Genomic DNA, 72089 nt, shown 5'->3' on the forward strand with positions numbered 1-72089 from the left:
AACAATTCGATTACTTAGACCGTATCTCATTTAATCAAATTACAATAAGACACGTTAACTTTACTCACAAAATTATCCATCAATTTTAAGCAATTTAATTAACTCGTATCGGCATACGATTAATTAAATAATCAATTAAGATTATTTCCCTATAGGTATGACCTAAGGGGATCAACTGATCACCACCGTCGCATGACAGTAATGTCAAACTCTAGTCAGCCAATCATTACCGATATGTGTGGACCAGTTGACTGTAAAATACTACATCCCACATGTATTCTTAAAATGAGATTTAAACATGTGATCATCATGATCGACAGTTGTGATCGCATTATTGTCGGAGGACATATATTCCAACATACTCCTGTTTCCTCTCTCTCCCTGCTGGATAGAAAGAGGAAGCAAGTTGCTTCTGCCTCCTCCGGTCCTTCTCCCAGGAAGAGGCCATCGCTCCCTGCTGAAAAGGAGCCGGTTAACACGCCTGACCTTATTGAGATTGCTCCTCTGGCTGCAGTGGCTCCTAGGCCTCCTCTACCCAATACCTCCACCGTAATCCGCTTTCTCAAGGGGTATGGCTCCAGTGGGGTGCCCCTCTGGCCTCAAATGGAACAACTCATGCTCCATGCTGCTGTCCATTCCTTGGGAAATACCCCTCTTCCTACAGTACTAGATGATGCTCCTGCACGCGCCCTGCAGGTACTTTTTTAATTCCCTTTGTGCTTCATTGGTCTATTTTTTTTGTGTTGCTGATTGTTCTTCTTGCAGGTCTTGCATGACGGCATGTTCCTGCGCAGGGAGGTTGCCAGCTTGATGAGGGAGGTGAACAACCTCAACGTCAACCTGGGAAGGTGGAGGCAGATCTGGCGCTGGCTAGGAGGGAGAAGGTGGCGACCCAAAAGAAGATGACTGAGGAGAAGGCGGCTGCCTAGAAACAGCTGGATGCTGAGAGGAGGGCGGCAGAGAGGCGTATGGAAGAGGCTCACAAGGAGGCGGAGCTGTTGAAGCATCTGCTCTTGGACTCTACATTGGTTTCCGCCTGGGAAACAAAGATCAAATGTATCAAGGCGTTTGAGGCGGGTGAACACTCCAACTGGGACCTTGCTGAGGAGGAACGGCTGTTTAATGCTGCATATCCAATCAAGCCGGACTTCAGCCTCATCAACGACTTGCTGGGTGGTGATGAAGGAGAGACCAGTGCTAGGACTGAACAACCAGCTGTTGCGTCGGTCGAGGAGGTCAGGGAGGATGCCATTGTTGCCCAGGGAGGGGAAGGTCCATCTGGGGAGAGGCTATTGTGGAGCTCAACACCCCTGTAGATGTTCCTGCTGGTGCCGCCCCGGATTCTGCTGCTGCTGCTGCTGCCTAGTTTAGGCATTTTAATTTTAATTTTTTTTATCTTGATGTTTTTTTGGGCACCCTGTGTGGTGGCCCATTGTAATCCAACTCTTGGTGCCTGGTAGTTTTGGGCACCTTTTAGTACTCTTTTGTTTTTGCCTCGTAGGAGGGGCAAAAATACTTACTTTTCAAATTCCCCCTGCTGAGGGGTGTTTATGAAAATTCCGTTTTGTTCCTTCTGTTGTTTTGCTAGCAATTTTTTTGTTCTTTTTGTTTGTGTGCTGGCTTCGTACTTGTTGAGGTGTCTATGGTGGTTCAGGGAGATTTCTGTCCATCAGGATGCTCGAATCCCTCTGTTTCGACCACGCGCACATTGGGTACTTCCTGCAGGAGGAACAATTTGCTAGTTCCTGTTCATCAGTTAGCCTACTAGGACATTGCCTTAATATTCAACTTACCATATCCACATTCAATCCAAAAACAATGATAAACCTAAAATGAAAGCAATTTCAGAAATCCAAAATAGTTTAGGGAGCACAAAGTGTGTTCCCCCAGAGTTTTACAACAACTTAAAAGAAATAGAGTTTCATTTTGGCCTTTTGAAATACTAAGTACGCTACTTCCACATTTTGCTCCTTGTGACACCTGTGAAGTTGACACCAAGGGAAAATAAGAAAAATGGTTTTGACTCAAAGGATTTGAAAGATACGTTGTAAGTTGTCATTTCCTTAGTAGTACCTGCTGAATTCAGGAGACTTAGCACGTGCGTACTGAACGAAAGACCTTGCCTGGTGACTTAGTTGTTCCTGCTGTCAAAAGAGATGTTACTGTTAGACCAATGCAGATGGTACAGTCAGGCGGTATGAAACAAAATGATTAGTTCTTTGCGTATGTACCTTATGAGAGAGTGAGATGTGGCTCCAGCAAGTGGGTTCTGGGGTTGTTCCCCTTCAAGCGATAGCTGCTTAATCAAAGACACTTTTAGCAAGTTAGTTCATGTTCTAAGGTTTACTGAGTCTTGAATGCTAGGATTCAAGGGTCCTGAGATGTACCTGTTGGAGGTGGAACTTCTGGGTCCTGCACCTGGAACCTCAGACATAATACTTTTTAAGGTGAATGATGTTCCAGGATCTAGGGACAACTTCCCCATCCATAGTCTCCAACTTATATGCCCCATTACCCACGATGCCTTCTATGCGGTAGGGACATTCCCAGTTGTAGGCGAATTTGCCTGCACTCTGATTCTTGGTGTTTTGGAATACCTTCCTGAGTACCAGGTCCCCTACCTGCAGCGTTCTCAGCCTTACATTTTTGTTGTAACTCCTGGCGGTATGCAGCCGCTTGTAGTCGCCATCCTGATTTGGGCGCTGGTCCTTGGCTCATCAATGGTATCCAGGCTGCTGGCCATTTCTACCTGGTTCCTCTCTATGGTGGCATTGGCATATCGATGCGTCGGTATTTGCACCTCAGAGGGAATAACTGCCTCGGCCCCATATACCAGACTGAATGATGTTTGATCTGTTGCCACTTTGGGGGTAGTTCTATCAGACCACAGCACGAGGGGAACCTCATCTGCCCAGTTGCCTCCTATCTCCTCCAGCCTTCTTTTCAGGTTCTTCATGACTATCTTGTTGCTGGATTCTGCCTGACCGTTGGACTGCGGATTCCTAGGAGTGGACTTAAGCAGCTTGATGTTCCACCTGACGCAGTAGTCTTCCGTTCTGTTGGATATGAATTGTGACCCGTTGTCACATATGATTTCTGAAGGGATGCCATATCTGCTGACTATGTTCCTCTTGATGAAAGATATCACATGTTTCTCCTGGATCGAGGGAAAGCTTATGCCTCTATCCATTTAGAGAAGTAATCCGTCATTGCCAGCATGTACGCCCTGTTTTCAGAAGCACGGGATAATGGTCCCACAATGTCCATTCCCCATTTCATAAAAGGCCAAGGAGAGATGATTGGATGCATATGTTCTGCTGGCTGGTGGCTTACAGGAGCGTGCCTTTGGCATTCTCCGCATTTCTTGACGTAATCTATGGCGTCCTTCCTCATGGTAGGCCAGAAGTAACCCTCCATTAGTGTCTTGTTGGACAGGCTCCTACCCCCTGTGTGATTTCCACAATCACCACTGTGGATATCACACATTACTGCCTGTGCCTCCTGTATGCTTAAGCACCTCAGATAGGGTCCTGCCAAGGACTTCCTAAATAGGATACCATCAATGAGTACGAATCTGGAGGATTTCATTTTGAAGCTCCTGGTGTCTTTCTGGTCAGGTGGTAATACCTCATCACGTAGCCAACTAATGTAAGGCTTGCGCCAATCGTCAATCTCTTCCTGGGGTATGGCAATACACAGTATCCCTGCTTCGTATGTCCACTGGGTGGTTGTAGCCTTACTGGCGTTCTGCTGTTCATTCTGACGTATGGCAGGTTTCATGACATGTATGAGTGGTATAGTACCCACTGCCCCTGGAGTGAAGGCTGCTCCCAGGGTGGCAAGAGCATCCGCTTCAACATTCCGATCCCTTGGTATCTGCCGGATGTGGAAGGAGGCAAAGCGGAGTTTGAGCTCCTTCGCCACTTCAAGGTAAGATATCATTTTAGGATCCCTAGCCGTGTATATATTATTCACATGGTTTACGATCAGTTTGGAGTCACTATACACCTTGATGCGGCTGATTTGCAATTCTAAGGCTAATTGGAGTCCTAAGATTAGGGCCTCGTATTCAGCCTCGTTATTCGTTGCTTTGAACTCACACCGTACTGCCTGTATTATCTGTTCCCCCTGAGGTGATTTCAGGACCAGCCCTACCCCTGCTCCTTTCGTATTGGATGCCCCATCAATATGTAACTCCCATACCTGCTCCCCTTTAGCCTCACTTAGGGTCAAGATTTCACTGTCGGCTTGTTATTGAAGGGTGGGACTAAAGTCTGACACAAAGTCAGCTAGGGCTTGGGACTTTATGGTTGTTCGGGGTTCAAATTTAAGGTCGTACCCACTCAGGTGGACAGACCACTTAACCATTCTCCTTGACAGTTCGGGTTTACTCATTATGGTTTTTAGGGGGTAGTTGGTCACGATTGAAATTGTATGTGACTCAAAATAGGAACGCAATTTTTACGAAGCAGTAACAAGTGCTAAAAAGAGTTTTTCTAGAGATGTGTACCTGCTCTCTGCAGGTAACATAGATTTGCTTATATAGTATACTGGTTTCTGCATTCCTTCGTACTCTCATACCAGTACAGCACTTACAGCCACCTCTGTCACGGATAGATACAAGTACAACGGTTCTCCCTGTTCTGGCTTGGAGAAAAGAGGAGGGGTGCTCAGGTACTGCTTGAGCTCCCCAAACGCCTTTTTATTCTCCTGCGTGCACTCAAACTTCTGGCTCTTCCTCAGGATGTCATAGAATAATCGACACCTGTCTGAGGACCTTGATATGAACCGGTTTAGGGCTGCTACCCGACCTGTGAGCCTCTGTACGTCCTTTGGCTTCGAGGAGATTCTAATCGGCAAATCTTTGCTTTGATTTGCTCCGTCTTGGCCTCTATCCCTCTTTGCGTCACCAAGTAACCCATGAATTTCCCAGAGGAGACTCCAAAAGTGCATTTCGGGGGTTCGACTTCATATGGTATTTTACGAGGATCGAGAAGGTATTCTCCGGTGGGACATATGTTGTTCGCCTTCTCGGTTTGACTACCATATCGTCAATGTAGACTTCCATTGTTCTCCCTATCTCCTCCTTAAACATTCATTCACGGCGGCGATAATTGAAACCAAAGATTCTTGAGGCCAAAGGGCATCACATTGTAGCATCGACCTCGTCGGATCTCGAAGGCATTTTCTCCCGATCCTTAGGGTCCATTTTTATCTGGTTGTACCCACTTCAGGCGTCAAGGAAGGTAAGCAGCTCATGCCCTGCTGTAGCGTCTACCATAGAATTAATGTGCGGCAGGGGGAACGGGTCTTTTGGGCAAGCTTTGTTAAGATCTGTGAAATCGACACATACTCTCCGCTTGTTGTTCTTCTTGGGTACAACCACAACATTCGAGAGCCATTCTGGGTAGTTAACTTCCCGATCTTGCCTCTTTGCCGGAGGTTGTCTACCTCCTGGTTTATCACCTCGTTCCTTTCAGGAGCAAATTTCCGCCTTTTCTGCTGGACTGGAGGAAAGCTGGGGTCTACATTTAACCGGTGTGTAATTACACTTGGATCTATGCCAATCATGTTGCTATGGGACCAGGCGAAACAATCCATGTTAGTACGTAGAAATTCAATTATCTGCTCACGGATGTTACACACAATGATCGGCTCCCACCAAAGATTTGTTCTTCTTGAAACTGTGGGTCTAGGTTTACTTCGTCGAGTTCCTCCTGGGGAAGTGCGATATACTCCCTCTGGATGCACAGTTTCTGTAATTGCTATGCTGGACCAGCTGCGGTGGGTTTCAGAGCGTTCTTCTAGCAATCCCGAGCTTCATTTTGATCTCCCCGTATCTCCTGTACCCCCAGGGTGTAGGGAACTTCAGGCTCTGATGGTACGTTGATGGTACCGCTTTCAGTTCATGGATCCAAGGCCTGCCAAGTATCACGTTATAAGTTGACGGACCATCAATGACCAAGTACCGTACCTGTTTGTTCATACCCCCTGCAAAGGTAGGTACCGCTATTTCTCCAAGGGACTATTTGGTTTCTCCGCTGAAACCTACCAAGGGTACTGCCTTCTTCACCAGGTCTTTCTCGCTGAACCCCATGTTCTTCAAGGTTTCCAGCATTATCAGATTCACAGAGCTTCCTGTATCTACCAATATCTTTTTAACAAGGCAATTCCCTATAAAAAGGGTAATGATCAAGGCGTCATGATGGTGTTCTGCCTCACCAGGTACGTCTGCCTCGTCGAATGAGATTGTTGGTAGATCCTGTCGGCTGACCCTGAGGGAGAACTCTGGTTTATCTCCTTTAGTCTCGGTTGCATGACGCTTTGCTTCTAAATAAGTGAGACCACATATCTCCGACCCCCTGTGATGACGTTCACTACCTTTGAGTAAGGTGGAGGTGGGATGGTTAGGCCTGGTCAGCAGTATTGACCTTTCTTGATTTCGCCCCCTTGGGGAGTAGGTGATCCAAGCATCCATCACTGTATAGGTGCTTCACTTCCTTTCATAGTACTACACAATCTTCTATATTGTGGCGAATATCGTTGTGGTATTCACACCTTTTGCTGGCATCTCTTCTGTCGTTCTCCCTGGGAATAAGCTTCTTGGGCCACCTGGCCCTCTGCCCTAGCTCCCTGATTGCCTTCATTACCCCAGCAAGTCCAGTGGTGAACCCATACTCGCTGAGCTTAGGTGGAGCCTTGGTGCTCTCTGTTTCTCCTGAGACTTCGTTCACCGTGTTCTTGCTGTAGGGTTTGGCTCTTTCATTCTTTCTCTCTGTTGTGATTTTTCTGCTGGACGACTCTGTTCCATACAGGTCCCTTCTATCCTCATCCTCCTCTAGGCGATAAGTAGCCTCTGCCATTTGCTTGACTTCCTCAAAGGTGGCACATGGATGCTTGGTGAGATACTTGTACAAATCAGAGTCGCGATGCAGTACCCTTCTGAAGGCGTTGACTGCCGTTTTTTTTTTTTTTGGTAAAAGGTTAGCTTATCATTAAAACCAATGAATAAACTATTACAAACTACCCACTCATGGTACATTTTGAAGATAGGCCAAGCACAATTAGGAGCTAATTAAGCTAATCCATATCTTATCTCTACTCGCTTTCACAGAATTTAACCAAAAAAGTACGAGTTTTCATTACACTTCTAATATCATAAAGTACTCTGTCAGGGAGACTAAGGAAGCCATCTACCCTAACTTGATTCCGCTGCAGCCAAATATGATAATGTAAAGCTTGTATCCATGCAATTGTAACCTTCTTCTTGACTTTGGCCCAAGGTTTTGTTTGGACCCAACTCAGCAACTGGACCTCTGGCAGATAAATATGCAGTAAAGCACTGAGTTTCTGCAGGAGTAATTTGGTGTACTGGCACTGATGAAACAGGTGTACATGAGTTTCAGGTGCAGTACCACATAACAGGCACAAATCATCAGGGCTTATGCCTAATTGAAAAAGTCTGGACTTTAATTGCAAGGCCTCTCTAGCTATAAACCAGCTAACAATTGTGTGCTTTGGCACACTCCACCCATTCCAAACAGCCTTGTACCAGGGAACCTGTGGCTGCTTATGTCTGATCCATTGATACCCACCATCAACAGTATAACCAGTAGGATGTGATAACCAATGGCCAGTATTAAAGCTCACAAAGAAAGCTTCTTTAATTCTGCAAATAGTCTTCCAACTCTAAGATACATCAAGTTTTGGGGAGTAAGAAGACCAGGATTGTCCTTTTAGGTAGATGTGACTCACCCATCTAACCCATAGGGTATCAGGTTTTGTGTACACCCACCAGGCTAGCTTACAAATGGCAGCTGCATTCCAATACAAGCTATTTCTAATTCCAAGCCCTCCCTCACATTTGGGAGTGCAAACTTTTTCCCAACTAACCTTAGGTGCTCTGATATACTCAGTAGATCCATCCCATAGGTAATTTCTGCATATTGCATCAATTCTTCTCAGGACATCTTTGGGTAAAACAAATATAGTGGCCCAGTAGGTATACAGAGAGGTAAGTACAGAATTCACAAGGGTAAGCCTTCCACTATAAGATAATTTCCTTGACCCAAAGCTCCTGATTCTGTTAGTAATTCTGTCTATGAGAACAGCACAATGCTGAATAGAGAGCCTGCCAGCAACAATAGGAACACCTAAATATTTAAATGGGGTTGTCCATTCTATAAAACCAGAAACTTGTAAGATATCATGCTTAACTGAACTCTGTACTCCATTGAAATAAATGTTAGACTTCAGAGAATTCATTTGAAGTCCAGTAGCAGCAGAAAAGGTATCAAAAGCTCTCAGCAAAACCATGATTGATTGTGTATCACCTTTTGAGAACAGTAATAGATCATCATCAAAAAGGAGATGTGATAATCTAAGAGGGCCACACAGGGGGTAAAACTTGAACTTCATAGTGACAGTGACATGATCAAGTATCCTGGTAAGGTATTCCATTGTAATGGTAAACAATAGAGGAGAAATGGGATCTCCCTGCCTTAGGCCTTTGGCACCATGGAAATACCCAAAATTAACACCATTAAGCACTAAAGAATATGAAGCAGTTCTTACACATGTCATTACCAGGTTAGTAAAATGCCCAGGAAACTTCAAAGCATGCATCATATGTTCAAGGAAATCCCAGCTTACAGAATCATAAGCCTTCTTCATATCCACCTTCATAAGGCATCTTGGTGATACAGATTTCCTATTATAAAGTCTAATAATGTCTTGACAAATCAGAATGTTCTCAACAATTGTTCTCCCCTTCACAAACCCCCCTTGATTAGGACTAACAATGGCAGGGAGTACATCAGCTAATCTAGAACACAAAATCTTTGAAATGGCCTTATAAATTACATTACAACATGCAATGGGTCTATATTGAGTGACATTTTGAGGGATATCACATTTTGGGAGAAGAGTAATGAATGTATGATTCACTTGCTGTAAAAGTTTCCCAGTAGCGAAAAAATCAAGTACAGCTGAACATACATCATCACCAACAATGGACCAACTATCTTTAAAAAATGCACTAGAAAAACCATCAGGGCCAGGGGCTTTGTGGTTAGGAATGGAAAAAATGGCATTTTTTACCTCATATTTTGTAACACGTCTCAGTAAAATATTCCAATGTTCCTGAGTGCAAATATTACCCAACTAGACAATTGGAGCACACACAGGAGTAGTAGAAGTAGAAGTTCCAAGCAGATGTTCATAGTACCTCAGGAAAGCATCTTGGATTTGATCACCATCAGTAAAGGTATTGCCATTAACATCAGTGATTTTAAAAACTTTAGACTTTGTACTTCTACTCTTCAAAATACTGTGGAAGTATTTAGTGTTTTGATCACCTTGATTAACCCAAGTTGCCTTAGACTTTTGAAGCAGGAAACTGTCATAAGCTAACTGAAGATCCCTATAAATCTTTGTTGCATCTCTTTTCTGGCAAATAAGGTGAGGATCAGTAGGACTCAGCTTCAATTGACTTTGAATAGTATCCAAAGCTTTCCACGCATGAGCAGAGCTGTTATCCACATCACCAAAAAGATTTTTATTCAACTCTTTGAGAGTTTTTTTAAGACTCTTTAATTTCATGACCACCTTAAACATCTTGGTACCTTGCCATATGATATCCCAGTACTGTTGAATGCAAGGTAAAAACTCATCAACTTGGCTCCACATGTTAAAATACTTAAAACTCTTCCTTCCTACAATATTACCCATAGAGTCTTGAATAATGCAGGGGGAATGATCAAATAATCCTTCATTACGGAAGTTAACATAAGCAGAATTCCTACACTGAAGCCAATCATGATTAACTAAAACTCTATCAAGCCTGGAATATACTCTAGTGGAAGGGTCTTGCTTGTTGTTCCAGGTGTAGAAAGAACCAACTGCAGGACAATCCATCCGAGCACAATAATCAACACAAGCTTGGAAATATGCTATTTCTTCAATGGTTGTGTTGCCCCCCAGTCTCTCAGTAGGGCTGAGCACACAGTTAAAATCCCCACATAACATCCAGAGACCATTAATACTATCAGCAAAAAACATAAGATCTTTCCAAAGAACTTTCCTATCAGTGATGTCATTAAAGGCATATATCATTGTACAAAAGAAATGGGAACCAATACTAATTTCAGTGACTTCCATATGTATAGCTTGAGCACTATAGTGGAGAAAATTGATAGAAAACACATTTGGTTTCCATAAAACCCAAACTCGTCCACCAGGATGGCAAAAAGTGTTTCTAGAGACAGACCATCCATCACACATGTTGTTTTTCACTGCATTTAGAGACAAAGGTTTGACCTTTGTCTCAAGGAGACCAAAGAAGCTTACCTGATGAGTATGCATAAACCATTTGACTTGTTTTTGTTTAGATAAGCTGTTTAATCCCCTAATGTTCCAAAAACCAATGCTATGCATTACTCCCAGAAGGGAGTAACACACTACCTTTAGTACCAATTCCAACTTTAGGAGTAGCATTATTAAGAGTATCTTGAAAGGTATACTTCCTAAAATTGGAGGAATGTTGTTTACCAGCATTAATGATTTCTTTTCTACTCAATGAGATCCCAGGCCTGGCAGGTGTATTAACTTGCTGATATTTACCATCAGAGTTCCATGTAACCTGCAATTTATGTTAAACCTCCTCAAGAGTTTTTGAAGCAGGAGGAGAGTCAGAAACTACATGGGACACTGGTTGAGGATGGACAGCAGTCTGAGTGACAACAGATACAGGCTTAGGTCCAGGTTTCTTGGGTACCCACTGTTTTGTGGATGGACCTGGTTGAGTGGGTTTAGGTTTGGCCTTAGGTTTCCTGCAGTTTTCACTCTCATGCCCAGTACCACCACAAACTTGACAAACAATTAGCTTCCATTCACTTTCAACAGACAGTTTGATAATTTGCCCCTCCTCATCCAAAAACTTGACAAATTCAGGTAATTTCTTACCAAAAGGCACTTCAAGCAGGACTTTGGCAAACCCCAATCTGGTTTTTTCCTTAGTAGAAGCATCACAACGAATATATTTACGAATAAGCCCAGCAATTTTGGGTAAGCATTTGCCCCAATATTTCAATGGCAGATTCAAAATTTTAACCCATACAGAGACAGTCACAACATCATCTTTTGTGAGCTTAACATTTTCATGCCAACTACGAATAATAAGTGGTTTGTTATAAAAAAGATAATGACCCTGCTTAAGAACAGCCTGTTTACTAGCTTCATTTTGAAAACGAACCAGAAAAATTCCATCAGGAAGGAAGGATACCTTGTCTATGGGAAAATTTGCCCAAATACGCCGTACAAAACCCTCCACAATGTCCCAAGGAGGATTAGCTCCAAGGATAAAGCAATAAACAGAAGATTTCCAATAAGCTAGCTCCTCCTGAACATCCTCTGTTGTAAATTGCAACAAACCTTCTGGTTCTTCATCAATTTTCTCCAAAGTAGCTTTCTTTTTTCCTTGTATAAACCATTCTTCTCCTATTTCATCAACCTCAAGGTTTTCCAGGTTAAAAGAAGCAACTCCCGTGATTTCATTAACACTCTTTGTCTTACCAGTATCATTTTCAGAAGGACCGTTATTCGTATTTTTTGGATTTTTGATATTAGCTGACGAACAACAGTCATGACTGCCGTTGTAGGGCCGCACCTAGGGATAGATATTTTTTCCACATTGAATCTGGCAAGATAATCCCTGGTGGACTCCTCGAACCTCTGGACGATCCGGTATAGATCACTGGATAATTTTTCTGGCTTGCGGCCTGCTTGAACTGCGATTGAAAACATTCACTAACCCTGCGAAGCTGGAAATAGACTTGTTGGGAAGGTTAACGAACCACTGGAGTGTGGCTCCTGACAAGGTGGAACCGAATCCTTTGCATATACATGCCTCCTTTTCAGGCCCTATTGCTGCAACCACCATCATTTTCCGTTTGTACTGGTTGATGTGCTCCAGCGGATCCTCTGTTCCATCATACAACGTCATTGTTGGTGTGGTGAACCCCTTTGGCATGCTGACAAGGGCAATGCTGTCCACGAAGGGGGAATCCGCATAGAACTCCGGGGTTTCTACCTCCATGGGACTTGGTAATCCTGGAACATTGCTGAGTAAGGACCTGATATCCTGCAACTGTTGTTCTACATGGCTTCCTACCCCCATACCCTAGTTGTGGGGTACTGAGTAGATCCCATATGGATTTGGTGTTCCTCCTGGCATGTAAGGAGGTACCATGTAGCTTCCAGGTAATGGTGTTAAGTTCACAATAGGCCTGAACTGACTGTCTGGAGTATATGGCATATAGGAGCACATCCTGGGATATGCGTTTCCTACTGACTGTTCCCCTGGATTGCTCCCTGGTACCACTGGCGTACTGCTGGTTGTTGATATAGGATCTGGTGTTAGTGCTCCTAATCCCACAGGATTGAGTACCATGGGGTACGTTTGCGGCATCCTTGGTGGTGGTGGGACCCCTGGTCGTTGGATCGTACCCTTGGTGGCCACCGTTCCTACTGGATACACTTGCTCGGGTGGTGTGGTTACCCCTGGTGGCAGCATATCCATATCAAGCCTGGTTACTAGATTTCGCGGCATTAGCCTCCCTGAGTACTCCCTAGCATTCCCCCGGTCGAGTTGTTGACCTTGCCATCTGCTGGGGCGTTCCCAGGGGTGACACTGCATCTATCTTCTCCTGCAAGGACTGGTTGTCCCTTTGTAACCCTATCACCGCATGCTGCAAGGATGTCATCCCTGGGAGCAATTGCTGTACCGGATCCGGTTGTGATGCTCCTGGGAGACGGGCTCCTATCAGGTGTCCTGGTGATCCTGGGCGCTGCCGACTCCCATCCTTATTAAGCTTTGACACAGGATTCACTAGTAGAAAAAACCCCTATTACGACGCAGATATCGTGGCGGTTCTAATAGAAACGACGCGAAAAGCCCAATTAATTGGCGGGAACGAAATTTTTATGTAGGTAGGAGGTCTATAGTGGCGGTTTAAGTAGGAACCGACGTGATAACAGAAGCTTTTTATGGCGGTTCCAAGTAGGAAACGCCACCATAGGTCAATTGTGGCGGTTCTATTTAGAACCGACGTTAAGAATGACGTTAAAAGTTAATACAAAGTGACAATTTTTTGAGTAAAAAACCGCCATGATATGCTTTTGTGTCGGTTTTTAATTAAAACCGACTTTAATAGAAAAAATAAAAGAAAACCTCCAAAACCCTTTAGATTATACGGAGTATTGATTGATCAAAAGTTCCTTCTGCTGCTTCTTCATTTCCACAACGCCAAACCCTCACAATTCAATCCGGCAACCGAAAACATACTTTCCTCACGCCGCCCTCGACAACCCTCCATTTCCTTCTCACGCTGCCGTCGATACAAAGCCACCGCCCCTTATCCGCAAAAACTTCAAAAGGTACTTTTGTCCATATTTAATTGCAATTACAGTATCTTCATTTAAATCTTTATCAATTTAATCATATTGATTGTTATTGTATTACTGTATTGTTGAATTATACAAAGTAGCATCATCACCATCACATGCGACGCCACTTCCCTTTCTCCCTCATTCGTATTCCCTTTCGATGCCACCGTTGTCCGCCAATTTCTGGTAAGTTTACATACCCAATCAGTTTTTGAAATTTCATTTTCCCCCAATTTCCCAATCCCTAATCCAATTGATTATATTTGTGAATCAAGTCTACTTCAATATCCAGCATATTGAAATGCAGAGAATCATACGGCTTGCTATGTTTTATGGAGGCCGATTGTGCTGCTTTGAATGTTCAGAGATATACTTCTTCAAAACCAAATACATCCTTCTCATCAAAACTGTAAGTTTTATATTCGTCTCTTGCTTCTATTGTTTCGTCAAAGTCATTATGTTTTGACAGTATGGCATTATTAATTTACATCTTTTTTGCTTGCTTCATGGAAAATACTTTTCATACGACTCCGCAAAGATTCATTTACTCTATGTTTGTCGGGTACCCTACTCTAAATCACAATGGAAATTGTAAAACTTGCTGTTTTCTAAACCTTTAGATTCATTTACTCTATATTTTTGGCACACACTCTAGTATGCTGAGATGAACAGAATATGTATTGGGTTTCTTCTCCATATCATGATTTTCCTCTCTACTAGGGAATTACTTTTATGTCATTTCTGATGGTAATTATAGAAATCTACTCGTAATTACTCCGTATGTGTTCCATTCTAACTATATTCCTTTTCAATAAGGCAAAGGTGAATAAGATGGTCGTATTATAAGAATAGGTTTTACCTTTCGTTTTTATTTTAAGGTCTGAGTCAAATACTTACTTCTAAGCCTTGAAAGCTTACCATATCTCACATTTGCATGGTTTTGTGGCAGATGGACCGCTTCATGATTCCTTTGCTTATGTATAGGTATTTCATAATACTAATTCAAAATACATAAATACAGAGTATTAAGTGTAAATGTGGCATTACTTGGTATAATTCTAATTAAGACCAATGTTTTTTTTCCTTTTTCATTTTTGTTCAAGACTACAGTTCAAAAAATATCTTGAGGCTCCGCTTTACGATGGAGGAATCCTCCAAGACTACAAGGAACTTCGCCCACATTTTTGCTGCACAAGCTCTCTAGTAGATTCTATACATTCACTAGTACTTCTCCCTTCTTATCATATTTACGATACAACATTATCCTGGTAACCATTCAGCTGTTTTTCAGGACCTCGTCACTTATCTGTTCCTTCATGGCTTTATAGCAAACGACAAACTAAGAGGCCGGGCTGATACATCCTCGTTCTCTTCTGATACTTATGCTCATAATAGTGATCAATTTTAGGATTTTGAATTGACTTTGCGCATGTTCATATACGACATGTCGCGGGTAAACTTGCTTATTGAGCAAATTTATTTTCTTCAGGTACTATATACATAACTCTCTGCCCCATTCCCACTGCTCAATTGCGTAGAACTTAGAAACCCTTTTAAAAAAAACATTTCTCCCATTTTTCATCAGTTCTTATCAATTCATAATTGACAAAAGTGATTTAATCAGTACGGTTTTCTCGTCAACTATCTCTTTAACGTTGTCAATCTTCCACTCACAATGTATAATTCATTGGTTTTTCGTATTATAAATCGGGGATTCCTTTATTATAGGCTCGATTACTTAAATTTTTGGTCTTTCTCCTTGTTTTTCCTGATTTTATGAATACCATCCTGGCTATTAAGCTTTATTTGACAACATTGTTCCACCAGTTCAATAATTTTGTAACTATAACATCAACTAAAAAATAGGTGGTGTTGTGTTTCAGCTTGCTGGCCACAGATATAACAACTGTCCTCACTGCAAAAGCCAAATTGCAGTAGCTTATGATTCACATTTAACCCATTCTGTAGTGTCAACCAGGTCATGAAAGAGTGCTTTGGGTATGCCCACCCATTCCACACTTGTTTGTGCCAGTTAACTCTACTACCGTTGTCCCTGATCCAGTTATAGTCATCTCTAATATTGCATAGATGCCCTGCAACATTCCACTGACCATTGTTGTAGCCCTGTCTGAATTCATCATTTGTTTTGCATATTTTTTAGCTGGAGTACCAACAGAATTAATAGCAGCAGGCTGTATTATAGTTGTCATTTTCTGTGCTGCACCTGCATTCTGATTTTGATCAATATCCTTAGCAGGCTGACGCTGACCTATTTTCTGGATTGGTTGCCACACTTTCTTAACTCGAATTTTTACTAGTTCCTTCCTCCCAATTCTACGATTTTCCCCATGTGTGTCCAATTCCCTTACACTTGTGATGCAGAGTGCTTTTTGATTAGTTAATTCAATGTTTTTTGATTGGTTTTTTCGTTAGAGCGTGTGGTACTCGATTATGTGTTTATTTGCTGGGTTGCATAAAAAAGAATATGTGTACCATCAGGATTATTCAAGATAATGTCATTATGCATTTTTGTTTAAGGTGTGAACATTCAGGGAGGTGACATACAAGCTGGTTTTTACACTAAGGGAGGTGACATACAAGTGACTAGAAGCACCGAGGTGACATACAAGCTGGCCGGTTTGAAGATTTCAGGTACTTAATTTTGCTAATAGTGACCTTAAGCTGTAGGACTCAACTCTGACCATGAGTATATCCAAGTAGGAAAGGGACGAGATGTTGGTCTAAACCAAATCTTATTGTTTGAAACAAAATTGGCATGTGGCAAATTAGAGGAGAGCAAACACCCTCAGTCCAGATGTGCACAGATAGGCCAACGTTTTGAGTTTTTTCGCATGCTTTTGCTACACTTGCAGTCGCTATTTTATATTTTATGAAACTGTGATGTGACATTTTTAGTTTGAGTATATTATCTCGGTGAAAATTCCAAGAACTTGTAATATAGTATCAGTGTATTATTATGCCTTATTACTAGTACTTAAATTCAATGAAAAGTTATAGATGATCACAAATTATTGTTTATTCTTAGAACATATTTATTGTGTATATAGCCAGCGTGCATTTGAGTTAATGCTAATCATAAGGTGGATTGATAGTTAAATGTTTATTGACTCTTAGGTTAATTTTTAGTAAAGTTAGACGGTTTAATAATGTCTGGTTTGATTTTCTTACTATTGGTTTTGTTAAATGTATCTTTGCAGATTTAAGAATGTCAATTGAGGAGATGAAGGATGTTAAAGAGGCGTAGGCTAACAACTATTTAGGGAATATGTAATGTTGATTAGTCTATTAACTAAGATGTGTATGTGATTATTTATACACTTGGATGTATAATTTTGAACATGACAGTATTGTTCTGTTGGATGATATGCAAGTTTGTTGGCCGGCATTCTTTTGTATGTATTTTTTGTTTATTTCGCTATTTGGCTTGTCAAAGCTATATGACATTGCTTTCGTATTTTTGGTAGCAAATAATTTTTTTTTTTAAAAAAATATCTATCTATGGTGGTGGTTCTTAAGTATGAAACGCCATTATTAGTTCACCTCTAGTGGCGGTTCTTTACTAACAACCGACGTCATAATTATCTTTAGTGGCGGTTCTTTAACAACAACCGACGTTCTATAAAACATGTAGTGGCGGGTTGTGGTACAAAGTTCTTATTGAAATACCTATGGTGGCGGTTTTCAAAAGACAACCGCCACTGTAGATGAGTTATAGTGGCGGTTCATTGGTAACAACCGACGTTTTTTCTAAGTCTATAATGGCGGTTTTTATAACAACCGCCACTATATGAGAGCTATAGCGGCAGTTTTACAACCGCCGTCTAGTTTATACGACGCCGTGATAAACGACGGACCCTAAATCTCTAAAAACCGCCATAAAAGGTCATTTATAACCGCCATCGTAGGGGGTTTTTCTACTAGTGATTAATAACTGGTGATTTGCCAGCCTTCCCTACTCCCAGATCTGTGATTTTGGGGGAGTAAGGAGGCTTTGCTGATACTTGGGGCTGAGCCTGGCCTGCAGTCACTCTGGTGGTAGGGACCGCCATTGTTAGAACACCAGAGGTTGCTGGCGTCGCCCCTACTACTGGAGTTTGCGCTAATGTACTCATCGAATCTGATACGTTCTGATTGGATCCTGACATTACCAACTATAGAGATGTTAGGATATTTCGAAAAAAGGTATTTTAACCAAGATTTAACCACAATGCCCCACGGTGGGCGCCAAATTATTTTGGTAAGATTTTACCGACTAAATATTTGTGAGTCAATACGGCTATTCCAATTAAAATACGATATTAAAGAGTTAAGTAGATCGGTAGTAAGAACATAGCGAGAATGAAAATAAACAACTAGTACGAAAGAGAAACAAACGAAAAGAAAGAGAAACAAACGACACAAGCGAAATGATGACGCAGGAAACGCAAAATGTGGGAAAAACCGCGGGGGGAATGGTATCCTACCAATGATCCACTAGTAGTAATAGTATTCGAGGGTGAACCTAGCTGGAACGATCAGGAGGTACAACAGTGATCTCCAAATGACTAAGTACAAATGATACGAACGATGTATAAATTTCTAAGTGTGTAAATGATATTAATTGTTGCAGGTGGTGAATGATATTTCTTCGAGTGGAGTCAATGATGAATGCCCTTGAATCTGATGTTCGTTGCTCTTTTATAGCCCTCCTTTGAATTGTCGCACATGCTCCCTACATATGCTCAACAATACGCTCCACTTCCTATGAAATAGGAAGTGGTTGCTGACTTTGTCAAAGCTTTTGCTGATCACTGCAATGTTCCTGCTGACCACTTCAACGTTCCTGCTGGCTGCTTATTACTTAATTCAAACGTGGCCTTTGTATCACTTGAATGTCTAGGTTCATCCCCCCTTGTTCTTCCTTGCGTCTAGCAGCCTGCTGCCTTGTTATTGATCCGTGTGCCTTTATTTTATCCAATTGCGAGTTGCCACGTCATGATGAGAATGAGAGGGTATTTTTACCCATACAAAAGATATGAACAAAACAAAATGTACATAGAGAAGTGTGAAAAAGTAAACGTAAAAAAATGGGTGAGACGGAGGGAGTATAAAATTCTATTCTAAGCCTTTACATCATAAACATTCTATAATATAATACCTTATTTTTACAATGTAAGTGTTTTATAAAAAGAAAAGCAAAAAAAAAAAAAAAACAAAATAACCCATTTTTAATTCGGTAATTATTGTGTGAGACATTTTGTTTGTATGAAACTACTCAACAAAAAGGATCGTCTCATTTTATTGGAAAATAAGAAGTTAAGTGAGTTATTGATACATTAGTAAAAATAATACAAAAAATAATTGTAATAATACATACATCATAGATAGATAAAACCTTAAATGTTGGTTACTAATAACATTTTCATCACAGAATGAATAACATCTTATATACAAATATTGGGAACATTTAATTATATGTATATAAATAAATATTAGAACTTTCAAAGCAGTGCCGTGAATTTTCACGGGTTTTAAACTAGTTTAATCCAATCGAATGGTAACGTTTAATTTAAAGTTATTTAATTTATGAGGGGTTTTTTTACATAGAAATTCTCATTGAAGACGAACAATTTCCGTCACAAGCTGAAGACGGATAGTGTCTTTCTCACAAAATGTAAATGAATAGTGCAAGTGAAGAAATGGATACCCTTATTTGCTCTCTCACTTGCATTTTTTGAGAGGGTCATTATCCGTCTTCAGCTTATGACGTATAGTGGTCGTTTTCAATGAGATAGACTGTTTTCCGAGATCCTCCGGGTTGATTTAATTTTCGGATAAATCGAACTATTAACTTTTCTTCTTATAATAGACTTGGGTGAGCTACTACGTGTTTATCAGGTCATCCCTTACAAAACCACTCACTATCTAGGTAGCACCAAAACGGACACGATACGGACACGTGACACGGCATCTCATAAAATTTAGGACACGAGATATGTTGTTTAAATTTAATAAAATATATATTTTATAGTTATTGATGTTCGATTTTATTTTTATAAAAGTATTTGATATTAAATTTAAATAAGTGAAGGTAAAATTTGCCCTTGATTATAACTCATTTTCATTTACCATTCAAATGCATCTTCTAATCAATCTCTTTCGACAGCTCATTTCTCTTTTAAAGAACATCATTCACCCCAAATGATGTCCAAATGTCATGGACACGTGCCGGCCACGACCCAAATACCATGGACACACGTCGGACACGTGCCCGAATAAATGTAGAAAGTTAGACACGGCTTTATAGATGTCCGTCACATTTTGACGTGTGTCCGAGGAGTGTCGGTTTCGGACACGGGGCGACTGATTAGGAGAAGTGTCTGTGCTACCTAGTTCACTATCACCTTCTTTATCATTAACAACCACACATCATTAACAGTGGTGAAACTAAAGAGGCTAGCAGAGACGATCGCCCATGCTGGTGGATGGTAATCGTAAATGTTTTACTTAAAATTTTCTAAATTTTTCCGAGTTCCCTTATACCATTATCCGTTCGCCCCCGCTGAAATTTTCGTCCTCGCTGAGTTCAATTCTTGAAACCGCCACTGAATGATTAACAAGCAAACCATTCTCTAAAAATTAATTACTCTCAACAACTTTCATCATCTTCTTTTTACTTTCATCTTCTTATTAAACATTCCATTACTTCCAACCCTCTACAACAATTAACTTCCTATCTGTACTCTTTATCCACCACCAGCTTCACTATTCGAAACGGCACATCAACTTTCACTTACACAAATGAGACTTTATAATAACATTTAACAGTTATAAATATCGAAATCTTAATCTCGACATCGCCTACTGCCTGCCAACCCACCATCTTCACCTCGAACTACTTGTTTCGGTGGTGAAGTGATCATATCAGGAATTTCCGCCGACCAACCCACCACATGCACGGGTTTAACTGAGGTGTTGTTGAAGGGTCGTTGGGTAGTTGTCGTTGAATTGGTGGGATTGGTTCTAATTGTTGAATTTTGGGGTAGATCGGTCAAGGAGGGGGAGTAGAGACTAGAGTTGATGTATAGTCGTCTGGTCGTGCAAGGCGACATGGTGGTTGGTATGAGGTGTTGATGAGGGTTACTGGGTATGGGGTTTGTGAGATTTGAAACCTTTATTTCATTATTGATGTAAGTGGTACCTTATTTGAGATTATTAGTAGTTTCTTATTGATTTAGGTGATTCCGTATTTGAGATAATTGATTAATTTGGTCATTAAAGTTATGTAGTTAATTAATGAAGATGAAAATGGAGGAATTTTAAGAAGAGAGGAGAGAAAGGGAAAGTTGTAAGTATGTAGGAAGAAGATGAATAAAAATTAGAAAGAGGCAAAAGTGGGACCTTGGATGGACTTAACCTGCTACTTGAGGTTAAAAAAATGTAATTATATTCAAAGATAATGGATGTAATAGTTGAGTATGATGCGAGCGAAATCGAAGTTTGGAGTATTTTGAGACGACCACTCATAGTGACACCCCGAATTTCCATATATTATTTATTTAATTCATTTTTCTATCTTTTCTATTTTATTTTTCGGAAAAAATATTTTTCTCTTGTTTAATGGGCAAATTTAGATGAAATGGGTGAAAACCCACTTTTCCTTGTGTTTCACGGGGGATTTAAGCAAAGGGGTAGAGTTTGGGCCTAAGCTTGCATTAACCCATAAGCTTTTCTTATAAATACAAGATTAGGTTTAACCCTTACTTTCTTTTCCACATAATTCTCTAAAACTCTAAACCTAATTCTCGCATCTCTCTTTTTCCTCTCCTTATCGTATGTCTCTCCCTTCCCTAGGAATTTGTGCCGCCACTTTCTCCTTCTCTCTTCATCTTATTTCATTTCGATTCAAGTCTAGATCGATCCTATTTCCTTGATTCATCGTTCTTCGTCGTAAGTATATTTATTCTATTATAGTTTTATTTCGTTGGATTATTAATTAGGAACGTTTTTCCTCTTTGGCACGTGGATGCGGATGATGAAGGCTTTGTTGCTAAACTCAATGAGGAATCGTATTTGATAGAAGAGGATCTTCCGTGATTTATTTGCTAAAAAGGTAACTAGGCGCTTTCTTTTAATTGTGTTTATAGAAAGTCAATTAATTAGCATGATGTAATGATTGATTGTGTTGATATGTTATACGCATGATTTATATGTTCTATACTTTTAATGTTTAATTGGTCCTGCATTATAGAGTCTTTAATTATCGTTATAGTATAATATGATTGGGTAATTGACCCCATTGGGGCATCGCCATGGGAAGTAATTGTTGTGCCGCTATGGCCTCTCTTTGGTGGAGATGTTGGATTGTTTCATCATCAGTTTTAGGGATTGTAAACTATAGATTTGTTGATGACTCGTTCTACCATCATCCGAGGATTAAGGTTAATATGACCTTTCTCAATGGGCTTGTAAATTATATGCTTGATTTTCGAAAATTTGGGGCATTTGCTCCAAATGAATTTCTCTTGTTAAATTGACATTAGAAATGTGTAATTGACCATACTAGGAGCACAATCATATGTCCATCTCGAATTTTCATCAACCGTCGACAGTTTTTAGCCTAAAATGAGACGGTTTCATACTAGAACTCCCTGTAGGCTTGAAAACGACTCAGAATAAGTCGGAAAGCGATAAAACTTGATATTTTGGAATCCTTAGATTATGGGTAAACTTGCTATCATGTTGGAATTTCAGTTTGCAATTGCTCCTCCGGGACACGTTTTGGCAGAGAGCATGACAATGCGACGAAATGTGATGTGACTTCTATTTACGCACATTTAGTGTAACACCCCTTCTTACCCGGCGAAGGTAATTGGGAGATGTTACCATCTCAGTTTCCCGAGGCAGTGAAATCGGAGTTGCAATTAAGAAACAATTAATATATATAAAGTATTTAGTGGATTATATAACCATAAATGAATAAATGAAATAAATGATACAACTCATAATTAATATACTCTTCTAAAGAATACTGTCTCATACCGACTCGACTCCAAGCCTGAAGCTTATCCCGTCTCCCGCGTGACACCAAAACAACCTGTACTTAACCTGCTGCCATATGATCGAAAATATCATATGGATCGACACATGCCACCGCGGAAATAGGTGACAATTACACAGACACACAAACGTCAGTTTCAATAAATAAATAGAATGTGACACAACTCAAAGTGTGTGAGTATGAAACATCACTATAACATGAATAAGACGCTATCAAACAACAACCACTCCAGTACCGGGACACGCTCAGACGTACCCACAACCACTATGGTACCGGGACACGCCCAGACATACCCACATCCACATTGGTATCGGGACACGCCCAGACATACCGACAACTACAAATAGGTACCGGGGCACGCCCTGAAGTACCGGGTCCGGAAGCCAATCGGATCCCCTGCCAGACGTCGTGTCTCAACCACACGAGTCCTTGCGTAACTCAAGCCATTAATATGCACATCTCTCTTGGAGTGGGAAGCTCTAAGAGGCGACTCAAGCGTAAGACGGTCTCCCAACCGCCATACGTCTCCACAATAACCAAGTAACACACCAATGATCTCCAACACAACTCAACAATGACCATACATGGGAAATGCAACACAACACTAATTATATGACTCATCATGAACTCAATCCCAATATATCGTGGATAAAACTTCCTCAAATACCAACACGATATCCAAATTGACTCTTACTCGAAATGATGATGAGAGACACACCACACAAAAATATCAAAACAGAGTAGGATAAACCTACCTTTTAATATTCTTCATGAGCTACTCGAATCCCCTATGATTCCGTCCCGCAAGACCGTCATAATCCTATATAAATCATGTAATACCATCACAAATACATCCTGCACTATTATAAAATAGAAAACCCCTTATTAATACCCACTAATTACCCATATTACGTATACTAATTACTAACTAATTAACCCAAGTGAAAACCCTCAAAAGTTAGGGTTAAGACTAAAACAAAGATGAGTGGAAATTGACTTACAAGTGTGGATGATGAAGAACAAGGTGAGAGATTCCTTAAAACAAGCTTTAATCCTTGGTGGAAGAGGTTTATGGGGGTTTTAGAGAGAAGGGAGAGGATTTAGAGAAATAAGAAAGAAGATAGAAATGAAATAGGAGAAGGGATAAGATTTCCCTATCCCGTGTTCTGATTCAGCGCCATTCGGCCGAGTGGCGAGTCCACTCGGTCGAGTGTCACTCACTCGATCGAGTGTCACTCACTCGATCGAGTGCCGAGTCCACTCGGTCGAGTGCGACGCAGCTCTCAACAATGACCAGTTTTCGTAAAACAGTCATATCTCACTCGTTTCTTGGTCATTTTGGGCGTGTGACCTACCTTTCGAATCGTACGCGAACAAGCTATCAGTTCCAATTGCAATCACATTAATATCATGTCTATATTTCAAGTTATGACCGTTTTAAGACGATTCTTCTATAGGCGGACATTATAACAACTTCACTAAGTCTAGTATAGGTTATAGTCGGTCCACTTTATTGTCATTATTCACTGCCAAATGGTCTGTAGTCTAACATAAGGTCTTGTCACGCACCCCAAGGTTCCTTTACGGGTCCCATAATATCAGGGTATTATATTTAGTCTCCTAACTAGCCTAGTTTCTATGCTTTTTAGCGTGTATTAGGGTCGTTTCTTGCCTTTAGCTTCCTATTATGCATATTCTATGAGGTTTGGTGTCCTTTGTAGGAGAGGAGCACTAACCTTGCCCAAACAGAGTGAAACAGAGCTAAATTAATAACATCCAATGACCAAGTATCGAAGAGGAGACCAAGACTAAAGGCCCAAGTCAATAAAACAAGTAATTGGGTAATGACGAAGGATCCCCACGATCTATGAAGGACCCCCACAAGTTAGGGGGCATCCAAAACAACAACAAGAAGAAGAAATGCAGCACATGACGGGCGTCCCCAAGCTCAGGACGGGCGTCCCCAAGCTCAGGACGGGCGTCCCCAAGCCTGGACGGGCATCACTCAGTGCAGGATAAACGTCCATCAGAAGAAGGACGTGCGTCCCCTTCTAGGACTTGCAAGGCGTCAGACTTCAATTAAAGGGTTTAATCGTCATTTTAAGCCCTTAGTTAACCTAATCCGTGTACCACTATATATACCCTCTTTGTAATGAATTGAGGGTTAAGTCTTCTTAGATTAGATTAAGCCCTCTTAGATTATATTAGACGTAGATTAGTCTTTGATCATTCCATCAGTTGCGCTTTAATCTTTCCTCAATTATTTTCTAAAACAATCTTAGATGTAGCTTTGCACTTGAAGAATTCTTGGGTTTGTATTGGGGAATTGACAACTCTCCACCATTAATCAAAGGTTTCTTCTATTGTTCTTCCATTCCCTTTGTTCATCTCAAGTTATTTACATTTGGATCTCGTGGGTATGTATTTGAAGACTAAGTGACAAGTCTCCATCTTTAGTCAAGGACTCTCCTTTATATATATTTATCTTTACTTTCCAAGTTGGTAACTTTGTTAATCTCTCTTTATTTACTTCTTAATCCTTTGTTTATTATCTTGCTTAATCATAATGTTCACTTGTGTTGTGATGTTTAACACCATTGTTAGCATAATAATCATGATGTGTAGTGAGTAGTCTTCTAGCTAGGGTTAGTGGGGGATTAGGGGAGAAATTATGGGATAAATATATGCTTAATGAGTTTATATGAATGCTTACTTATTGTACTTTCAACTTATGCACATGTTATGTTTGATGAAATGCTTGATTGACAACCTAGTATGATTCTCTTATCCTTTCAACAAGACTTATAAGATATAAACTAACTCAAGGCTTGTTAGACCATGCATATAGTTGAATAGGGAGAACCAAGTCGATGTAGGTGTTGTAAAGTTATGACCAACTTGGCTCCGAGTCCTAAGTCTCCATAGAAATTGTAAGACATAAGCTAACTCGATTCCAACAATAATAGTTGCTTGCATCTATGTGACTCATTTATGTTATCTCACCATGATTCCCATATGATCCCATGACACCCTAGTGTCCTTTACCATTTGTTTACATCTCTATTTACTTGCCTTATTATCCATTTGTTTACATTTCCATTATAATAGTGTAGTTTACAAATCAAACCAAATCGTGACACTTGCATAAATTGAGATAGATAGGCTGAGAACCAAAGCACACTGCCCCGTGGATCGACCTCGACTTAACCACTTACTAGTTGTTTCTTGAGAATATAAATGTGTTTGATTGAGTGAACAACGACTTGCTCACCATCAAAATGGCCTCGTTGCCAGGGACGGTGTTTTGTGATTAAGTTCTTGTTTGTTTGTCTATCTTAATTGTGCCCTAACCTTGAGGAACTTGTTCCTCAAGGTCGTTCTTACCATTTTATTGTAGTTTCCATATTTGTAGTTGTATCTTTATCTTACCTGTAATGATGGTCCAAGGCTTGGTACATGGAGTATGTTGTAACACCCCTATACACCAAGTTGCCTTACTAAGACCACCTAATGCATGGAAATGCCACCATCTCGGTGACCTGAGGCAATGTATATCAAATAGACCATTAAGAAACATACTTAAATAAGTAAAAGAGTTTAAGTGATTACAATTCCAAAACCAAAACTGTAAAGTAAATACAAGTGTTCCAAAATCAAGCCAACTGAAAAGAAAACTAAGTTCATGACACAGCGGAAGACTCTAATGATAAGTGACTACTCCATCCCAGCTATCCCTCGCGCAAGCCATCTCATACCTGCTCAATAACTGCTCACCATCCCTGAATAGATCACCATAATTTTCAAAACATTTAAACAGGGTCAGTTACTGATTACACACAAATCACAATACATAAGATACAACACACAAGTTACCCAAACTCCGTCACAAATTCACACACCTGACTACACACTAAAGTGTGTAGTCCTGCCAGAATACCCATCGCAACAGATATTCCACGCCGCCAGTAGGGGACCACAGTCGTACCCACCAAATCCCCGCTCATCAATTCCGAGCGATAACCCATGTTCCTTAATGTGGACATCCCCTCATGTGGCGGGTTCCACAATGGGTGAATTAAGGGAGTGAAGCCACTCCTGCAAGTGACTCCACTCAGCCGAGGACACACCTTGAGAACCACAGGCACTTACACAACCAATTATACGATAACAACACCAACACAGCACCAATACGATAAAGATCAACAATAAACACAACCAACACCAACAACTATGTAATCAATAACCGAGTAGGGAAACCCTACCTAGAATAAACAAATTACCAGATCGTCACAAAACAGCTACTCAAAATTGCTCCTCTACGAAACCACCATCTATAATCACATAACCATACAATCACTATTTAACATACATTACCTACTCCCAAAATCCCCCAAAATACCCAATTAGGGTTTTAAACAAAATTAATGAAAATGTATAAAAACTATACAAGGATCTTACCCACGACACGACGAACTCAACAACGTAAAGAACACGACGATTCGACGACCCTATCCCTTGGGATTTGATAGCAACGCGAAGATGAAAGTAACGTAACTTGCTTTTTCTCTTGAAAGGTTTTTAGAAAAGATGAAAGTGATAAAGGAACTAACAGAATACTTTAAATATCAATTACGCGTTGCTAACAAAACCCGGCTGAAACAACTCGTAGAACCGACTTACTCGATCGAGTAAGTCACTTACTCGATCGAGTGACCCTTACTCGATCGAGTGCCACACTTACTCGATCGAGTACCCATCAGCAGAACACTGCTACAAAAACCAAGCTCAGTCACTCGACATAGTAAGCCCCACTCGATAGAGTACTCAAAAGCATAGAAAACCGTAATATTACCGTCTTCCCTTCTTAAAAGGAACTTCGTCCCCGAAGTTCAACCCATGCTCAAAATAAAACATACTAACTCCAACCACGACACAACAACGCAGCCAAAACTCAAAACAAAACTCCCAACCACAACTCAAACCGACTCAAAACAACTACTAACTGTGCAAAAACTAACATAAAACCACACCAAAACCTTATGCGATCATCTCCTACCCCCTAAAAGAAACATGGTTACGTTCCCGTAACGACACATACCTGATAAAAAAGAGACGGATACCGTTCCCTCATAGCCTCTTCCGCCTCCCAAGTAGCTTCCTCTACCTCATGATTAGACAATAAGAACTTAAGCAACACTGTTTTCCCGGACCTAGTTTTCCGAACCTTGCGATCAAGAATCTGTTTTGGCACCTCCAGATAAGATAAGGACTCATCCAACTCTATGTTCTCCACCTCTAGCACATGGGAATGATCGCTCACATACTTCCGTAACTGAGACACATGAAACACGTTATGGACCCGATCCAAAGATGCTGGTAACGCTAACCGGTAAGCAACCTATGGACACGGGCCACGGGGGGCACTTGGGACAAGCGTATGCATTTGTGGAGTCGCCACCAATTTTATGGGAAATTGGAACCGTTCGAATACCTCGTGTCATGTCAAGTCACAAAGTAGTGACATGAACACTAAGAACTCATTACCCTTAGCATTCTATGTCTAGAATGACTCTCGTGGATGCCAATGAACACGGATGTTCATAGAGATCTGGACTAAGGGGTGAGGGTACGTATTAGGAAGTCCTTTTACTGAACACTTAATCCCGCTCGCCTCGATAGCGGCCTCTACTAATGATTAGGGAAATCGTTCGTATTTGATATGCTGTCGATTATATGCATGCAATGCAACATCCAGCGTTTTGATCCTAGCATGTGAAAATTAACTAAGTCGGTGAACAAGTAATTAGCACTAATTAATGTCGAAGTATGGTTTAGAATTAATTACACGTGAAAAACAAACAAATGAATCATACACAATAGATACGATAAATAAAACAGTAATGGAAATTACAATAAATAAATTACAATGGATTAAATTATTTACGTCAAAAATACGCTTAAGACGGACAATTTGAGGAAAATAAAGGAAAATAAATAAGGCCGGAAAATATGGACATATTAGAGGTGATATTACGGATAATAGTCAATTAATTATATAATTAGAGGATTAAATCAAAGAAAGAACGAAAATTCAGAGACAGAACTCATCCCGGAAGAGGCGCAGTATTGCTGCGTCTCTTGGAAGAGGCGCAGCTTTCACTGCGTCTGTTCCTAAGGTGAGTTCTGGCTGTGAAGTCAGAACTGCGGGTTTATTTACGTTTGTTGGTGTATTTAATGATTGATTATCGATATTTGACTCGAATGAAAGTGATTTAGCATATTAATTACATACAGAACGTCATAAAAGCGATAAGATGAATTAAAACAGGTTAAGACGGATTAAAGACGAATTAGGACGAATTAGAATGAATTAGGTTTAATTACAAAGACGAAAACAAATTTGAAAGACGTGATAAACTGGAAATAAACGGTAAAAATATGTACAAAGGGACGAACTCCAGAAACTTGATATGAACAAATCGAGCTTCTAAAATCTGGGTTTGATTAAATGACGAAAACCCGCAAATATAGATTATAAGGGATTTAAGTCGGAAATAAAACGTGGTTATTATTAAGAATGTTCTAAAATTATACTTATGTGTGAAGAAAAGAGAAGAAAATAAAAAATTAAAACAAAAGAAAACGAAACAACAGAAAACCGAGGAAGAAAAAGAAGAGGAGAAACAGCGGCAGCCCCTGGAAGAGGCGCAGCTGTTGCTGCATTTCTTCTTTATGTCTGGTTACTGCTGATCCGTAAAAACAGTTTGATAATAGGGTTTTAGAAGTCAGTTTTAAACATACTTTTGACATAAATCATACAATAATTAGTACAAAAATAAAATACAATAAAAAGATGGGATTTACACCCTCAGACTTACATGTTTGACGAAACGAGATTAACTAAGTTAACGTTTAGTGATTGCTCGACTCGAATGTATGTAGAAAGTGCCCTCGTTTGAGGATGTAGATTAAATTGATTGATGTGTAGTGGTTAAATTGGTCGGTCATGCAACAGGACTTGAACTCAGAATGATCTGAGCTTACGTGGTCGATTGATTAAACACGTAGGCGTCGAATGCTTAGAGCACGGTCTTAGAATGCAAAGGGAGAAGAGAAGGGTGGACACTCGCGTGAAAAATATGTGGAACGAAGGTCCCTATTTATACTAAAAAATATGAAGAGTTTTGGAATGCCTCAAACTTTGGAAAGAAATCACGGAAAAAACTGAAAACAGGCAGGAACGAGCTAGGGCAGGGGCGCAGCAGCTGTTGCGATCCTTCGAAGAGGCGCAACATCTGCTGCGTCATTTCCTCAGAGGTTTCCTCCTACGGAAGAAATAATTCCGCGTTTCTTTTAGGAAATTGCGGTGGATCTCTACTTCCTTATTTTGTAAAATAAGATTTATTGGATATATTTTACCAAAAGATATAAAATTAAATTATGGAATAAATATTCGGAATATTCTAGGACTTTCTGACTCCGCATTTTTAACGATTACTGTCAAAACGACCGTATCGGTGCGTAGATGACGACCAAGGGGTAGACACAAGTGTTTGAGCTATAACTTGATGATAAACTTACGGGCTGTCATAAATCATTCCGCGTACCAAACATGCGGCCCAATCATTCCTAGGTGGTTGACGGAAGGTGTAGAAATGAGGTATCTACAGAGCCCCCACTTTAACTGAGGCTTGGACAAGGCAAAAGTCAAAGTATAGCCATCAGGGCAATCGAAGATTACAACATGGCAACTATGGCGACGCGAGGCGGCTCAAGGGGTCTGAGCCAAGGACCTGTCGTCGGGAACATTTTAGAGTCTGTCGACTATCGGGGAGGGTCGTTTAAAGTCCATTAGACTACGTAAGGAAGCTCGCCAGCCATAAGAAGAAATCATACCTGAGACTTCTTTCTCGAGGTGTTTTAATGAGGAAAATAATATTGAGGATAGCAGGACGTCGGTAGAAACTACTAGGGGAATTTGCTGATGATTATGTCTGGATTGAATCATTTCTGGGAATCTGCTTGTGTCGGCTTCCAAGTGAACTCTCGTCGGGGAATATGTTGATGATTATGTTTGGATTGAATCATTTCTAGGAATCTGCTTGTGTCGGCTTCCAAACAAACTCCATCTCTCGAGAAGTGCAATCGGCTGTCATGAACGCTCGTTGGATAAAAAGGTATCGAAATATTGATAAAGGTGTGTCTATAAAACATCGTCAAAGGGAATGAAGAGGCTTGACTGATAATGGCGCATCCTAAGCACCGCTAGAAATCCGCTCGTTGTTGCAAGCGAAAAATATTGTGACGGTTTGCAGTCTGTCTTGGCAAAATATACGGGTTCGGCCAAAAACAGATGTCTAAAAAACCAAATATATGATATAAGGTGTCGGAGAAGTGGCGCACCAAAGATGGGCCCACAAATAACCAACTTATAACGAACTTTTAAAAATTGAGCTGGAGGGAAGCTGGGGAGGAGGCGCAGCAAGAGCTGCGGCTCTTGGAAGAGGCGCAGCTGGTGCTGTGTCTTTTCCCGAGCTCGTCCCTGTCTGAGTAAAAAACTCGACAAAACCGTGTTTTATTCCATAATAACAAAACATAATTTCTATTAAACTCTCTCAAATTCCAAACATTTTCCGTCAAAATTTGATCAATCCACTCCATTTAATCATGACTAATAGAGGTATGCATCATATTCTTGCTTTTAATTCTCGTTTTTGATCAATTAGAGCCGAAAAATTAGGGGTTCCTCTTCCCTTTATGTCGAAAATTTGGGGGTTTTGCCCTTAATGGATTTGTTTGATAAAATTGACATTAGAAATGGATAATTGGCAATGTTAGGAACATAACCATGTATTCTTTTTGAATGTTCATCAAGTATTGAGCATTTGAGCGAAATTGAGACGGTTTCTCAGCTGTTTTGAAAATTGCTTCGAAAAAGCCCTTAGGATTGTCCATTTTTGATGAAATTTGGTTTTCTGGAACCCTTGTGTAATGGGTGAACTTCCTACCATGTTGAATTTTTGATTTGCAACAACTTTTTCAGGACACTTTTCTAGGGCATAATCGCTATTATAGCGAAATGCTGCCGAATTTTCGACTCAAACCCATGACTAGGGTTGGACTTAGACTTAACGTGACCCACTACTCCACATGAGTGGTCGGGTTTCGAAAGAAATGGCCAAAGATGGCGAGAAAAGGCCACTTTAGGGCTCGAAAACACTTGAAACGACCTTATCAAGGCTTGTCGTGGCTTGACGCGGCCTATCCTACCTTAATTTTGCAGGTGACATTCATCCTATATCGGGGAGGGCTCCCATGGACATGGAAGTAGACTTCAACCCTTCTCTTGCTCTCGTGGGGGGGAGAGAGGAGGTGGTAGAGGAGGAGGCAGAGGAGGTCCCGAGGCAGGCCAACGTGGGACGTGGTGGTCGCCAGATAGTGGGGGCACCCGAGTGGGCTGAGAAATGGGATGGTAGACATCTCATTTGGGTGGCAGAGAGCCACCTGTCCTACTGGACGGCGAGGAGTTTGGTAAGTTTCAAACTTGTCAATTCTTATTTACCTTCTTTATTTGTTTAACATTTCGTTTCTTATTTCTTCTCGTGCTAAAGATAGCGTTTGCTTCGAATTGATACAGGATGCCGGGAACATGAGGTCCTTTTCCGGCTATACTACGATGATGGACGCCTACGAGAGACTGTCAGAGGAGGAGAAGGCCATCGTCGAGTTGGGTGCCTTCGGAGCTTTGGTGGGAGCGTGGAGGGCGATCAGGGAAAGGAAGATTCGGGCTAACCTTTGCCTGATTCGAGCTTTCCTTGATCGGTACTCGGACACGACCTCGACCTTCCATATGCCTTTAGGAGAGGTTGGGGTCACTCTGGAGGACTACGTCATGATTTCTAGTCTGCCGTGTGGAGAGGAGGTGTTGGTGTGGCCGTCGATGGCCATGAGAGTGGAATCAGCCGTGGCAAGGAGGTTGATCGGCTGGAACCTGGCGGAGGGTGCTGCCAGCGTTCCTGGGTTGGTGCCAAGCTCTTACGTCAGGGCTACTTTGCGGGTAGGACCCCGGCGACGGTGGTGATGGATGGGAGGAAGGTGGCTGATGCGTGTCTATAATATGATGTTTTACATCTTTATTTCCACGCATTTTATGTCTATTATATGTAGTTTATTCTACTATTTCCCCTATTTCTGTCTACTCTCGTATTTTTATGTAATATTGCAGATTATTGCGGAAATGAGTAGAAAATGAACCAAATCTTGACCCCGAAAGCTAAGCTTAGGAAGGACATGAATATTTGACTCAGACTTGAAGTTTAGAATGCATTTCAAGGCCTGAAAGACATATTTGCGAGAGTTTTAGAAGCGGATTACCAGCTACTGTGGTCTATAGACTGACCTACATGGTCTATAGACTGTTAGAATGCTTCTCAACATTGCAGGCTGCTTCAGATGGCTATATATCGAGTTCTAAAGCAGATAATCGAGTGATTCCAATTGGAGGTGAAAGCTTATCCTCTTAGCTTTCCAACGCCGCGTAGAAGGCCTGATTTGACCAAGTAACGAAGAAATGGCAGCTGTTTTAATATCGGTGCGCGCTGCAGGAATCGTCAGAATGCAATTCTGTACAGCGCATGTGGTCGATCGACTGGCCTCAGTGGTCGATCGACCACTCCACGAGCTGATGCGCAATTTAAAAGACGAGAGACTGAAGCCCAATTGTAATTAGGTTTAGGAATAGGTTATGTTATTTTCCTATATAACGTAACTTTACCTGCTGCTTGAAAAAATCTATCATTCATTAGCTTAGTTTAATTCAGTTCCTATAATACATTAGTGAATCGTAGTTAGAATTTTCAATAAAGTTCCTTGCTTGCTTTTGGATTCAACTCTTGCTTCCTACTTCGGTATTATTTTGTCCCTAATTTCAGTTTCTACTTTATTTTGTCATTAGCATAGAATTGATAGATTAGAATCCCGAACCATAGCCTCTTTATTGCGTTTTATTGCTTTAATCATTCAAATTATGTTTTCCCATATCGTTTATTTCAATTTCGTTGTTGTTATCAATATTAATATGCGTAGCTAATCACCCTTTGCTAAGATGTGAGGGGATCTGTAGCGTAGACGACGTAGAATAGGTAGACCTGATACGGGTCTTGGTCGATCGACTGATGTCAATAGTTGTTCGACTGAGAACCTGGTCGATCGACTGGCCTAGCTAGTCGATCGACAGCGTCACGTAAGAATCAGCACTGTTCAATTGATTTAATTGCATTTTTTAGACCGAGAGGCTATTTGTTAAATACTTAGGAATTGACCGACCCATTAGATCGAAAGAGAGGGGAGGGCAATAGACTACCAATTGAACGACTAAATTATACTAAGATCGTAAGATAAGTAAAATTTAGGCATTAGGAATCACTTTTCAGGGCGTGAGCTAGTATTAGTGAGACCTAGGGACTAGTAGCTTAGGCTGAGCGGCGCTACTTGTTAAGTTGGACTGAGAGGACTTCTTATTTTCCCATCTTACGTGACTATTTCAGACTTACCTAGGATTTGCGTCGTCGTAGCTACAGTGAACCGATCGTCTTAGCATCCTTTTTATTATTGATTACACCTTTTATTTTATTGCTTTAGTTGTAGCTTTTATTTTTATTACTATTAGTTAGTTATAAATCAATCCAAAACCCCCCACTTATTCGTTTCTTTAAGACTAAAATTAAGACAACTACAAATTACATCCGCCTCTCTGTGGTTCGACCCTGCTACCGCTATCTATAGTTGTAGTTGGAATTATAAAAATTATTTTTGACACCTTACGACGGGTATCAAATTTTGGCGCCGTTGCCGGGGAGGCAGCGCTAATTTTTAGTTATTTTTAATTTTGGTCTTTCTTTCTTTAGTCTTAGGGAACCTTGGTTCCTTGAGACCGTTCTCATGTCGTTCTTTCTGAGATTTTCGCAGGAAGAGAACAAAATTTTTGGCGCTTATTTCGCCAGGCTTATGGAGTGGGTCGAGCCCAGACGAGATGCATTCTCTGAATTCCAAACATTCTTGACTATCATCCATGGAGTGAATGACCCTACGCGAGCATACCTAAATTCTATTGGTAAGGGGGATTTCACAGGAATGCTCGTAAAAGAGGTATTAGAATTTTTGATTGGTTTGTTCTTTGAATCTCTTAAACCCAACTTTTCTCTTCATGTTGACTCAAATGAGGGGGTGGGTGAGACCTTAGAAACCGATCTAGGAAATGCTGACGGAGACATAGAGGAGACCACTAGCGTGGTTGAAAATCCTTTTTATGAGGATAGTCAACAACCCCTTTATGATTCTTACACAGATAGTGAGGATGATTTGGAGGTTCTCTTCGAGAATCTCCATCTTGACGAGTCTAGCGATGCGGAGAGTGAGGAGGTAGATTTAGACAGTCTTGAGGTCAAATGGGATACTTATGAAGATATAGATGATGAGCCTATTTTAGGAGACCCCATTGACTCAATTGACCTTAGAGTCCCTTGCATCTGGGATGATTATCCACCGTCACCTTTAGCTGATCAGACTCCTCCACCTCACAGTTCTTACCCGTCTGAGTATCTGGATTCCACTCGCGTTATTTTTGAGTCAAATGCTACAGAGCTCCTTCATTTACCACCTGCGGTTAATTTGAGCTTTTATATTCCGCCCTTAGCTGGAGGGCAGAATTATTTTGAATGATTTTAGGAGCTTCCATAGGAAATTTGTTAGGCTTAAATATTATTATATTTTGATTTCCTATGCTATTACTATAATATGGTGCTACTTACAGTTTTGTGTAGCACATGCGCAGCTTTTTGACAGGTTGCTGAGAGCCTTAAGTTGTTTTGATTGGGTTCATTTAGAGTAGTTGGCTGAAGAAAAAGAGGTCGAGCCTAGGAGCTCGAGTCGCTTGCCGCTGAGGACGTCCATGGGACCTGTGTAGTACCTGGGTGAGCGTTTGACTCGTCAGTGCTCTCGTGACACTTTTGCGGTTCCCATCGATCCTCCACGGACGATGTTCAGGGAGTCCTCTGACGCTGAGCGAGAGACTGACTTGGCGGATGCTAGCGGTGACGCCCTTCTCCTTCTTGGTGAGAAGTACTCCGAGTTCGTTCACCGCAGGTTGGCGTTCTGGCCGATCGTAGTAAGTATCATTTTTTTTGCTTTTGAATTGATTTTGACAAATGACGAATGATCGTTAATTAAAAAACTATTTGAAACTCGCAGTATATTAAGGTGGCAGGCGTCGAGCCCCCAGTGTACCTAGAGACCCTCGAGTACACCGACGCGGCGGGGATGACGACGATCTCAGAGATCCGTGACTTCGGCGATGAGGTGATGGACGCTGGTCTAGGGGAGTGGCAGCACCTAGTGAGGAGGGTAAGCCCCCAGCTTCGGCTTACTTGTCTTTATTCGCATAAGAATGCTTTTATTCTTGAACCTTTTTGTTATTTTAAATGCAGGTGGCACCGTCTCAGTACGTGGCGCTGTGGAGGATGGCCAACCAGGTACGGGCCACGGCCATAGAGGCACTTGTAGGCGGCCGAGGGCGACAGGTACGAACCTCTCCTTTTCTTCCTGATTTCATTTTATTGATATTTTGAATTTCTGCAATTTCTCATATTTGTTTCGAAATGATTGAAATGAGGCACTTCTTCATCGTTTGCAGAGAGAGCGTGACCTGGAGCGCAAGCTGGCGAAGTCCCGAGAGGAGACAGATCGTCTGTTGAGGGAGTTGGAGGTCAGGGATGCTGAGATCGCTGCTCTCGAGGCGACCGTGGCTGAGCTGAGCGGTGACCAGGAGTAGCTGCCCTTTTTTTTTGTTGTCTTGTACATTTGGACTTCATTTTGGACTTTTCGTACCCGTTTTTTTTGGGCGAGAGCCCTATTTGATGTATATATCGCATTTTGGGTTGCATATCATGGCCTGAGTGCCTTTGTTGCTGGTTGTTTGCTGTTTCTGCAGATTAGCTTAAAAACAGGTTTGGTAGGTGACGGTTTGTGCCGTCATGCTGCCGAAATTTACACGGAATTTACACGTAAAACAAAGGACATATGAGTGGCTTAAATTGGCGCAAAATGAGAAAAAAAAGTAAAAAAAGTGCCCGAAAATGAGCAGAACTGAGTAGAAAATGCCCCAAAAAATGCATAGAAATGGGCAAAAATGATCAGAAATGAGCAAAAAAAATGACCGGACGGTAGGGAGGGCTACCCCCTAAAAAAAACTTTAAAAGAAATGCATAAGTGTGAAAAATGTTGAAAACGAGGAGTGAAATGATTCCCCCTAAAAAAAGAAATAATAAAAAATGAATAAGTGTGCTCGTTTGGCGAAAATGCCGAGATCGTCTCGAAAAGCGAACCCGAAAACATTAGAAAATATAAAACATGGTAATTTGGCGGAATTACCAAAATAATACCCTATAGGAATAGGAAATTATAGCAAAAACAAATTAGGAAAGATCCAAATCTGAAAATCACGGAAAAGAGCGTTTAGTATAAATAGAGACGTCGGTTTGTAGGTGTTATCCTTGTTGACCCAATGAAACTTGTTGATCAAAGTACTCATGTGAAGAAGGTTGCTTCCCTTAACCGGTTTATAGGTGTTATCCTTGTTGAACTCCGGGTTAAAATGTTTAGCTAACCTTGTTACCAAGCCCCCGTTCACAATAAAGGCCGCTCCCTCTTTCGCATTATCAATCTCTAGCCACCGATCAATCAATAATTGAAGAATGTTGTATTTTCGGGTGGACTTTCCATTAATATTCAAGAAGGACTCGAGGTAGACAAAGTCGAGTTCGGTGAAGTGGTTGGTGCCTTTCCTAGCAATTAAAGTATTGGCCAGACACTTGTGCCAAGTTCTTATGCCCGGATGATGAACATACAAAGCATGACACACTACAAAGAAAACGCGGGTTAGTGACGGCCCTACCGACGGAAAAAAGAGGCCGTCAGAAAACACGGGAAACTGACGGATTTGTGACGGAATTGCCGTCAGTACGGTTTCCTGACGGAGATTCCGTCAGTAACTATTGGCGCGTTGACAAAGTCAAAGGCGCCAAAAAACCTGTGACGGAAATTCCGTCAGTAATTCATAAAACTGACGGAAAATCCGTCATAGGCCCACTTTACCAGACCAATAATGCATCACTTTTACACGTCATATAATATTGACTACTGACGGAAATTCCGTCAGTTTTTATAAAATCCTGACGGAATTTCCGTCAGTGGAAATAAAGGCGGATTTTCCGTCAAAGATCCGTCAGTATTTTGGAAGACTGACGGAAATTCCGTCAGTACAGGTATTTTACTGACGAAATAAGCTGACCCTGATTCCTGACGGATTTTCCGTCACGAAATTGAAATAGCGACGGAAATGCCGTCAGTATGGCCTTAATTTTTCCGTCAGTTTCCCGCGTTTTCGTTGTAGTGACACTCCCAGAAGGAATCAAATTTACGATCGGTTATAGCCTTCCATGGGGGTGCGGCATCATTCTTCAAAGGCTTCTTTTCAAAATGATCATATCGCACAAGACCAAACACTTTACCAAACTCACCCTTAAACATTTTTATACTCTTGTTCTCAAGTCGGAACTCAACATAACTTCGAGTCTCTACCTTGTACGCCCTTAAGGAGCTTATGAACCCCAGCTGATTAGACCTCAACAGAAATTAGGAAACAACGTTTAGTATAAATAGAGACGTCGGGGAAGCTTTTATTCACATAATTCCTTCATCTTTATTCCGTCTATCTCCTAAAAATTCTTATATCTTCCAAAAAATTTCAAAATCATGGATGCTTTTGAAAACCGCCTCAAGGAATGGACAAACGAGTTCACGAATGTGGAGAAATACGACATGGGTGCTTTTAATTTGGGATCGATCTTGAGTGTCAAATTAGTGAAAATCGTTAAGCCCTTCTTGGATGCCTGTCTTGAGTATTGGGACGCAAATTTTCATGTGTTTGCCTTCCCCGAAGGCGATATCTGTCCTTTCCCGGAAGAAAGAGCTGCTATTGGAGGATGGGACCCGAAGAATGCACCTACTATACCCCTTAGCTCTCAAGGATATAAAAGTAAATTTAGAGACTGGCTCGGATTGACCAAGGCTGAGGTGGACCGTCTTGTGACCTCGAAAGGGGTCCGTATGTTTGACTTTATTGACCGATTTATAAATAAGGAAGACCCTTCTATTTCTTATGTTGCGAGGCGCAGAGCCTTCGGGTTTTGTCTACTTCATTGCTATGTCTTTCGAGGGCATGTTGACAAGGAGATGAGAGGAGATCCTCGTTTCTTGAGCCTAGTTGAACAGACGGAGCTGCGCAAGAGCCCAGCATGCCTAGTTTTGGGAGAGACCATTCTTTGTTTGGATAACAGAAAGGCCAATCGCGAGCTTCCTTATTTGGGAAGTCCCATCATTCTGCAGGTAAGAATCCACTTTTCATATATTTCAACAGTTTTTTTCTTCTTCATTTTTTGGTTTCGTTTTTTTTTCTTTTTTTTTTCGTTTTTTTTCGGTTGATAAAAGGGATTGATTTCCGTCTTCTTTTGTAGGTTTGGCTGATGGAGTGGCTGCGATTGATCGAGCCCCCAGTTAATGTGCCAGGATATTATGCTCGATCGATTACAATGAGAACTAGGCTCTACATGGTGGACTTCACTCGGGTTTGCAATTACTGGGAAAATAAATTGAAGAGTGAAGGAGGTCCCCTAATCCGGTGGATTGGGCCGTGGTGGCATCTCAGGTCAGTCAGTGGAGTCTCATCTTTAGACCTGACACGGTCAGTTCGTATCAATGGCTTGGAATTCATGATTTGTATTTATCCTGAGAGGTTGATGAGGCAAGTGGGCCTTAAGCCGAAGATTCCGAAGCTTGATACCGTCCCTCAAACTGCATTGGCACATACCACAGAGATTTGTTGGGAGTGGCAATTAGATGGGCTCAAAGGAACATGTGGTTCATACCATTTCCTACTGGCTCCTTATGGGTATCTGACTCATACTTGTAATGGAGGAAGGCTGGCACTCCTGAAGAGCGTGAGAAATTGAGGAAACACGAACCCGTTGACTACAATATTCGTGAGGTAGCAAAGGAGAACCAAAAGCACTTGACTGAGGAGGAAGAAGAGGCCGGATTCCGAGTCGTTCATCCGTCGAAGAAACCGAAGACCGCTTCTGTCGTAGAGATGGTGGTGGATCGAAATCGTAAGTCTAGACCACGAGAGAGACCTTTGGTGATTAGGTCGGAGATAGCACAAGGGCGCCCGGCTCGTGGTCGAGACAAGAAGTATGACAAGGGTGACAAAGGCAAAGGGAAAATGGAAGAATAGCCTTAGTCGTATTATTATTTATCATTATTTAAGTTTTAATAAACGGCGAGGTTTTTAGAATCCTCGCCTGGCATTTATTTTCAGCATTTTATATTATTTGGAATATTATTATTATTTATGGAATAAATGAATAAAAGATTAATTAGTTAAGAAACTATTATTATTTCCTTTTATTATTCTTATCGAGTTTCAAATGCAAATGTCCTTCTATTTACATTTTAAAATAATGGGTTGTATCCTGTGAAGGACTGCCTACATATTCATTAAAAATGAAATCAAACCCTGTGCGTAGTTCGAATAAATGTAAAAGAATAATTGTTCGAAGCAAGAGCTTGTGGTGAACTTTCGAAAATAAGCATGAGCTTTTACTTACTCCTAAAATACAATTCAATTTATTTGATGATGTGAGGATGTCGATTGCCAAAATGCAAGTGCATAGTGACATAAGCTTTCTTTCAGTGGGCCAGGGGCCATTTTTATACTGTGTCGCACGAGCGGCACGTGGGTGTTACGCGAGGCGCGTTTCTAGACTATACTAAGGGTAGTATCGTTTCAATTGGTCGGATGTTAGTTGGGTTAGAAAATTCATTCCCATCTAGGTTTGTAATCTTAACCGCAGCCCCCGAGAGTATGGACTTGACTAAGAAAGGTCCGGCCCAGTTGGGTTTAAACTTTCCACGTGGATCGACAGGTAGGAGAGCTTTGACTGATTTGAGAACCAAATCTCCTTCTTTGATGTTCCTGGGCTTAACCCGTTTATTAAAGGCTCGTTTTCTACGTGCCTGATATGTTTGCACATTATGTAATGCGCGTAACCTTCGTTCATCCAAGAGGATTAGTTCTTCATAACGATCTCTATTCCATTCAGCTTCTGGGATTTGACTTTCGAGTAAAATGCGTAAGGACGGGATTTCTAGTTCAACAGGTTGCACAGCTTCCATGCCATAGGTCAGAAAGAAAGGAGTGGCCCCAGTGGGTGTCCTAACTGATGTGCGATAACCCCATAGCGCGAAAGGTATTTTGCTAGGCCAATCTCGATAATTGTCGATCATTTTCTTGAGGATCATGACAACGTTCTTGTTAGCTGCCTCCACCGCGCCATTAGTTTGAGGTCTATAAGGCGAGGAATGATGGTGCTTGATTTTGTATTTGACTAGCAATTGTGCAGCTTCGGCTTGGAAATGGGACCCATTGTCACTGATAATCTCATGTGGACAACCGTATTGACAGATGATATTGGTTTGTATGAACTTTGCAACATGTTTAGCCGAAAGAGCAGTATGGGACGCCGCCTCGACCCATTTGGTAAAATAGTCGATAGCTACCAAAATGAAGTAGTGACCTCCTGTTCCAGGTGGAGTGATCTTCCCAATGATGTCGATTCCCCAAGCAGAGAACGGCCAAGGAGAGGTCATGGCGTAAAGCAGTGAGGGAGGGACATATTGCACATTCCCGAAGATTTGGCAATTATGGCAATGCCTGACGTATTTGATACAGTCTAACTCCATTGTCGTCCAGTAATATCCTAGACGCGTTATTTTCTTTGCCATCATGGGTCCACTCATGTGAGGATCTCATTCTCCATCGTGAACTTCTTCCATCACCTTTTGTGTTTGTGAATGATCAAGGCAACGCAAAACTACACCAAGAGGTGTTCTTCTGTACAATTCTCCCTGCATGAGGAGGTATTGAGAGGCTAGTAGGCATATGGCACGTTGTCCCCTCTTATCCATATCTGGCGGATATGTACCATTGAGCTTGAAGTTTAAGATGGCTTGAAACCAAGGTTCCCCTGGGCTTTCCTCTTTGTCTGTAATTTGGTGTACATAGGCTGGTTCTGACCGTTGTTCGATGCATAAAGGCATTTCTACCATGTTATCTGGCATATGAATCAAATATGCAAGTTTCGCAAGAGCGTCTGCAAATTGATTCTCTTCACGAGGTAGGTGTAGATAAGTGACTTGATCGAAGAATTGGGCGACTTGATCTATCCTAGCCTGATAGGGTGCTAGACTTTCACTTCGAATTTTCCAAGATCCTATAATTTGGTTAATGATCAAGGATGAGTCTCTGTGAACTCGAAGGTTCTTGATGCCTAAACTTACTGTTGCTTGTAGACCAATGAGACAAGCTTCATATTCTGCTGCGTTATTTGTCACCTCTAAGTCGAGCTTGACAGAAAGTGATGTATGCTCATCTTCAGAAGAAATGAGCAACACTCCTATTCCAAATCCTCTTAAATTTGATGCTCCATCAAAATAAAGGTCCCAGGAGTCTACACTGGTTTGTAGGATTTCCTCATCCGGGAACGACCATATGTCTATTACTTGGGTGTCGTTGATAGGATTGTCTGCAAAAAACTCGGCAACGGCGCGCCCCATTATGACCTTCAGAGGTACGTATTTGAGATCGAACTCTGAGAGCATTAGGGTCCATCTTGCCAAACGACCATTAAGAACGGGTTTCTCGAAGAGGTATTTGACGGGATCCATTTTGGAATACACTTTGACAGAGTAGCTAAGCATGTAGTGGCGTAGCTTCTTTGTCGCCCACACAAGAGCGAGGCATGTCTTTTCGAGAGGTGTGTAGTTGCACTCGTATTCTATGAACTTCTTACTAAGGTAGTAGATAACTCTTTCTTCTTTTCCAATAGTTTGTGCGAGCATAGCCCCCATGGCTGTTTCAGTCACTGTGAGATATAAACCAAGAGGTTGGTCTCGTTTAGGAGGCATTAACACTGGTGGTTTGGCTAGTGTCTCCTTGATCTTGTCAAACACCTTTTGACAGTCGTTGTCCCATATGGTATGGTCTGTTTTCTTGAGCTTTTTGAAAATAGGTTCACAGATCATGGTAAGCTTCGATATGAATCGGCTTATATACTGTACTTTGCCTAGAAATCCTCTAACCTCCTTCTCTGTCTGGGGTTGCGGCATTTCGATTAAAGCTTTGATCTTGGACAGATCAATTTCTATTCTCCTCTGGCTGACGACGTATCCCAGAAGCTTGCCTGACGTTACCCCGAATGCACACCTCTGAGGATTGAGCATCATGTTGTACTTTCGTAGTCTTAGGAAGAAATTGCGAAGGTTATCAATATGCTTTTTCCTATCTTTGGACTTGACAATCATATCATCGACGTACACTTCTACTTCTTTATGCATCATGTCATGTAGCAATGTGGTCACAGTGCGTTGATATGTAGCTCCAGCATTGATTAGCCCGAACGGCATAACAGTATAACAATATGTGCCCCATTGAGTGACGAAGGCGGTCTTATGCATGTCTTCTATGGCCGTTTTGATCTGATTAAACCCTGCATATCCGTCCATAAAGGATAATAAGGCGTGATCAGCTGTTTTATCTACCAATATATCGACGTGTGGTAAAGGGAAGTCGTCTTTGGGATTTGCTTTGTTTAAGTCTCTGAAATCAACACAAACTCGGATTCGCCTATCCTTTTTGGGTACGGGGACTACGTTAGCCACCCAGTCTGAATACTCAGAAACTTTGATGAACCCGGCTTTGAATTGTTTATCGACCTCTTCTTTGATTTTTAGAGCCCATTCGGTCCTCATTCGACGAAGCTTCTGTTTTACGGGTTTGAAACCTGGTTTGATTGGAATCCGATGTTCTGCTATATCCATGTCGATTCCTGGCATATCTTTGTAAGACCAAGCGAAAACTTCCTTGAACTCATGTAGGATGTCGATGAAACTGGCCCTTTCAGTTGGGTTTGGGGTCTTCCCTATCCTAAGTTCTTAGGGTTTTAGTTCGGTTCCTACATTGATGGGTTCAGTGTTCTCTATAACTGGTGCCCCTTCCCTCTTGTAATATTTCTTTGACTACGTAGGGAGGTAATTCGACTGAGTCTGGGCCAGGATCATCCTCATTATCATCGTAAATAGAATTACATTCAGAATAACACAAAGAGTAAGCAGAATCTGATTTATTCATATTAAATTTTGAAAAGAGTTGAAACAAAGAAGCCATCTGTTCATTAGTCAGTGGCAGTGGTGACTTTGAAGAGCTTGCCTTGGTTGTTAGTCCACTTGATCGACTTTCTCCATCCTTTCTGCTGATTTGGACTGGCTTCGATTAGGGTTGTCGGGTTGAAATGGTCGTCTTGAAGTATCATGGTAATGATCTCATCCTGTGCTGCCCTGACGAATCGGTCCTCCCCATACAGAAGGCTAACAGCCTGTTCGTCTAAACAAGGTGTTTGACGAGTTTTGACGGTAGGAACCGTTTCTGGAGGGATGAAGTAGCAATCATGGAAGACCTCGATTCCAGCTAGTTGCATTCCTTTGTAGTGCCAAGGTTCGGGAAACCCATGAAAGTATTCATAACTCCCTTCTCTAACGAAGTATCCATTTAGGGTAGGGAGGTAGGATCGCATTTGGATTCCTTTGTTCTTACGGTTCTGAAACTGAGTGAGCATCTCCAAATCTTCTTCTTTTGTGGGTTTGTACCCCAATCCTAATGGTATCCTCTAAGAGTTTCCTTCTTTGTATGGCGCGAAGGTATTTTTCTTGGCAGGACTCAATGGCAATCCCGGGAAGTATCCCTGAGACTTGAGTATGTGGTTGACCACTAAATTGGAGTATGGGTTGAAGTATAGAGGTGCCAGTTCGCTCTCTATAAGGTTTATACTCTGAAAGCCCCCAAGCTCATATACTGGATCTGTGACTACTTGGTTGCTTGACAGTTTCTCTATTACAGCCTTAATAGGTGACTAAGTGATCGTCACTACTTTGCCATCTAAAGGAATCTTAATCTTCTGGTACAAGGTGGATGTTACCGCTTTGGAAGCGTGAATCCAAGGCCTTCCCAGAAGTATATTGAATGATGCTTCGATATCCACAATTTAAAAATTAACCTTTCGCTCAATTGGCCCTGTGGCTATAGTGAGGTTGATTAGTCCTACTACTTTACGTCGTGTTCCATCGTATGCTCGAACACCTTGATTGGTAGGAGTCCAACCTGATTCTCTCATGCCTAGCTTGTATGCCGTTTTTAGTGGTATGACGTTGACTGTAGAGCCATCATCCACCAAAGTCATTGGTACGTTCTTCTTTAAGCATGTAACTGTAATGTATAGAGCGAGGTTATGACTGGCGCCGAAGGGAGGCAAATCTTCATCTGAAAAAGTAACTGGGTTACTTAGTCTAACTGAATCTTGGAAGACCAAGTTGACTACGTCGTCAGGCGTAGAGTTGTGCGCTACGTTCAATTTAGCCACTGCTTGCAGCAAAGCTTGACGATGGGGAAATGAGCTTGCAACTAGCTGCCAGACTGAAAGATCAGCCTTTGTCTTCTGCTGTTGTTTTAGCAAATGGTTAGTAGATGTATCTTCGCCATCATTTAGTGTGATGACATTGGTGTTCGTAACTGGACCATTAGTCGTAGGATTGTTCTGAGAGACATTCTAATATGGACGCCCTGAACGAGTAAGGTGGTCTATATCTTGATCTTCACTAGCCTTGACTATATCCTCACTAGCTTTGACTAGGTAGTGTTCTGTGAGGTATTCATCTTCATCGTCATAGGCCCATATTCCGTTGACGATACTGAGCTCTCTCAATCTGATGATCTCGGCTTCTAGACTGATTATTTGGTCGACTAGTTTGTCAACCACTGCGATTACCTCTTGCATCGTAGACTCCTGAGACAGATTTGGGGTTAGTGACACGTTTTCCCTAGGCATGGTGCCGGGATTGCGTAAAGATGCCACTACAGCTTCCAACTCTGAAACTTGCCTACTCACACTTTTTGCCCATGCGATGAAATCGGTAATGGTAGGAGAAATGGTGGAATAGCTCCCTTCCTCTTCTAGTGCATGAATCTCATCTTCGGCTGGAGAAATGAGGTATGAACAATCCATGGTGGATTCTTCATCGGTGATCATCAGAACTCCCAAGAGGATTCTGAGTATTGTTAGGCTTACCTCCGGGAGGTATGGGTAAACGACCATCTTTGATCATATCCTGAAGGACATGTTTCAGTTTAAAGCATTTTTCTGTATCGTGTCCCTTGCCTCTATGATATTCGCAGTATGCATTCTCATCCCAGAACTTAGACCTCTTTTCTGGGTCAGGTGTAGGTCCTATGGGTTGGAGCTTACCCTGTTTCATCAATCTTTTCAGAGCGTTAGAGTATGAATCACCAATGTTTGTGAACTTCCTTTGAGGGCTATCCTTCTTTGATGATTCGACAAGGTTAATCTCATCAGTCTTGCTAGTAGAGCCATAAGAACGACTCGTCGAACCTTGATATCCACGACCTACCGTCTTGGACAAGAGTCCTTTACGGATGTCATCTTTAATTCTTGTTCCTAGCACAGTCAGATCTTTGAAAGACTTTATGTTTTGATACCTCAAGTGGTTTGCATAAATAGGTCTCAGGTTATCCACGAACGTTTCCACAAAAGTGGCTTCGTCTGGACGTTCAACAAGTAGTGTGCTAGTCTTCCTCCACCTACTTAGAATTCGGCGAAGCCTTCTTTTTCATTTTGGGTAAGAACCTCTAGAGTGCGCATGTTGACTTGGATCTCAGCATTATTCGCGTATTGTTTAGTAAATTCAATTGCGGCATCATCCCAAGTGGCAATTTTTTTCTGCTCCAAAGAGTAAAACCATTACTTAAGAATGGTGTCGAGAGATGAAGGAAAGATCCTTAAGAACATCTCAGGTTTGATGCCTTTGATAGACATGTAATCTTTGAAGGCACGAATGTGTTTTAACGGGTTTTCATGCCCCTTGAACTTTGGGATGTCAGTCATGTTGAAGTTAGTTGGCAATTGAGCATTTACCGCCTCATACTTGCGATTATTCTCCCTGTAGATGTCATCTCCCTTAACGTACATTAGTTGCTCCTCTAAGTATTGGAGGCGTTTCTCAGCTTCAGTAGGACCTAGTGGGGGGTTGGTTTCTTGTTGTCCAACAAAGGGTGTAATGTCATCATGCACGCTCGCGTTAGGAATATCATTCTCTGCAGGAGGAAGCCTAGTTTCTACAGCAACAATTCGGCCTTCAATAGCGTTGAGGCGAGCATAAGCTTGGCCTTGGCTTGTTTGGAGACAGACGAGCGCAGCTAGGATTAGATCATTACCATTTCCGGGTTGGGGTTGACCATTAACACTTGCGTGACTAGTTCCAGGCATCTTGGAAACTGGATAAGAGATCGACGACGAATCAAAACACGATCGACCATTTTAGCACACTTACTCAAAAAGACTCAAGTTGTGAAGTGAGAGTGTGCCACTGTGCTAAGTGAGGTTTGAAAATGACAAAGTTTTGAAATGTTTGTCCTAAACAACTGTAGTGTAGTTGTAGGAGTGTTAACTCGAAGTGAGGTTTTGAAATGGGTTTTGAGGCCCGAATTTTGACTGGAGTTTTGACTCATTTTGCGCTAATTTAGGCCATCCAAGGATTTTATTTTACAAAATTTCGTCATGGTTTTGTTTACACAATGGTGATCACATATGATACAAGCATTCATACAAGCATTATAACCATATGCTGAGTGCATTTATAAGAGTTTTGGCTTAAAAAGGTGGGTTGTCATACCAAGCAATCAAACCCTGGTCTGTGGAGAGGTCTGTGCCAAACATGAGTAAGGTCGGTTCCTAGTCCGTTTCCTCGAGTTGTGAAAGCCCTTGATACAAACATGAGTATGCATCACGGTATGGTTGACGTCAATCTCTATCTATCCTTAGGCCCAGATAAGAATTTGGACCGTCCAGACGGGACGATTGGCCGCTTGGGTTGGGTTGGGCCTAAGAAGGCCGAATAAAACGACCTAAGAAGGTCGAGTAATGAAAACCGACAACTGTCTCATATAAACTATTCCCTAACCTTATTCAAGTTTCACCCTGGGTACACGTAAGTGTATGATCCCCAGTGGAGTCGCCAAACTGTGGACACGGGCCACGGGGGGCGCTTGGGATGAGCGTTTGCATTTGTGGAGTCGCCACCAATTTTATGGAAATTGGAACCGTTCGAATACCTCGTGTCATGTCAAGACACAAAGTAGTGACATGAACACTAAAAACTCGTTAACCTTAGCATTCTATGTCTAGAATGTGAAAGAAATGTAGATCTATATACATACTAACATACTCATATATGTTTAAATTTATTTGTCAAAAAATTGAAAGTGGATTTTATGCATGCAAACAAATAAACAAAATAGAGAAGAAATCATCTTCTTACAATGGGTAATTCGGTTTTATGGGCACAAAAGAAATCTCCTTTTCTTTTGTTCTTGAGCTTTCCTTTAATGGAAGAAACAAGATCCAAGTGTAGGATCTCTCCTTAGGAATTATACCCAAAGCTAACACTTAATAAGATCAATATTATATGAACTAGTATAATGTTAATCTTGTGAAAAATTGAACCAAAAATGGTTGGTTCTTGGCTCCTAAAACCGGGTAGGAGAAGAGGGATTATAGAGGATTTTCTCTTTGATGTGACCATAATTGGCGCATATTTAGCCCCCGAATTACCATTGCTTCCATGCTTTTTAGTGCCTATTTGGGTCATTTCTTATCTTTAGTTCTTTGTTTTGCATATTCTTTGAGATTTTGATCCCTTGGTAGGGAAGGAGTAAGAATCTTGCATTTTCATGGCAAAACGAGGCTAAATTGATTGTATTCAATGACCAAGCATCAAGAAGAGACAAGACTAGAAGGCCTTTGTACATATTATAGTAGAAGAACAATGTTGAGAAAGGATCCTTGCGTCCCCAAGGAAATCCCCAAGGAATTTATGAAGAAAAGGGAAGAAAAGAAGAAGAATTGAAGTGACCAACAATCCGAACGGATTGCGGACAATCCGTCCGTCCAGCCAGCACAATCCGAGCGTCCCTCCTTGGAATCCGCTCGGATTCCCCCAGCACAATCCGAGCGTCCCTCTCCTGAATCCGCTCGGATTGCACAGCCCAAATCCGGCCGTCCCGACTCTAATCCGCACGGATTTCAGTACAGCACGGGTTTAATTCTTCAAGCTACGAAAAGAGAAGCCCTTCTCTCAGAAAATACCGGGTCCTCCTTGCTCAACTTAAAAAGTGTAATTACTAGTTTAGCCCTTAGTTAACCCTAATGCATCCTCCCTAATTTTCACTATAAATACCCCATTAGTCTAATTAGAGGAGCATGTTCTTCTTATCAATATTTAGAGTAGTTAATATCAATCAAATCTCTCTTCAATATTGTAATCAAGTATTAATCAAGTTTTAATCCAAGTTTTAGTTCTTTAATCTCTCTCTTGTTCTTCCTTTATCTTGGGTAATTAGAAGATTATTGGGTTTATTGGGAGATTGACAACCTTCCATCAATCATCAAGTTCTTCTATTATTCTTTGCATTATTATTTTGGAATCATTAGTAGGTATAATCTCTTAATCCTTTTTAATTATTGCTAATTACTTTCATTTATTCATCATGTTTCATATTGTTGGTATGATTGACAACCTTGCTAGCATGGTCAACATGATAATGAGTGAGTAGTCTCTTAGCTAGGGTTTAATGGGTGATTAGGGGAAACCAACATGGGGAATGATTCATGCTTAAATCAATATGCTTTCATATCTTATTTGCTTGCTTGTTTTGATCTTAATACATGCACATGTTATATTTGATGAAATGCTAAGCCTATGAATCCTTGCATTTACTATCATCTCCTATCTTTTCAATGAGACTTGTAAGACATAACCCAACTCGAGTCTTGTTAGACCATGCATGTGTTGAGTAGGAAAGATTAAGTCGACTTGTAGGTGTTGTACAATCTAATCGATTCGGCTCCGGGACCCAAAATTTCCTAGGATTGTAAGACATAACCCAACTCAATCCATCACAACAATAATTGCTTGCTTATAATTTGAGAACATGTTTGTATGATCATATCCCATGATTCCCCTATGAACCCATGACACCCTAGTGCCTTTAATCAATTGTTTACACCCCTTATTTTATTCATCTTGCTAGTTTATTTTCATTGTTATTTTAGTTTAGTAACCTTCTACATCAACCCAATTTGTGACACCCCTAGACACTACTAGTTACAATAGAATTCTCATTTCAATACCCGTCCCTTGGGATCCGACCTTTACTTGCCTCTTTACTAATTGTAGAGTTGTTTGTGAAGTATAAATTGTGTTTTGTATCGACCATTGACCAACGACCACATATACTTAATTGTGAACACCAAATGGCTCCGATCAAAAATGGCGCCGTTGCCGGGGACGGTGTTTAATTGATTTAAGATTTCTTTTATTGTTATTAGTTGTGTCTTTTTCACCTTGGGGAAGTAGAACTCCTCAAGGTTTGTTCTAATTGTTTTCGAGTTGTTTGATATTTTGCATGTCTAGAAGGTTACAAGGTGATTTGTTACCTTTTGACCGTGAAATCGAAAGAACCTTGACGAATAATAGGAGACTTGTTAGGAGGAATTTGAGAGGTGTTGGTGAAGTTGTTCAACCCACTAGTGAGTTTGTCAATCCTTTCGCAATAGAAGGAGAAGAGAACCCATTAAACAATATCCCACAAAATCCACCTACAATGCCTAAATTCTCGTCACACTCTATACCCACCGAGGAGAATCTACCAAATGGTACTCCTACACCGCAACATCTCACCGGAAATTTTATTGCCAAGTCCGCCTTCATCCAATTAGTTGAGAGGAGCCAATTTGGGGGAATGCCAAGTGAAGACCCTCATTCTCATATGGAAACCTTTTGCGATTATTGTGATGCTATCTCTCAAACGGGCGTGACTCAAGACCAAATTAGATGGGTCTTATTTCCTTTTTCGTTAATCGGCACCGCAAAGCAATGGTTGAAGGGCCTTGATAAGGCCACCCTTGGAATAGATTCTTGGAAGAAGTTAGCTCTAGCTTTCTACAAAAAATTCTACCCACCGGAAAAGACTAACATGCTAAGAGCTCAAATTACGGGTTTTAAGCAAAGGGATGAAGAATCTTTGTATGAAGCTTGGGAGCGGTTCAAAGGTGTTTGTCGCTCATGTCCTCACCATGGACTTAGCGAATGGTTTTTAGTACAACAATTTTGGAATGGTTTATATGAAGATTCAAGGAACATTCTCAATATGGGATCAAATGGAATGTTCACCGAAGTTGATGACAATCAAACATGGAACAAGATTGAGGAAATGGCGGTCCATAATTCACAATATAGTAGACCTCGCAAGGCTACTAGAGGAGGAAAGTATGAAGTGGACTCCGTTACTCAATTGGGTGCTCAACTTAGTGCTCACATTGACACAATCAACTTGAAGTTTGAACAAGCTATTGCTAGACTTGAGGAAAACTCAAAATCATCAAAGCATCATGTCAATGCCATGACGGCATCCTCATCAATCCCAAGTGGGATATGTGAGAATTGTGGAACTTTGGGTCATGACCCAAGTGAGTGTAGGGGAACAACCGAACAAGTTAATGCTTTCCAAGCTTACAAAAGTGGTACCCCTTATTCAAATTTTTACAATGAAAACACCAAGTTCCATCCAAATCTCTCATACAAAAGCTAAAATGTTCAAAACCCTCAAACAACATACACTCCACCACCCATGAGAAACCAAAATCAAAGACCCTTTTACAATCAAAACCAAGGTTACCAAAATCAAAATCCATACAATCACCAAAATGACCAAGGTTTTGATGTCCAAAAAGCGGTCCTCCAAATACAAAAGAATCAACAAGAATTTTTCACTCAAATGCAAAAAGATAGCCAAGCAAAAGACACCACCATCAACAACATTCTAGCTCACACCAAGATGTTGGAAACACAATTGACTCAACTAGCATCTTCAAGCTCACAAAGACAAAAGGGGCAATTACCACCTCAAAGTAATCCTCCTAGACATGAAACGGTTAGTGCCATTCACTTGAGAAGTGGTACAAGGTATGAGGCACCAAAGAAGCAAGTTGAGGATGAAGTTGTGCAAGCTAGTGAAAAGGAAGAAATTGTGCAAAGCCCCAAAGAAGGGGAATCATCAAAAGAAGAAAGTTCAAAGAAAAATGAAGACAAGGCCAAAGAGAAGGAGCCCATTGTGATTAGACTTCCTTTTCCAAGTCGTCAAGCCAAGCCCAAATTTGATGATCAACTTGGAAAGTTCATGGAGATTGTGAAGAATTTAGAAGTCTCAATTCCTTTCACGGAATTAATCAATCACGTTCCGGCCTATGCAAAGTATATGAAAGATATCCTCACAAAGAAGAAGTCGATCCGGAAACTTGAGACTATCGCCTTCACTAAGGTGAGTAGTGCAATACTTCAAGGGAGTTCACCTCCAAAGTTAAAGGATCCGGGAAGCTTCTCAATACCGTGTACCATTGGCGACACGACGATCAATAAAGCCTTATGTGATCTAGGGGCTAGTGTGAGTGTCATGCCGTACTCGGTAAGTGAAAGGTTGGGAATGGGAGAGCTTAAATGCACCAATATCACACTCCAAATGGCCGATAGATCGACGAAGACACCATTAGGGATATGGGAAGATGTCCCCGTGCGAATTGGGAAGTTTTTCATCCCGGTGGACTTTGTCATTGTTGATATGGAGGAAGATTCCAACATTCCAATCATCTTAGGAAGACCTTTCCTACACACATGGTGCGGTAATTGATGTGAAACATGGAGAGCTCACTCTAGAAGTGGGAGATGAAAGCATAACTTTTAATCTTGACAAAACCATGAGAGCTCCTCGTTTGCATGAGCCATGTTTCATGATTGATCACTATAGCCGGAAGGATGAAAGGAAGAAATCGGAACTCCAATGGAAGAAGAAAGATGAAGATGCTCCATTCAAAGAGCAAGTGAATTGTGACAAGGAGAGCTTGCAAAGCTCATCAAAATCAACCAAGGAAGAAGAGGATGGCCTCATTGGCCAAGAGAAGAAATTGGGAGAGTTGTCTCCATCTAAGCAAGAGATTTTCAATGATCAACTCAATGAAGTTTGTGGTCTTTGGGACGACGAATTTGAAGGGATTTTTAATCCCTACATTGGGCACGCCATCGACCATGATCAACAACAAGGGCCACGGTCTATTGAGGACCTCTACCATAATAATGAACAAGCTTTTGATTACTTTTTCAAGGTGTTGAGCAACATCAACAACACCTTGAACATGCCCCCTTGACATCTCATCAAGAATGAGAGTTTGGTGGAGTCCTCCCTAAACCACCACTTGTAAATATTTCTAACTCCCTAACTTACATTTCAAATTTTTGTATTGCATTTTTTGTCATTTTTGGATTTTTATTTACTTTGATCAAAATAATTGTCATGTAAGAGAGAAGTGAGGGAGGGACTAATGACTTCAAATTGATGTGTAGTGCCTTACCTTAGTGTGGGGATGGCAATTGCCTAGGCTATTCATGCCTTAGTAGTGCCCCCACAATGAAGAACACAAGAAATGACGAAGAATGGAAGAATGGTAAAGGGAAATGCATTGTGCACGAATGGAATGAATCCGGGTACAAAGGACCAGAATCCGAGCGGATTGTACAAAATCCGCCCGTCTTCAAGAATCCGAGCGTCCTGTTGAGAAGACGCCCGTCCTGAGCTGAGCTGAAAATTGAGAATTCTTGACTGTTAAAGAATCCGAGCGGATTTCTGGAAAGACGCCCGTCTCATAGAATCCGTCCGTCTTGTGAAGAAGACGCCCGTCTTTTCAGTTGAAGAAAACAAAGAAATTTCTCGGATCAAATCCGTCCGTCTGCAAAAATCCGCCCGTCCCATCACGGAAGAATCCGAGCGGATTCCCCGAATCCGCCCGTCTTTAGGCGAGTTTAAAAACTTTGAAGGCTGCGAATCCGCACGGATTGGGCCTAATCCGCACGGATTGCCCCTGCGTTTTCGAAAATTCCGACCTCTTTAAATACCCTCCCACCTTCATTCCTTCATTCATTCATTCATAAACACTACCCACAACATCAAAACCCTCATCCTCTCCATCACAAAAACAAAAACCCTCAACAAAATCCACCAAAATCAAATCAAACCATCCTTCAAACAACAAATCAATCACTCCATCTTCAATAACAATCAAAACCAAGAACAAAATCTTCAACCTTTGAGTCGATTTTTGATTTCATAAAGGCAAAGCCTTTCACCTTCAAATCGATTTGGGCATTCTACAAATTGAAGATTTTTGATTCTTTTCTTGGTTAGTTCATCAAATGGCAAGGACAAAGGGAGCAACAAAGGCACCAAAGGCAAAGGCTCTCTCTCAAAGGCAAAAAGCTCTCCAAACAAAGAAAGCTTTGGCAATGGTGGTATCAACACCAAACTTGGAAGTGCAACCACAACAACAACAAATTTCTATGGGAGCATCACCTTCTACTCCGTGTCGATCAACTCTTACATTATCCGGAGGTAACTTTTATTTCCGATACCCATAGAAATACATTTGTCAAGTTTGCTATGAAATCAATTCAATCCACCAAATTCATATGTGAAGATGCCTTAGAGAAATTGGGTGTTCTTGAACAAACAAAAGCCTTTTTCAATGCCATGGGTTTGAAGAAATTGTTTGAAACAAAGGAATCGACATACCCTTCCCTTGTCTTGGAATTCTTAAGTTCTTTAAAAGTTACCAAAGTTGAGAATAAGGAAAATCTTGAGTTTCGTCTAGCTAACATTAGTAGACGCATTACCTTTGAGGAATTAGGTGAAATTTTGGGTCTTAGCGATGAATCGAGATATCTTAAGCATTATGGAAAGTATGACCCCGAGCCTCTTTAGGAGGCAATCTCCGGGAAGAAATTTGATGATTTTCATGCTTGTCGTGCTCTTTTGGTCCATCATCCGGGCATAAGAGTATGGCACAAAGTTGTGGGAAATACCATAATTGCTAGGAAAGACACCAATCATTTCACAAGACTTGATTTTATTCTCCTTGAATCGGCTTTGAATGTCGGAAGAATTCACACCAAGCCTTTCAATTCTTTGAGGCTATTGGTTGATAGATGGCTCCATGTTGATAGTGGGAAGAAGGGTACAACCGTTATTGTTAATGGCGGCCTAGTCACGGTCCTAGCCAAGCACTTTGATCCTAATTTCAATAAGGATAGCAAGTACAAGGCAAAGGAAGGTGGCCATCTTATTGATATGCCTATCATGATTAACAAGTTCAAGTGGGTTGCTCAAAACCCTATTGACACCAAATATGGATGGCTAACTAGTGAGGCTCGATCATTCACTTTACCCGCGAAGATTTGTCGTCTAAGTGTCCACCGGACCAACTATCTACTTCCCCTATCCGAAGAAGCCGAGTACATCATTCAACAACAAAAGGGTGATCATGAAACCCCCTCCTCTTGCATTGTTATACCGCCTTACCCCTTTGTGTATGAAGAGTTCAAACCGGAAGGAGTTGAAATTGGGAAAGACTATGTCACTCTTCTTATGCAAGCCATGCACAAGCAAGCTTATGAAGACCGGAAGAATGCATATTTGGCTCAATATCCTCCCCTCTTACATTTAGCTAGGCAAGGACTCCTTGATCCATCTTGTCCTTTGCCTAGTTGGGCGGATAAAGAAGCCTTGTTTCCGGGTGCATCTAGGGACGTGGTGGAAGACAATGAGGTTGTTGGAAATGGTGAAGAATTTGATGATAACATTGAGGAAGAATCAAATGGAGAAGGAGAAAGAGATAGTGAAAATGATGATGAACAAGATGATGGAGAAAGTAAAGAAGAAAGTGACAAAGAAAGTGGCAATGTGACCATTTCTCATGAGGGAAGTGATGATGATGATAGCATGATGGAAGACTAGCCTTGGAGACTCCTACACTCCCATGGTTTGTCTATATCTCTTTGTATCTTATTTCATTTTGATCATTGTTGGTTTAGTCCTAGCAACATCAAAGGACTCACACCTCGGTACCATTGAGGTGTTCTTTATTGTTCCCATTTGTAAAATCCAAAATGACAATCTAGTTTCATGCATAGCATAGTGTGTGCAAGAACTATACCCATGCTTTGACATTAGCAATAGTGTCTTATTTGGTTTGGGGAAGTTGATGCATACACAACGGGAGGTAATCTAAATTATCCTCTCCGTCATAACAAAAACCATGCATCATGTAGTATAGCTTAGTGTAGAATTGCATTTAGTATAGAAATCATGCATCATCTTTGCATAATTTCCATCATTTTGGCCATTGAGGACAATGCCCATATTAGTGTGGGGATGGGAATTCTAACACTTAACTTTTATTCAAAAACCCATAAAAATTGAAAAATTTCAAAAACCATAAAAATTTGAAAAATTGAAAAATTCAGAAACAAGTTCATTTCCTTTGTATATATTGTCTTGTATATATTGTGTTTGTTCATCCTTGTTCACTTTGATTGACTACGCCACATCCGAGACATGAGGATATTGAAGACCGCATGGTATGATCTTTCCAATCTCCTTTTTCCTCTTTATGTTAATGACTATGTGGCTTTATTTTGATTGATGCGGTAAAAACAATGTGAATTTAGGATTACATTTAGTTTATTTGGCATATTAGTTGGTAGAATCATATGCATTAGGATGTTTATATGCTAGTTGCATCATGGCATGTAGTTTGCATGTTAGAAAAATTTTGCGAAACCGTCTACTTGGGAAGCTTGACAAGTGTATATAGGCCCTAGTAGATGCTTTTTATTCTTAAGACTTTGCTTGTTAGAATGCTTGTAAAACACCCTAGGATGTGTCATGCTAGTATCCTTTGACCCATGGTTTAAGGCCGAGTCAAGAGTACCTTGTGGTGTGATAACTCCTTGGCTACCGTTTATTCCAAGGTGACCCTTGAAACCATGCATACTTCTATCATTCATCCATGTTCTACCATAAATTTTTGTCATCAAAGGGAATGGGCACAAAAAGAAATCAATTTGAGTTCAATGAAATGAAAAATGAAAGAAAGTTTGCAAAAATTGCATCAAATGAAAAGAGGAGCAAAAATAGACTCCTAAAGCTTCAAAAATAAGGCACCCTCGTTACTAATTGGGGTGACTTTGAAAATGTTCAAAAAGAAATACAAAAAGTTGTCAAGTATTGAAATGCCAAAAATCAAAAAGAAATGGCAAAGAAAGTGTTCTCAAATATCAAATGCCACAAGAAATTGGGGGGAAAAACAAAAACAAAAGCAAACTCCCAAAATGAAACTCAAATATCTATTGATCCCTTCATCCATCGTATCCATTTTTGTGCATGGTAGAGAGGGGACGACCCTTCTTCTTGTCTAGGCAAGAGAGGGAATTCCGCGATCCTCCAGTGTTTCTAACACCATAGGAAGTCTACTCTTGACAAAAGCATTTAACGATTGAGGACAAAGGTACCCTAACTTGACACATTTTGGAGGTGATTTATTGGTATCCTTCTAGGCTTAGTAGTTTGAATAAATTGCATCTATGAAGGATTGTGTACCCTTGAATTGCTTCCCTTGTAGATAATTTCCGCCACTTAGATGAGGAAAGTGGCTATTCTTTTTTGTAGATGCATCCATTATGTGATTTTATGTGCTTTAATGTTTGGATGTGTCGCCATTTTGGCAAGACCCACCTTGCCTTGCAAGAAGGCATCCTACCTCATGGTTGTCTTGTTGTGAGTTGAAGGGGCGGAGTGAGACCCGCTAATTGTCTCATATCGGCTATTATTATTAGGATAGGTTAGTTTTGGTCCTAGTCTTTGTCACCTCTTTACTCGGGACGAGCAAAGGTTCGGTTTGGGGATATTTGATGTGACCATAATTGGCGCATATTTAGCCCCCGAATTACCATTGTTTCCATGCTTTTTAGTGCCTATTTGGGTCATTTCTTATCTTTAGTTCTTTGTTTTGCATATTCTTTGAGATTTTGATCCCTTGGTAGGAAAGGAGTAAGAATCTTGCATTTTCATGGCAAAACGAGGCTAAATTGATTGTATTCAATGACCAAGCATCAAGAAGAGACAAGACTAGAAGGCCTTTGTACATATTATAGTAGAAGAACAATGTTGAGAAAGGATCCTTGCGTCCCCAAGGAAATCCCCAAGGAATTTATGAAGAAAAGGGAAGAAAAGAAGAAGAATTGAAGCTGACCAACAATCCGAACGGATTGCAGACAATCCGTCCGTCCAGCCAGCACAATCCGAGCGTCCCTCCTTGGAATCCGCTCGGATTCCCCCAGCACAATCCGAGCGTCCCTCTCCTGAATCCGCTCGGATTGCACAGCCCAAATCCGGCCGTCCCGACTCTAATCCGCAAGGATTTCAGTACAGCACGGGTTTAATTCTTCAAGCTACGAAAAGAGAAGCCCTTCTCTCAGAAAATACCGGGTCCTCCTTGCTCAACTTAAAAAGTGTAATTACTAGTTTAGCCCTTAGTTAACCCTAATGCATCCTCCCTAATTTTCACTATAAATACCCCATTAGTCTAATTAGAGGAGCATGTTCTTCTTATCAATATTTAGAGTAGTTAATATCAATCAAATCTCTCTTCAATATTGTAATCAAGTATTAATCAAGTTTTAATCCAAGTTTTAGTTCTTTAATCTCTCTCTTGTTCTTCCTTTATCTTGGGTAATTAGAAGATTATTGGGTTTATTGGGAGATTGACAACCTTCCATCAATCATCAAGTTCTTCTATTATTCTTTGCATTATTATTTTGGAATCATTAGTAGGTATAATCTCTTAATCCTTTTTAATTATTGCTAATCACTTTCATTTATTCATCATGTTTCATATTGTTGGTATGATTGACAACCTTGCTAGCATGGTCAACATGATAATGAGTGAGTAGTCTCTTAGCTAGGGTTTAATGGGTGATTAGGGGAAACCAACATGGGGAATGATTCATGCTTAAATCAATATGCTTTCATATCTTATTTGCTTGCTTGTTTTGATCTTAATATATGCACATGTTATATTTGATGAAATGCTAAGCCTATGAATCCTTGCATTTACTATCATCTCCTATCTTTTCAATGAGACTTGTAAGACATAACCCAACTCGAGTCTTGTTAGACCATGCATGTGTTGAGTAGGAAAGATTAAGTCGACTTGTAGGTGTTGTACAATCTAATCGATTCGGCTCCGGGACCCAAAATTTCCTAGGATTGTAAGACATAACCCAACTCAATCCATCACAACAATAATTGCTTGCTTATAATTTGAGAACATGTTTGTATGATCATATCCCATGATTCCCCTATGAACCCATGACACCCTAGTGCCTTTAATCAATTGTTTACACCCCTTATTTTATTCATCTTGCTAGTTTATTTTCATTGTTATTTTAGTTTAGTAACCTTCTACATCAACCCAATTTGTGACACCCCTAGACACTACTAGTTACAATAGAATTCTCATTTCAATACCCGTCCCTTGGGATCCGACCTTTACTTGCCTCTTTACTAATTGTAGAGTTGTTTGTGAAGTATAAATTGTGTTTTGTATCGACCATTGACCAACGACCACATATACTTAATTGTGAACACCAAATGGCTCCGATCACTCTTTCTAAAAACTCTTATTTTTTTTTTGAGATGAATGAATAATAATTCACATAATCTTGTCAAAGTGAATCATAAGCAAAATAAGAAAAATCACTAGGATTTTGTCTTCCCCAAAACCAGTGGGAGTGGAGGGAAAAGGAGAGCCAATGCATGCCCATGGTTACCTTCACAAGAATATGTAGGTGTGCATGGCTAGCAATAGGTTTTCATAATTATGTTTTCCATTAACATAATCAAACAATTTTTAGTCTAATTCTCCTCCTTATTTCGGCACAAAAGGATAACATGGATTCCATATTATTTTTGTCAATTGTCAATATGTCACATGTCAAATGTAACATAAAATTGTTATGTATTTTTAACATATTAAAAACAACGTATTATTAAAAATACGTCACATACAAAAATCGACTTAGTAATTCATAATTACTTGTACCAAAATATTTTACCAATTTATAAATCGTATTTATAATAATTTATTCAAATTCAATTGTTTCCTTAAACAATAATTTCATCTGAGTAATGATACAATTCGATTACTCAGACCGTATCTTTTTTTAATGAGATACGTAAATATTACATCCAAAATCGTCCGTCAATTTTTCAAGTAATTTAATTAACTCGTAACGTTATACGATTAATTAAATAATCAATTAAGAGTGTCGCCCTATAGGTATGACCTAGGGGTCAATCGATCACCACCGTCACACGAGTGAATGTCAAACTCTAGTCGACCAATCATTACCGATATATGTTGACCAGTTGATGATAAATACTTCCCAATGGTATTCTTTAAAATGAGATTTTAATAATGATATTTAAATCATATGATCGCACTATTGTTGAGGACACATTTCCCAACAATCTCCCACTTGTCCTCGACAAGTGTGCGTCACCAATTCTCTTGTCCTATTACTATCTCCCACTCAATGCAAGGTGTCTTTCAGGTCGTACTTGCAAGTGATCATATCGAGAGTGGTTTCCTCGATCTGGAGAATAACTGATTGACCGGACTTATCTATCATAGATACTTTCCGAGCGTGGCCACGCATTTCCAGTTCATTACTCCTCGAGTGGCCTTGAGATATTGTTTTAACCCTGACAAGGGGATGGACAATTCCTATCGCACTCATTCCCTTCGACTAGCCACAGCCATCATAACCCAAAATATGCCCATTTGACCCCATTTACGAAGGTCGTAGTAACACAAATCAAAGTTAATCTTAAACTGTGCCATCTTAGGTGAATAGTCTTTAGTTAAAAGAATCGACTCATTAGAATACTATAGTAGCTCTCGCCACGACCAGGCTATATAAATTTGCCAGAACTCTATAAGCGGTCATAAGGCCCGACAAGGTGTTCCTAACAATCTGCCTATGTGATCGACTAGTCATCTCACATGACTGTATGGCACTTGAACTTGCCATCAATCGCATCACACTCTAGTCACTTCGAGACGTCACCTCATACAAGTGACTATGGGCGAATACTATGCTAATCCGTGTTCACTTTAACGGGGTTCAATTGTCTCTACAACCCGTTTGGATGTAACAAAGTATAATAAAAGAGTTTTAAAGTAAAACTCGAACGACAAATGCGATTATCACATATGAATAGTCAATGCCTGATTACTATTTCATATTCTATAATCTAATTTGATCTTGTACGTAGTTGTTCATTTCAATTCAATTGAAATGACATGACTGTTCATGTTTAGCCTTTTGAGAAGGCTTTGGTTAGTAGGTTTTATCAACTTCTTGTACCTAACTCAACCTTACTACATACTCGTTTTCCTTTGTAATATATACATTTGCATTACAAAACTTTCTGAGTACGTGTCGAGATCCAATCAAGACATAGTCCCTCTAGCCTTAGAATAGCTCCCACTTTGTTTTCACGATTAAAGCGGGACTCATCCTTTTGCACATCTCATGATTGCAAGTGTACTCAATTTCCGTTATAAATATCTCTCATTGTTCTTTATTGCCTAGAACGATTCCAGAAAATCTACTTCTTAATTAACATTGCCACAATGGTATCTTAACCATCTTAATGTGTTTTGATTATGGTTTTGTCGGAAACCATGCGCAATCTCAATTGTCAATTGTCACTTGTGTAACACCCTTACACAAAATTGCATCATAAACACTTTGTATCATAGCCTTAATGCTTCTGCAAGCACTTAAGGGTAATCTTTATGGCTAATTTGGCAAAGATTACTTAAAATTCGATTTTGGAAACAATTCATCATACTCAAAGCATATGAAGTGTTATACATCATTTCTTTTAATTGATTCGAAGCGAAACAAATGAAATCAATCAAATATGTTCAATTTAATTGAACTAGTCATGAACCTTATCAACATAAGACTTCTTACTGACGCTAATATCATGTGGATTTATCTTCATAAATCCGGATATTCAAGATGTATTAAAATACTCCAAAAGTTTTAAATCATTCTCAATGATCAATATGTCATCCACATATCGGACTAATTAAAATTTTCGTAACTCCCACTAAACTCCATGTATAAACACAACTTCTCGACTTATCGAGAAATGTTTTATCACATGATCAAAATGTTGATTCTAACTCATTGATGTCCTACTTAAGACCCTCTCTTAAGTTTCACATTATCTTAGGATTGCAAGAATCTACTAAACTCAAGACATGTATTGAATACATTCCTTCTAATTGAAGAAGTGAGTTTTAGATTCACTCGCTATGTATTTCATAATAATGAAACACAATCCCTAAGAAGATCCAAATAGACTTAAGCATTTCAACTGGTGCAAAACCCTTTGCAACCAATCTTGTTTTGAAATATCTCTTTATTAGTGCAAAACCCTTTGTCACTAATCAAGCCCTTTTGATACGGATTTTCATGACTCTAAGCCTTGTATTGAGTTGTGACTTAAACACTCTTATGTAAGTCATATGTTCATTACTTTCTAGAAGTAATCAACTTGAATCAAACAATTTCTTTTGTAAGTTATAAGCTCTTTTCTTTCTTAAAAGTAGCATGAATTCATCATTTTTTAACAAGTGACGAATTTAACCTCCTAGGTTTTAAAGAAACAATATTTTACACAAAACGTCTCATGTAGCCAAGAAAGACCAGTTTCTTGCGACATAACATTCTCTGTGGCATTCTTTGTGGCTCTTGAATAATTTCTCCCACTCTGTCTTCTAAAATAAACTTGTATTTTTAGAAAGACAGCTTCACGAGCCGCAAACCCGTCGTACTCGTGAGAAAAGAAAGGGAAAAATGAGCATTTGTTTCTTGTGAAAACTTACAAATATGGTACCCTTACCATTTCATATCTCATATGATTTAATGGAAAATATTTTATTCAAAATGATAAAATCCTCAAGGGATCAAGTAACTCAAAGTAACTTGATCGAAGTCCAAACCATATCGAATAGCGTTTGATTTCTTATCCAACCACAAATTATTCCATAATGCGTGCTAAGAGAGATTAACTTGTGATACTATATCACATTTCCTTTGGCTTATATCAAAGTCTTCACTTTGATAATCCCATCACGACTAAATCGTGATTCCTTGAACTCTTGAACTTCTTCAAAGATTTCTCTATTTACCTTATTAAGTGAACACACTAGCGTCAACTTAAATCGTTGTTAAAAGAGAATGATCAACCTATTATGGATCAATGATTTATAACCTCGATCTCCTTTTCAACCAAAAAGGCACGAGACATCTTGCTTTGAATACAAGATACGCATATACCATTAACAATCTAATGGTTTCAAGAGTACTCGATAACTCTTTGCGTTCATCATTCCAAAATTTAAGGTTTAATCTTGGGTTACCAATTTGAGTCTTGCATCATCTTCATGATATATTATTCTAGTTTGGTTTAGAATATAATCACCTTGATGATGGGCTAGCCATACATCAAATCATGGTGTATAGGGTCACAAAAGTGAAACCTCTTTTGTATCTATAACAAATTGTATTCTTATTTAGAGTTTATGTACTTAATAGTCACAATTAAGTACAACTCCAAACCCGAAAACTAGATTTAGTACATAATGACTCTATCTCTTGACTTCATTGTTGCTAGTCGTCATATTCTAATCATCCTATGTATCAAACATAATGATGAAAACCACCACCGGTTTCTAATATTGACGAAGTAATACTAGCAAAATTTATGTTTAATCAAATAAACATTTAACGAAGAAGGTCCCATTAGATGTCCCACAACTAACTTGTTGATTCTTCAATAATTTGGGGTAGTTTCCTTTCTTGTGTCCAACATTTAGGACAATGGAAACTTTATCGGTCGGGATTGATAGGTTTAGTATCGTCATTCTCAACAACTTTACCTTTAACATAACCTTGTATCAATTCCTTTATAATCTTTACTTCTTGAACCTTGTCCTCATCTTAACGGTTTAAGAGAATGCTCCCACTTATTTCAATGAGTCTTTCCTTTGAGAAGCAAAATTGAATTCATGAAGATTACTCTTCATTTGTTCGTTTTAGTCTTAAAACTTTCATTGAAGTGGTTGCGTTATTTTGGTCAATTACGAATTCTGACAAAACTAATTACCAAAACAATTTATCGCTTCAAGGTACTTAATTCATTTAAGTACATGAAAAACAATCCATTGTAAGTAGATGTGTTAGTCTAGAATCAAAAACCTGTTTGATTATGAATAACTTTAATCTATACTCTTTACAAGAGATCCTTAGCAATGGTTCGTTTGAGGTTTTAGAAGCAAATTCAAATTTTGTCTTTAGTTACGATGTTTTAATGGAGATTTGTATCAAAATCGAAATGATATCGTATATGAATTGTGGTAAAGAAATAGAACAATAATAACGGAATAGTGGAAAACTTAACATTTATCGTTATAATAATACTTGTAAATAACAAGTAAAGCATTTACATAGTGACCTCTACCCAACTATGATAAATGATTCCAAGACCCAAATTCATATTGACTTAGGCACGGTGGGGCCGATACATCCTTTATCAATATAACTCGGTGGATTAACATTTAATCGATTCTACTTTTAGAACTCTTGGTCGATAATATTACATTAACATTTATCTTTAGCCCAAAACACATTCGACAAGGGCACGGTGGGGCCGATACATCCCTTATCAAAAACTTTTGTTGAGTTCAATCCAAATTTCGAATAAATGTGTCCATGATCCAAACCCACATTAACTTGGGCACGGTGTGGCCGATACATCCCTTATCAACATGAATTCGGTGGATTAACATTCATCACCCACTTCCCCTACGTAACAAGGTTTGTACCCCGGTGGGGCCGAGCGCACTCCCTCGCGAAATAGGTTTTCATGGTTTCTACTATTTGGTAAGGCTATGTCTCAATTAATTGTTTTAGCGAGAGGTCATGTCAATTTATTATCTATCACGTTTTAAGTGAACTAAAGCGGTGAACTACGATAATTTTAATTGACACAGTCGATAAACTCGATAAAATGACAATGCATGTTTAGTTATGGCGATTTAGCAATGCATGTGACATAAAATAAAATGCAAGCATAAAAATAAATAAATAAATCCTAGTATGGCCTTCCTAAAATAGAAAAACTATTTAACTATTACATATTCGGAAACCAACTCCATTGGTCCCTTGAACTTCGGTTGTGACACGCATCTCGAGGTAACACCGTCTTTATGTATCGCCATTCTTGAAGAAATCCGTCTTTGGGAACTCCGGAATGAATAAAATTACATAATAAATTACATAATTTCCTATTATACATTTGTAACTAAAATAAAATAAATCTATTAAATTACAAAACGGTGATACGAGATCACAATAAAATTACAACCGAATCGATATTCCCATACATTTCGGGAAATACCAATTAAAATCTAAGGCCATACTAAGTAAAATTACATAATTCAAAATTACATAAATTAAAATTATGACAATCATAAAGAAAAATGCAGCATTATAATATGTATGAACATGCTCCATTTTATGCTAAATCGCCTTTAATTAGCCAATATCGTATATTACTCGGTTTTTACGGATTTGCGTGATTTCAACATTTTATAATCACAAAAATTACATAAATTCATATTTACGCATAAGTTAATTACCCTAACCTCTTAGGACTCAAAATTTATTCTTCACTAATTATTTGACCATAATTAACTCATTATTTCTAAAATTGTTCATTAATGGACCAAAAATTATAAAAATAAGCTATTAAACTTCAAATAAATCACAAAATTTCAAATAAATTTGAAATTTGAAATTTAAACTCATGAACATTCTGGAAAAATACCATGACACTCATAATGTTCAAAATCTTAGGTTAAAAATTTCGAAAGTTTCCGGAAAAACAATGTTGCGGTTTATCGATTTTAACTAAAAATAATCATAAAACATGAGAAAAATTATATTCATTAACTTTTCAATTTTAGATCTGAAAAAGATAATAAAATGCAACATTAGACGTTTTTCCCAAGTCATAGATTATGTTTTATTAATTTTACACTAATAATGTCACTATTTATGCTATTTTTCTTCAAAAATCCATAAATAATGCAAAAAGACTTCTTTATAGCCAATTATTTTACACACATCTTATAAAATTGCATGTGGCCACATATTAAATTTCTATGACCAGATTCGAAATTTAACTCATATTAACCTATTTTTCACCTAAATCTGAATTTAATAATGAAAAATCCATTTTTCGAGCATAAAAACTCATAAAATTATGAAAATTTCCAGATCATCTAAAAATAATATATGTGAAAACATATCCAAAAACCACCTGAAAATTCGAAGTTTAGCTAATTTTCGTCCAAAAATGACATTTTTACTCATAAAATCATATTTAAATGCCATTATTGTATAATATGAACAATAAAAATCCGTAAAATTAACCAAAATATCCTAAAACATTTTAGGACCAGAAATATTAATATGCATGAATTAATTTCGTGATATATCATAATAACACAAATTTTACAAGTTTTATATGTTATTCTTATAACTCGGAAAAACTTTTAACCGATTTGCATGCAAACAACCGTGGCTCATGATACCGATTGAAAGAAATGTAGATCTATATACATACTAACATACTCATATATGTTTAAATTTATTTGTCAAAAAATTAAAAGTGGATTTTATGCATGCAAACAAATAAACAAAATAGAGAAGAAATCATCTTCTTACAATGGGTAATTCGGTTTTATGGGCACAAAAGAAATCTCCTTTTCTTTTGTTCTTGAGCTTTCCTTTAATGGAAGAAACAAGATCCAAGTGTAGGATCTCTCCTTAGGAATTATACCCAAAGCTAACTCTTAATAAGATCAATATTATATGAACTAGTATAATGTTAATCTTGTGAAAAATTGAACCAAAAATGGTTGGTTCTTGGCTCCTAAAACCGGGTAGGAGAAGAGGGATTATAGAGGATTTTCTCTTTCTAAAAACTCTTATTTTTTTTTGAGATGAATGAATAATAATTCACATAATCTTGTCAAAGTGAATCATAGGCAAAATAAGAAAAATCACTAGGATTTTTTCTTCCCCAAAACCGGTGGGAGTGGAGGGAAAAGGAGAGCCAATGCATGCCCATGGTTACCTTCACAAGAATATGTAGGTGTGCATGGCTAGCAATAGGTTTTCATAATTATGTTTTCCAATAACATAATCAAACAATTTTTAGTCTAATTCTCCTCCTTATTTCGGCACAAAAGGATAACATGGATTCCATATTATTTTTGTCAATTGTCAATATGTCACATAAAATTGTTATGTATTTTTAACATATTAAAAACAACGTATTATTAAAAATACGTCACATACAAAAATCGACTTAGTAATTCATAATTACTTGTACCAAAATATTTTACCAATTTATAAATCGTATTTATAATAATTTATTCAAATTCAATTGTTTCCTTAAACAATAATTTCATCTGAGTAATGATACAATTCGATTACTCAGACCGTATCTTATTTTAATGAGATACGTAAATATTACATCCAAAATCGTCCGTCAATTTTTCAAGTAATTTAATTAACTCGTAATGTTATACGATTAATTAAATAATCAATTAAGAGTGTTGCCCTATAGGTATGACCTAGGGGGTCAACTGATCACCACCGTCACACGACAGTAATGTCAAACTCTAGCCAGCCAATCATTACCGATATATGTTGACCAGTTGACAGTATAAATACTTCCCAATGGTATTCTTTAAAATGAGATTTTAATAATGATATTTAAATCATATGATCGCACTATTGTTGAGGACACATTTCCCAACAGAATGATTCTCGTGGATGCCAATGAACACGGATGTTCACAGATATTTGGAGTAAGGGGTGAGGGTACGTATTAGGAAGTCCTTTTACTGAAAACCTAATCCTGCCCGCCTCGATAGCGGCCTCTACTAATGATTAGGGAAATCGTTCGTATTTAATACGTTGTCGATTAATGCATGCAATGCAACATCCAACGTTTTGATCCTAGCATGTGAAAATTAACTAAGTCGGTGAACAAGTAATTAGCACTTATTAATGTTGAAGTAGGGTTTAGAATTAATTACACGAGAAAAACAAACAAATGAATCATGCACAATAGATACGATAAATAAAACGATAATGGAAATTACAATAGATTAAATGATTTACGTCAAAAATACACTTAAGACGGACGATTTGAGGAAAATAAATAAGGCCGGAAAATATGGACAGATTAGAGCTGATATTACAGATAATAGTCAATTAATTACATAATTAGAGGATTAAATCAAAGCAAGAACGAAAATTCAGAGATAGAACTCATCCCGGAACAGGCGCAGCATTGCTGCGTCTCTTGCAAGAGGGGCAACTTTCACTGCGCCTGTTCCTGAGGTGAGTTCTGGCTGTGAAGTCAGAACTGCGGGTTTATTTACGTTTGTTGGTGTATTTAATGATTGATTATCGATATTTGACTCGAATGAAAGTGATTTAGCATATTAATTACATACGGAACGTCATAAAAGCGATAAGACGAATTAAAACAGGTTAAGACGGATTAAAGACGAATTAGGACGAATTAGAATGAATTAGGTTTAATTACAAAGACGGAAACAAATTTGAAAGACGTGATAAACTGGAAATGAACGGTAAAAATATGTACAAAGGGATGAATTCCAGAAATTTGATATGAACGAATCGAGCTTCTAAAATCCGGGTTTGATTTAATGACGAAAACCCGCAAATATGGATTATAAGGGATTTAAGTCGGAAATAAAACGTGGTTATTATTAAGAATGTACTAAAATTATACTTATGTGTGAAGAAAAGAGAAGAAAAAAAAATAATAAAACAAAAGAAAACGAAACAAAAGAAAACCGAGGAAGAAGAAGAAGAACAGAAACAGCGGCAGCACCTGGAAGAGGCGCAGCAGATGTTGCGTCTCTTCGAAGAGGCGCAGCTGTTGCTGCATTTCTTCTCTACGTCTGTTTACTGCTGATCCGTAAAAACATTTTGATAATAAGGTTTTAGAAGTCGGTTTTAAACATACTTTTGACGTAAATCTTACAATAATTAGTACAAAAATAAAATACAATAAAAAGATGGGATTTACGCCCTCAGACTTACATGTTTGACGAAAAATGATTAAATAAGTTAACGTTTAGTGATTGCTCGACTCGAATGTATGTAGAAAGTGACCTCGTTTGAGGATTTAGTTTAAATTGATTGATGTGTAGTGGTCAAATTGGTCGGTCATGCAACGTGACTGGAACTCAGAATGATTTGACTTATGTGGTCGATTGATCAAGCATGTAGGCGTTGAATGCTTAGAGCACGGTCTTATAATGCAAAGGGAGAAGAGAAGGGCGGACACTCGCGTGAAAAATATGTGGAACGAAGGTCCCTATTTATACTAAAAAGTATGAAGAGTTTTGGAATGCCTCAAACTTTGGAAAGAAATCACGGAAAAATCTGAAAACAGGCAGAAACGAGCTAGGGAAGGGGCGCAGCAGCTGCTGCGATCCTTCGAAGAGGCGCAGCATCTGCTGCGTCATTTCCCGAGAGGTTTCCTCCTGCGGAAGAAATAATTCCGCGTTTCTTTTAGGGAATTGCGGTGGATCTCTACTTCCTTATTTCGTAAAATAAGATTTATTGGATATATTTTACCAAAAGATATAAAATTAAATTATGGAATAAATATCCGGAATATTCTAGGACGTTCCGACTCGGCATTTTAAACGATTTCTTAGAAAATGAAGCGGTTTTTGACCCGGACTCCAAATGAACTCTAATTACTGTCAAAACGACCGTATCGGTGCGTAGATGACGACCAAGGGGTAGACACAAGTGTTTGAGCTATCACTTGACGATAAACTTATGGGTTGTCATAAATCGTTTCGCGTACCAAACATGCGGCCCAATCATCACTGGGTGGTTGGCGGAAGGTGTAGAAATAAGGTATCTACACAACCTCTCCCACACGATCCAAAATCTCATATGGTTCGATGAACCTTATCCCCAACCACATAACTCATTTATGCTATCTTACCATGATTCCCTTATGATCCCATGACATCCTAGTATCTTTATTAATTGTTTACATCTCTTAATTTATTGCTTCTATTAGTTTAGGCTCACCAACATCAACCCATTTCAATTGTGACAACCCTAAGTGCAACTACAATTAGATTGAACAATTTGAGTGCCCCCGCCCTTTGGGTTTGACCCCACTTGCTTGCTATGCTAGTAGTTGGGTATGAATGTGTTTGAGAGCGTACAACGACACGTTCATCAAAATGGCGCCGTTGCCGGGGACGGTGTTTTATGATTAAGTTCGTATTTGTTTGTCTATTTTAATTTTGCTCTAACCTTGAAGAACTTGTTCCTCAAGGTCTTTCTTAACGTTTTTGTGTAGTTTCCTTGGTTGTAGTTGTTTCCTTGTCTTAGCTATGATGGCTCAAGATTTGACATATGGAGTATGTGGTGGATCTTTTGAGTATGACTATGGGTATGGGGAGTTTGAGGAGCAAGTCAATACAAACCTACCTTACAACTCATACAATGAAAGTCCTAACTACTACCCCAACTTTCCCCACAAAAATCGCCACACCCATTATCCACAACAACCACCCACCCAAAACTCAATTTACAACCAATTCTAAATGCCACAATATGAGCACTTTCACACCCACCCACAACAAAAAGATGAGCTCAACTTTGACATTCAAAAGATGGTTCTCCAAATGATGGGAGACCAATAAAATTTCTTTACACAAATTCTAGAAGAGAGCCAAAATAGGAACAATGTTCTCCAAAGCATTGTTACCCATGGTGAGGAGTTGGCAATTCAAATTGCCCAAATGAAGGCAACCCAAGCAACAACTCCCCACCAATACTTGAGCATTGACCATGAATGTGGATTTGAGGCAATGACCTTTGATAAATAAGATGTGAAGTGGGAAGAGCCAATCTCCTTGAGCTCTTGTGAGTATGAAAGTGTCGTATTTGATGGGGAATATATGAGGTTGAGTAAGCCAAACACTCTTAGCCTTTATGAGTATGAGGGTGTAACTTTTGATGTGAACATTGAGATGGTGGACGAAGAATTATTGAGGAGAAATAAAGCCCCTATTTATGATTCATATGGCGAAAGCGATGATGACGCATCTATGGAAGAAGATGATGAGGGAAAGATGGACTCAAATGATGAATGGAGTTATGGGATTAGCTTTCTTGAGGAACCCATCCTTGAGAAGTTTGAAGATTATTTCAATGAAGAGGAAGAATGCCTCTTCCTTATTGAATATGAGGACCTTCTCACACCCACTATGGATCTCATGATAGTTGGAGATGACGTTATGAACCTTCTCACGAACGTCAAATCATCATACAAGAATTACTTAGTGGAGAAGCTCAAAGACAAAGCTAAGAAGGAGCCTACATGTGGAAACTTGGCACCCACTATCCTAACTCCCAAGATACCCCATCATCAATACCATGAAAGTTCACCTTCTATTCTTGAAGGATTGATTAGTCCAAGCATTTACGTCATCAACTTTTGAAGAAATAGGAGCAACCGAAAAACCCCCTATGCTAACAATCTCAAGCTTGCTAGTTTTAAGAGCCGGGAAGGCCATCATCACAAAGCAAAGAAGAAAGGGAAGGAGTTCAAAGGGATATCCCTCATGGATTAGCCGTACTCTATTTTTAAATGGTTTAAAACCTACTCATGTTTACTCGAGGACCATTCACAAGCATTTGACCAACTATTGAGAGCATTGAGCTCCATGGATAATGGAATTTGCCATTTGACTTAGTTTGGTGGAGTCCTATCTCAAACCACCATTTGTAATATACTTTCATTTAGCATAATCTTGCATGCATTCATCGCATGAGAGATGAAAAGGAGGGGTCTCATATTTTGATTGAGCATTTTTGAAGGAAAATGATGAAAATATGAAGACAGGAAATGCAAAGAAATGAAGAAAATGGAGGATTCGAGTGTGGGTAAAAAATTGCATCAATCCGTGGGGCCCGACATATACTCGTGCGAGTTGAAACCTAAGGAAAGAAAAAAATTCTTCCTATAAGAGAATCCGGGCGATTTTCTGAGAAAACGGGCGTCCCAGAGCCTGAACTCGAGCGGGTCGAAATAAACTCGAGCGGGTTGAGGCTGAACTTGAGCGGGTTATATTTGACTCGAGCGGGTTGACCCTGAAATTCAACCTTTTCTCTCATT

At 39.8% G+C, this 72089-nt stretch overlaps 2 protein-coding genes and 1 non-coding gene across 3 annotated transcripts; 1 reads left to right on the plus strand and 2 right to left on the minus strand.

The window, feature by feature from the left end:
* Positions 1-6503: 6503 nt before the first annotated feature.
* LOC141590359 (uncharacterized) lies at positions 6504-12175 on the minus strand. The gene is made up of 7 exons (XM_074410956.1): positions 11801-12175; positions 10700-11665; positions 10462-10639; positions 9184-10292; positions 7756-9141; positions 7134-7689; positions 6504-6955 (listed from the first exon to the last, which is right to left on the minus strand). Exons 1-7 carry the CDS (start codon positions 12173-12175, stop codon positions 6504-6506), a joined length of 5022 nt encoding a protein of 1673 aa, XP_074267057.1.
* A 1070-nt stretch (positions 12176-13245) lies between these two features.
* LOC141591177 (uncharacterized) lies at positions 13246-16071 on the plus strand. Its single transcript, XM_074411566.1, has 5 exons — positions 13246-13434; positions 13545-13629; positions 13719-13852; positions 14393-14427; positions 14554-16071. The coding sequence occupies exons 2-5, from the start codon at positions 13560-13562 to the stop codon at positions 14645-14647; spliced, it is 333 nt and encodes a 110-aa protein (XP_074267667.1). The 5' UTR covers positions 13246-13434; positions 13545-13559; the 3' UTR covers positions 14648-16071.
* A 34706-nt stretch (positions 16072-50777) lies between these two features.
* Positions 50778-50884, minus strand: LOC141593581 (small nucleolar RNA R71). The gene has a single exon (XR_012521655.1). It is a non-coding gene; the product is annotated as a small nucleolar RNA R71 (small nucleolar RNA).
* Positions 50885-72089: the final 21205 nt, after the last annotated feature.

Source organism: Silene latifolia, chromosome 7 (genome assembly GCF_048544455.1).
Source record: "Silene latifolia isolate original U9 population chromosome 7, ASM4854445v1, whole genome shotgun sequence".
In the NCBI taxonomy this organism is placed as follows: Eukaryota; Viridiplantae; Streptophyta; class Magnoliopsida; order Caryophyllales; family Caryophyllaceae; genus Silene; species Silene latifolia.

Coding starts and splice junctions, on each gene's coding strand:
- LOC141591177 (XM_074411566.1), top strand. CDS start 13,560: ATGCGACGCCACTTCCCTTTCTCCCTCATTCGTATTCCCTTTCGATGC. Junction 13,853..14,392: donor ACATCCTTCTCATCAAAACT/GTAAGTTTTATA, acceptor GTTTTGTGGCAG/ATGGACCGCTTCATGATTCC. Junction 14,428..14,553: donor ATTCCTTTGCTTATGTATAG/GTATTTCATAAT, acceptor TCAAGACTACAG/TTCAAAAAATATCTTGAGGC.
- LOC141590359 (XM_074410956.1), bottom strand. CDS start 12,175: ATGGGGGTAGGAAGCCATGTAGAACAACAGTTGCAGGATATCAGGTCC. Junction 10,293..10,461: donor AGTTGGAATTGGTACTAAAG/GTAGTGTGTTAC, acceptor CTCTAAATGCAG/TGAAAAACAACATGTGTGAT. Junction 9,142..9,183: donor CTTCTACTTCTACTACTCCT/GTGTGTGCTCCA, acceptor ATTTGCACTCAG/GAACATTGGAATATTTTACT.